This window comes from Panthera leo, chromosome B4 (assembly GCF_018350215.1).
Source record: "Panthera leo isolate Ple1 chromosome B4, P.leo_Ple1_pat1.1, whole genome shotgun sequence".
NCBI classification, from domain to species: Eukaryota; Metazoa; Chordata; class Mammalia; order Carnivora; family Felidae; genus Panthera; species Panthera leo.
In genome coordinates, this window is record NC_056685.1 from 130,541,153 (window position 1) to 130,609,813 (window position 68,661).

The 68,661-nt window shown below is 59.1% G+C and overlaps 1 protein-coding gene and 2 long non-coding RNA genes across 6 annotated transcripts; 2 read left to right on the forward strand and 1 right to left on the reverse strand.

Moving 5' to 3' along the window:
- The first annotated feature begins 2,781 nt into the window (after positions 1-2,781).
- On the forward strand, positions 2,782-31,487 carry CYTH4 (cytohesin 4). Of its 4 annotated transcripts, none has more exons than XM_042947730.1 (13): positions 2,786-2,942; positions 10,300-10,382; positions 12,412-12,476; positions 13,591-13,657; positions 15,177-15,295; positions 16,554-16,634; positions 18,118-18,230; positions 19,855-20,003; positions 25,751-25,862; positions 27,237-27,313; positions 27,716-27,787; positions 28,333-28,487; positions 29,693-31,487. In XM_042947730.1, exons 1-13 carry the CDS (start codon positions 2,924-2,926, stop codon positions 29,763-29,765), a joined length of 1,185 nt encoding a protein of 394 aa, XP_042803664.1. In that variant the 5' UTR covers positions 2,786-2,923; the 3' UTR covers positions 29,766-31,487. The 4 variants fall into 4 exon arrangements, with proteins under 4 accessions (XP_042803663.1, XP_042803664.1, XP_042803662.1 ...); XM_042947728.1 differs by lacking the exon at positions 2,786-2,942 and adding an exon at positions 7,194-9,157; XM_042947729.1 differs by lacking the exons at positions 12,412-12,476; positions 13,591-13,657 and adding an exon at positions 7,194-9,157 and having other exon boundaries at positions 2,782-2,942.
- A 29,782-nt stretch (positions 31,488-61,269) lies between these two features.
- On the reverse strand, positions 61,270-62,293 carry LOC122223740. Its single transcript, XR_006204448.1, has 2 exons — positions 61,855-62,293; positions 61,270-61,485 (listed from the first exon to the last, which is right to left on the reverse strand). It is a non-coding gene; the product is annotated as an uncharacterized LOC122223740 (long non-coding RNA).
- Positions 62,294-62,381: 88 nt separating this feature from the next.
- Positions 62,382-64,424, forward strand: LOC122225097. The gene is made up of 3 exons (XR_006205116.1): positions 62,382-62,484; positions 62,860-62,991; positions 64,275-64,424. It is a non-coding gene; the product is annotated as an uncharacterized LOC122225097 (long non-coding RNA).
- The last annotated feature ends 4,237 nt before the right edge of the window (positions 64,425-68,661 follow it).

Consider the following 68,661-nt stretch of genomic DNA (forward strand, 5'->3'; position numbering starts at 1 on the left):
CTCTACAGTTTACCTACTATGGATTCTACCAAACACGTTGCCGCCCACAATGAGAGGGTCCCTCCCTCCCAGGCTACCTGCCTCTATGCGATTAGACATGACCAGGGCTGTTGGGACGGAGGGAAGGAAGGTGTAATCACGAGAAGGCTTCACAGAGAAAGTGGTGTTTGAGCTGAATCTTCAGAGAACGAGAGACTATCAATCACGCGAGGTGCTGTTAACCAGGAATGCGCAGGAAAAGACTCTGCTCAGGGCTTTTACTGGGGGCTGGTCACGTAGGCAGCCCCTGCCCAGCATACATCAAACTTCTAGACCCCCAGAAGGAAAGCAGGTGGTCAGCATAACCCACGTTGTTTGCACGGTTTAGGCTCGGCGAGCCACGCTTCTCAGGGAACGGCAGGAACCCACCGGAAGCCCAAGTTGCCAGAAGCCAGCCCAAAGCCAGACTTGCAAGCATGCTTTTGTAAAGGATGGCAGTCCCGGACCTGCCGTGTTCATTTTTCTACGCAGGGTATGACGCCTTCCTCCGCATTTCTGGTTTTGAGGTGACCCAGGAAATGGTGTTTTGTGCCTCAGACCCAGATTTGCAGAGAAAAAAAGTCTAGTTTACTACGCAGATCACTTCGACAAGTTTTCCCAGAGAATCACGTTGCGTCGCCGAAGAGCCAAAGGCGGGAAGGGGGCCGCTTCCAGGAGTCCTGAGAGCACAAGGCTGGCAGGGGGTGGGCCTGGCCCCTGGCCCTGAGCTGGCCACTGACTCAAGTTCCAACTCCGTCAAGCATGCCCCAGAGATGAGCCTCACGCAAGTGTTCGCTTCCATGAAATGAAGGCGTTGGATTGCACCCTGTATCAGTGAGCTTTCGCTGCATAACAAGCCTCCCACACACACACCGAAAGCCGGTGGCTGAAAACAGCAGACATTTGTCACATCTCACAGTGCCGTGGGACAGCCATGTGGGTTGGGCTCCGCTTAGGGGTCCTTCTTCCGGTGTCGCCCGGGCTCACTCAGGAGGCTGCAACCGGGTGGCGGTCAGGACAGCTGGGCCCTTTCTCCACACGGCCTCCTGTCCTCCAGCGGGCAAGCCCGCAGGCTGGCTCTCATGGCAGGTGGCCAGATTCGAGGGCAAGTGACAGACTCTCCCTCCAGATGGGAGGAGAGGCAGCGTAGCCGTGCAGAGGGGTGTGCACACGGGGAAGGGTGGAAGGTGCAGCCAACTTGGGCAGCAACCAAGTTATCCCCCCCACGTTCCTTTCATTCATTCATTCACTCATTCATTCATTCATTGCTTTTACCAGACACAGAAACACAGAGGTGACCCTGTCCTCATGGAGCCTCCAGACCAGTGGGGAAACAGATGAATAAATCAAGGTGGGCTGCAAAGTTTCACCGAGGAAGCATTTCTATTTATTTTTATAGATTTTTTTTTTAACTTTATTTATTTTGAGAGAAAGAGAGAGCGCAAGCGGAGGAGGGGCAGAGAGAGAGGCAGAGAGAGAATCCTGAACAGGCTTCACGCTGTCAGCACAGAGCCCGACGCGGGGCTCGAACTCACGCACCATGAGATCATAAGCTGAGCCTAAATCAAGGGTGGGGCGCTTAACCCACGGAGCCACCCGGGCGGCCCTAGAAATTTCTTCACACGATACTTTTTTCCCCACGAAGACATTGGCTCGATCGGCCAGAAAAGGCACAAGCAATGAAATTGGGAATTTTAACCAGGAAGAAAATTAAAAACAAAAGGGGAAAGAAGGTAGGGTTTATTGAGTACCCACTATGTCCCAAGCATCTTATGGACACTCTCCCCCCTCGTTTTTTCTTTTTTTTTTTTTTATTTCTTTTTTTTAAATTTTTTTTTTAACATTTATTTATTTTTTGAGACAGAGAGAGACAAAGCATGAACGGGGGAGGGTCAGAGAGAGGGAGACACAGAATCCGAAACAGGCTCCAGGCTCTGAGCTGTCAGCACAGAGCCCGACGCGGGGCTCGAACCCACGGACCGTGAGATCATGACCTGTGCCGAAGTCGGCCGCTTAACCAACTGAGCCACCCAGGCGCCCCTCCCCTCGTCTTTTCTATAACTGGAGGTGAGTAGTATTATCCCCCTTTTATAGGTAAGCACACTGAGGCTCCTTGCAGAGAAGCGGCTTGTCCAACCTCTCACGGGTCCCGAGTGGCAGAGCTGAGAGTCCCACGGCCGCATCTGGCCCCCAAGTCAATAGGCGACAATGGAACAGCTGCAAAGGAGCTTCACATTTGACTAGGAGCTTCCTAGCAGCCTGAGGGAAAAGGGACACTAAACATATGGCCGAGTGGTCACTAGACAGGAAAAAGCCAGACATGTCACGGAGGGGAAGCAAAGCCTTTCCTGGCACTGAATGCATTTTCCTTTTCCCCAAGTAGATGAAAGATAGCTTGTGGGTAGGGTGGACTCTTTGGGGCCCCGCTGTCCAGAGGTTTTATCTGGGGAGGTTGCTAAGTAAATGGCCCATCATCCCACATTATCCCCTAGGGAAGACTGTGCCCTCCAGCAGCCATCATCCTCTGTGTGTGCACGGGTGCGGGTGCGGGTGTGTGTGTGTGTGTGCACGCGCACGTACGTGTTTCTCACTCTCACTTTCTCTTTTTACCCCCCAACCCCTCCCTCTGTTTGTCTCTTTTGCCTCTAAATCTCCCCAGCCCACACCCAAAAATGCAAAGAGTCCCTGCCACACGAAACTCTGCTGGTTTTAGGAAGTGTTGCTGCTTCAAGAGCCTGCACACCAGGTCCCGGCAGACAGGACTTCCTCCCCACGCGGGGCTGGGCGGGGCCACCCGGAAGGGGCCTGGTGTAGCCTCGGTGACACATCTCTGCCTGGTCAGCTTGAGCAGCAGCTGGGTCAGCAGGCGACGGGAGCGGAGGCCACCCTTCCCCGGGGCTTCAGGATGGACTTGTGCCACCCAGGTAAGCACCCGGGGCCGACCTCTCCGGGCCTCAGTTTCCTCCTCTGTAAAATGGGGACAACAGTGCCTGCCTCACAGGATCCTGGACGGAATCCATATGTAAATAGATGTAAGACAGTGTGGAAATGCAGAAGCATGCAACAAATGTTTACGAGCTCATGCTAAGTGCCAAGCTGTGGCCCAGGTGCTGGGAGAACAGGGAACAAAGCAGGCCCTGTCCCTGCCCTCCTGAGCTCACGCTCTACAGCGGGAGACAGACATAAAAGTATTAATGTAATATGTCAGGGGGTGACAGGCAGGACGAAGGACAGTCACGTAGGATAAGGGACATGGGAGGGGGTGGTCGAGGAGACCTCAGAAGGAGACACCATTTGGGCAGAGACCTGAAGGAAGGAGGGAGTGATCCCTGTTGGTTTCTGGGGAAGGAATATTCGGGGGGGGGGGGGGTGCTGGGGAAGGAATGACCAGTGCAAGGAAGGTTGCTTGAGTTGAAGATGATGTCGTTGGTGATAATGGCCGTCTGGGTGGCACAGGGGCCCTGAAGCTCCTGTTTGGACTTTAAGGGTGGGGGGATGAGGGTGGCCTGTGGGGAGGCTGAGGACACCACCTAGAGTGCCAGTGGAGGGGGCCAGAGAGGAGCAGCAGAGAACCATGGCTGAGCCCCTCCCCAGTGAGCAGGACCGCGTGTCTGGGGGAAAGAGGAGAGACATGCGTATGGTTGGTAGGGAAGAGAACTGCATTTCTGCAAGGCAGAGGGAAGAAGAGGGACAAGGTCTCTGTGCCCTGCAGTCGGAATGTCCCAACATCAGGGCGCCTGGGTGGCTTGGTCGGCTAAGCGTCCAACTTCTGCTCAGGTCATGCTCTCACAGTTTGTGGGTTCGAGCTCCGCATCGGGCTCTGTGCGGACAGCTCGGAGCCCTGGAGCCTGCTTCGGATTCTGTGTCTCCCCCACCGCCCCCTCTCTGCCCCTCCTACACTCGCACTCTGTCTCTCTCTTACAAATAAATAAACATTAAAAAAAAAAAAAAAAAAAAAAAGAATGTCCCAGCATTGCCTGGAAATCCAGAAGACGAGGGCTTCCAGGAGCTGTCCAGTTCCCCAAGTTCAGATGACGTCAAGCCCGTTAGCAACAGAACCCTTTCTTCAAACAAAACCTAACACCGAGCAGTCTGACCCCGCCCACCGCGCCTCCCCTGACCCCACGGGCTCTGGGGAACATGGTTAGAGAACTACCCTTCCCTTTCAACAGCTTTTGGGCTTTGGACGGCAGGTGGCTCCCAGACCGTACAGGCTCCGTGAATAGGTCTTAGGTGGAGACTAGATGACAAGGCGGGGACCCAGCGGGGAACAGCACCTGGCTTAAGATTACCCAGCAGATACGAGGTGATGGATGGGTCCTTAAGAAGAGGGATGGTTGTCCCCATCACGAGGACACTGAGGCTCACGGAGGTGAACTGCGGGAGAGGACTGACTTACTTGAAGTCAGGGGGCCAGTAAGTGGCAGGGCAGGGACAAGAACCTGAGAGGAGAGAGAGCCACGGGTGAGCCCCGGCTGCGGAAGGTGCAGCCCAGAAGGCAGGCTGCTGCTTTGCTTTGGGCTGGCCCTGGGAGGGAAGGGATTGAGTGAAGTCAACGCAGGCGGTCTGTTGGGAGATTTCAGATCTCCACGGATTGGTTCATTCATTCATTCATTCATTCGTGTTATAAGCAGTCCTCCAGCGTGCAGGGTCTGTGCTGGGCAGTGCTGGGGACAGCAGGCCCAGCCCTGGGGGAGGCTGCTGGTCCAGGACATGGGGGAGTGGGAGACAGACCCTCAGATCCTGCAGGACGATGACCCAGAGCAAACGAGGAAGCGACTCCTTCCACGTGGGAGAGGGGGAGATCTTGGAAAACTTCCTGAAGGAGTCGGGTCCCCCAGGGCGGCCTCCCCACCTGCCTCCTGTGTTCAGGCCTCCTCCCCCCAGGGCCTGCCGGGAAGGTGAGCAGCCCAGGCAACAAAGCCTCTGTGTGACCAAAGACAGCACCTTTGGGCTGGTGCAGGGAGGCCGGGGAGTAGTTAAAAATAGAGGCAGCTTGGCTCTGGGGGCGGGGAGGAAGCCACACGTCGCCCACAGAGCCTCGGGGGCTGGGGCGAGGAACAGCTCTGCCAGACACCCCCTCCTGCCCCAAGCCCCCCCCCCAAGACTCTGAGGAGCCTCTGCCCTCGGGCCCCCAGGATAGCGCCCTCCTCCCGCCCTGGAAAGGGGAAGCTGGGCCAGCTGTCCTGGAAACGGGCCTGCGAGCAGAAAGATTTCTAAAAATATGATGGGAAAGAGGAAGGACAAAGGGGAAGTAGAGAGGAGCTGGGGAGGTAGATGGCCAGGGTGGGCACCAGGGCACTGACAGCTGGCCTGGGCACCGTGCAGAGGGCAGCCGCAGCCTACAGCGTTGGGGGGAGGGGGGGCGTCCAAAAGCAGCCTTCGTGAGGCGGGAAAATCACCGAGCCCAGGGCGGAGTCAACAGAGTTCACGGTTATCATTATCATGTTGTTATTTTGCGTGTTTCATGAGCACTGTTACTAAAACCCGACTCCACGGGGCGGGCGCCTGGGTGGCTCCGTCGGTGGAGCCCCTGACTTCAGCTCAGTTCATGATCTCGCGGTTTGTGAGTTCGGGCCCCACGTCGGGCTCGCGGCTATCAGGACAGAGCCTGCTTCGGGTCCTCTGTCCCCCTCTCTCTGCCCCATTTGCGCACTCTCTCTCTCTCTCTCTCTTTCTCAAAAGTAAACAAACATTTAAAAAAAATTTTTTTTAATGAAATCCAACTCCCACGAGCTGCCTTCGGTGCTTGAAACCCCAGCGTCGCCAGGCTCAGACTCAGAAGTGGCCACTCTGACCCTGCGTCCCTGTCGCCCTCCCTGAACCTCAGTGTCCTCAGCTCTGAAATGGGGAGAAATCCCCGCTTTGAAACAGACAGGTGAAGGGGTGGAAGGCCCCGGGCTTCACGTGACAGGGGCCACCTGTTGGGGGGGGGGGTCAGAATCCCTCCAGAAGGGGACAGGGGATCCAGGGGGTCCATGAACATGCCTGCCAAACCACAAAAGAAGCTCTGTGAAGACAAACTGCAGACAGCCCCGTCCCCACGCCCTCCCACTGTCCTGAGAAAACTCGCCACGCACGCTTATGCCTCAGTTTCCCCAGCTCTGGACAGTTGGCTTTGTTTTCTCTCTTCCCCCCACCTCCCGCCAAAAAAACAAGGCATCATTCTGTATCTGGCCTTCATTCTCAAACAGGAGCCACGGTCAGCACCTCCGGTCAGAACAACCAGGAGCTAGTACCTGGTGGGGTGTTGATGATTTGCGCGCAGATATCTGCCGTCGGAAGATCAACATCAGGGTTGTGGCCTCGGGAGTCCTGGATGGGCCTGGGTGTGACCCCCAGCTCCAGCACCTTCCAGCCGTGTCACCTCGGACACAGAACAGGAGGGCACCTGAGAGGGGAGACGCTGAGCGGGGGTGACGAGGCAGAGAGAGGAAGGAAAGGCATTCGAGACACGGGGAACAGCCTGTGCGTGCGGAAGCCTGTGGAGAGGGCGCACGTGGGAGCAAGTGGAGGACGTCCAGGAGGCCTCAAGCCGGGGGCGGGGGTGGCACAATGTCAGTGGAAGATGGGGCCCTGCCTGCCCAACCGGGGGGCCCGGAAGACTCGGGGTGTCATCCCCAGGACAACGGGACGCCGCGGGAGACTGGATGGGAGGTGGGAGGTGCCGAGTGGAGGCCGGGAGACACGGGGTCCAGGGACACGCCGAGGTCGGGGTGGGGGTGGGGGTGGGGCCGTGTTAACGGAAAGGAGATGGACGGGGCGTGGCGCGGGGGAGACACGAGGGTGAGAGAGGGGTGCATGTCAGCGTGCCTCAAAGAGCTGTGAGATCGAGTGACATAATTTACACCGAGCCGCTGGCACAAAGCAGGTGTTTTTGAGCCGAAGGTCAATGGGAGACTCTTCCTTCGCCACCCGCCACCTCCTCCCTGGAAACGGGGCTCTCTGGGCCTGCGGAGCCCAGTGTTGCAGGGACAGAAAGCAAGACTCCCAAGAGGGCCACCAGGAGGAGGGCACATGGCACCACTCCTCGTCCCTCCTGGGTCCGTGTCAGTGACCTGCGGGGACCAGAACACCACCTGATGGCTGCTGGGTTACGTTGCATCCTGCATCCTGGAGGACGGTGCCCCATCCAAGCAGGACATCAGCTCCAAACTGACGCTTTGTTCCACCAGGCTGGCAGCTTCCGGGGGGCGAAGTGGTCCCAGAGGACCAGCGGATCCCCTGGCCGGATGCTCTTCCCACGCCTGCCTTCCTGGGAAGAGAGCCCCTTGGTCCAGCGTGATGTTGTGCAGTACTCGACATCTGACGACCCCTGGACAGTGGCACCGGCCGAGGCTCTGTGGGAAGGAAGGGCCCCCCCGCACGTCCGGACCACGTGAGGCTTCCGGTCAAGATGGATCGCTGGCCTTTAGGAGTAGAAGGGATCCTTTGCAATCCCATTGCCTCCCGAGTTGGCTGATGGGTCTTCGAGGGGAAACAGTGGGTCTCTGTTGCCGGCAGCTCAGAGATTCAGAGGTGGCGATAGCTCGGGAAGCTCGGGTGGGTGGCTTCTCCACCCGGGCCACGTGGCTACTGCACTCGTGGACAGTTGTACCAGCACTGGGCTGCCGGTCAGAGCCTGGCTGAGGTCAGTGCTGGATGGTTGCTGGGCAGCATTGGTGGGCGTCACAAAAATCTTCATCCCCCGGGTCCGCTCCGAGGGGACACCCACTTGCCTCCTCCCCAGACCCCCCTACTCCCGATCTTCCGATCTTCCTCCTTCCCAGCCTCCGAGAAGTCAAGCCACCCTCTCCTGTTCACTGTTAACCTTAAAAAAAACAAAACTGGCAGCTATTTTCCCGGCCAAGGAGGGGTTTATTCCAGAAGAGTATTAGAACCGCCATCCAGGACAAGCAAGCTGTGGCAAAACCCTCGGCAAGTCCGAAGGACAGAGAGAGGAGTCGCTGTCAGGAAAGGGAGTCGGGAAGGCTGTGCGATAAACAGCAAGTCCATCGGAGTTAACTGGGGGCTCCAGGCGTAGTGGCTTTTCACGGGCTGAGTTGTGACTTTCTCATTGGCTGGGCTGTTGCGGAGGGAGGAGGAAAGCTTCCTTCCGGCTGCAGGGAGAGTAACTTAGTAGCTACAATCTTTGCCACTTGCAAGGTGTGTCTGCTCCTGTAGGGTCTGCAATTGAGGAGGAGTGGTCGGTGTGAGAGCCCCCCCCCGCCCCTGCTTAAAGGAGATTTCCTTTCCTCAATTTGCACACCATAAATGCAGACGTGTTCTTGCTGGGGGCCGCTGCTCTTTGCACATGAAATGGGTGGCCAGGCACCCTCCCCAGAGTCCTGCTCACTGGGAGCCTTTCTCACCCCTGTCTCTCCAGGACACCTTTGGGCAGGGTTCAACAGCTACCCAGCGTTTACGTGTCCCCAAACACGAAGCCACCCATTCTGGAACCAGGCTGGGGTGCTTTGCTCCTTTGCCAGAGAGATCACAAGGGACCTACCCATGCAGACATAGTGGGAGCCAAGGGACCTGGTGCGACAGCAGTGGATGGCATAGGGGCCTGGGTGATGTGTTCACGGAGCTTACTGGAACCTTCTGGTTTTATTCGCACTTGTTCCTCCTCAGTGAGCCACTTGTGAAGGACTGTCGTTGTGCTCACTTGACTTTATGACCTGGTGGGTCACCCAGAGCCATCTTGACTGCTTGACCAAGGGAATCATCGTATACAGTTGTCATCGCATTTCAGGACCCTTCTTCCTGGGCACCCAGCTTCTCCTTCAGTCAACAGAGCCTGGGTGTGAGCACTGGCTCAGGTCCAGAAACTGGGCGAAAGGTCTTGGCTTTTGATGCAGTGGCTATCCTTGGGGAGGGCCATGTCCTCGGGTGAGGCAGTTCCATTCGGCTGAGTTAAGTTCCTGGGTAGGAGGAAATTCAGCTGTGCCATCAGCAGGCTACCCCCAACCCTACCCCCAGCCACTGAAAGAAATGGGTGCCTTGATCCTGAAGGGGACAGCTGATGGCACAACGCAGCACCCATTATACGTGCGTTGGACACTTCCCACGGGTAGAATACTTGCTTGGTGCCTCGCCGTCTCAACACCCAGTTTCCATCCCCAATCCAAGATGGCAGCTCGGTCAGCGGGAGGGAAAGGTAGGGACAGGGAGCCTTTAATTTTCCCTCTGCTTTCATTTGGGAGACATAAGGGCTGTCCTTGCAAAACCTTAAAGAAAGGTGACCAGGTATTCCCTAAAGCTAGGACTTAAAGAGTTGGGGAGAGTATGGACAGACAGATGGGAGAAGGCATCCCAGGGTCGAGGAACAGCATGGGCAAAAGTGGGGAAGTAAGACAGAGACAGTGTGGGGGGAGTGAGGAGCCAGCAGGCTAGACTGCCAGGCTCTTACTGAGAATGGTGGAAGACAAGGCTGGCTAAAGACACCGGGACTGTGGAGGACCAGGAGGAGAACTCTTCCCCTCTAAGCAACAGGGAGCCCGTGGAGATTTTGGCCAAGGGAGTGTTGTGGATGCAACAGGAAGCGCGAGGGGTTAGAGGTGAGCCAGCCGACCCCAGTGCGGGAATTGTCACAGCACCTTGCACAGAATGCCAGCACACACGCGTCTCCTTTCACTCCGGGTAACGAGAAAAGAGCCCAGGCTTTGTAGCCAGCCCAATCCAAGCCCCACCCGGGCTGAGTAGCTTGTCCCTGTGGAGCCCTGGCCGGGTCACCTCATCTCTCTGAGCCTCGGTGTCTGGAGCGGGAGCTGCGAATTGTCCCCCCACCCCCAAAGCCAGTCTCCCCATCTTACACGGTGGCAATGGTATCAGGACCGCCATGCTAAGGGCTCATTTCCCCGCCTCCCTTGCAGCTAGGTGTGGTCATGTGACTCTGTCTGACCAATGGCCCGGGAGGCAAAAAATGATACCCCACTCCCTGGTTGTGCAAATAAATACGCGGCCAAGTGAGCTAACCAAGCGATCTGGGGAAATAGCAGATGAAAATGCCCAGGAAGGATGAATGCCGTCCGCAAGTATTTTGAGTACCTGCTACTCGTCAGCTCTTTCTAGGGGGCGGAGGATGCAGCGCTGAGCAAAATTCTTGGAAGTTCCTGCTGTCACGGTGCTGAGAGTATAACGCGTAGAGCAGGAAAGGCGCAAATCAACAAGATGGTGGGGGTGGGGGGGAGGGGAATGTCCCCAGAGGGTGCAAAGCTGGGCGGGAAGGGGAGGGGAGAGGAAGGGAGCAAGCCAGAGACACCCCCCCCCCCCGGCCCATCCCCGTTCTTCTCTCTCCAGACCCAGCGGAGCTGAGCAGTGGGGAGACAGAGGAACTACAGCAGATCAAATGGCACCGGAGGCAGCTTCTGGAAGACATCCAGGTGCGTGCACACTCACAAACGCACGGGCTCCTGTCCACACGCGTGTTCGAGCCGACACGCCCTCCCACGAGCAAACCCCCATACGCGCTCACGCAGCCCCGCACTCACTCCTGCCCCCCCCTCCCCCCCCTCCGGCGGGGGGGGGGGGGCTCTCCCCGTTGCCGGGCTCAGCTGCCGGGGCCCAGAGAGAGCTAGGAGGGTGGGGGGAGATCGGTTAAGCACCTACTGTGTGCCAAGCCCTGCCTGGTGCTGTCCGCACTGGATGGCTTGGCGGGTTCCAGTCCCGCCTGTGTGGCCCCGATCCGGTCGCATCTCCACCCTGGGCCCCAGTTTCAGCCCCTCAAAAATGTCACCCATTTCATCAAGATAACACCAACGTGTGCCTGGCCCGTGCCAACACAGTTTCTCAGACGTTCACCCATTTGACTCTTAGCAGCCTTCGAAGGCGGGTCCTCGTTCTGTTCCTGGAGCGTGCCGAGCTCAGTCCTGCCCCCGGGCCTTTGCACTCACCGTTCCCGCGGCCCCCGGGACTCTCCGCAGCTCTCGTCGGGGCACCTCCTTCTCACTATTTCGTTCTTGGCTCAAACGTTGCCCTGACCGCTCTGGCTGTGGTCGCTGGGGCCCCACCCCACGCCAACACACGTGTACCTAAGAAAGTTGAAGATACAAAATCACTCACTGAGCAAGTGCTTTGTTGAGACCTCCTAGGTGGCCAGGCTCTTCCTGTACCATGACACGACATTAATGATCAGAGATCGTTCTCTTTTTATTGGAGTACGGTTGACACCCCACGTTCCATTGGTTTCAGGTGCCCCCCATGGTGCCTGGACAAGGCGATCCCTTACGCTGCGCCCACGACAGGGTAGCTACTCTGGTCATTTCATTTGCCCATGACCACCGTGATCCCACCCCCACTGGGCTGTGAGCCCCCGTGAAAGCGTGGGTCTGTCTTGCCCATCACCATAGCCCCAGCTCCAGAGTCAAAGCATGACTCTCCTGTCCGCCCAGCGGTCGTGGCTGGCATAATTAGGGGGTCCTCTGCCCCTGGGCGCCTCCTGCAGGGTCAAGACAAAAATAAAAATAAAAAAGGCTTGAGGGGGGTGGCGAAAGCGCAGACTTGGAATCGGGCCTCGGACACGTCCCCTTACCTCTCTGCACTTCAGCGACCCCTTCTGTACATTCCGCTGGGGTGACAAGGTCCCTGAAAAGACAGCCTGCGCGATCTTGTACCCGGGGGGGTCCCCATAATACTGGGCACATAGTAGGCACTGAGTGAAGGGTGAGCGGCAGAGTAAATGGATGGGGGAGGGAAGCCAGAGAGGAGTTGGGGCCTGGTCCTAGGGTGGGAATTCATTCCTCGTGGCTGGGGAGGCAGTAGGGAGCCATGGAAGGAGCTGGGGAAGGGGAGGCACCAAGCTGTGCTTCAGGAAGCTGGCAGCTGGGCGCAGGAGGGCTTGGCGGGTAGGCTTGGCTAAAGAGCAGGAGACTCCACAGCTGCAGAGGGGAGGTGGGAGGGCTGGAAGTAGAGTGGGGCGAAGGGTGGGGACTTGAGGACCGCGTCCCCCGAGACAGGAGCCCATGGAGAATTACGTATCAACAGGCAATAGGCTGGCTTGGGATTTTGAGGATAAGAAACATCTGGGAAAGGGAGGGGAGCGCCGGGGGGGTGGGGCGGGCGGGTTAAGCGTCTGACTCTCGGCTCAGGTCATGATCTCGCGGTTTGTGAGTTCGAGCCCCGCGTCGGGGTCTGCGCTGATGGTGCGGAGCCTGCTCGGGATTCTTCTGTCTCTCCTTCTCTCTACCCCTCCCCGACTTGTGCCCGCTAAATAACATTAAAAAATTAAAATAAAAAAAGAGAGAGAGAGAGGGAGGGAGGGAGAAACATCCAGGAAAGGGATCTCTCAAAGGTAGGCGAGCAGTGACAGCTCACTGGAGGTCTGGGGTCACGCCCAGGGGTGGAAGTGGTTGTTGAAGTCTGTCCCTGACTCTCCCTCCCTGTCGCACCACCCCCCCCTCCACCGCCCCGCAGAAGCTGAAGGATGAGATCGCAGATGTGTTTGCCCAGATTGATTGCTTCGAGATCGCAGAGGAGAGGTGAGGAGGGGCCAGGCCAGGGGCCCCTGGGAAGCTGCCATGGTGGCTTCCCGAGGATGTCCCACACCAGGAATGAGCAGGAGGGAGCAGGGGCCCTGCCTGGGCCTGGGGCCCTGGTGAAATCAGGGATCGGCCTGGAAGAAGAGGCAGCAGGGAGGGCCTGAGGGCCCATCTCGTGGTCTGGTCTGGTCCTTACTGCCAACAGCCCCCTCTTTTGAGAGACACTCCCCATCCCCACCCCCTCCACCCAAAGTCTCTCCTAACCCGCACTGACCCAGGCCCTGATCATTCACCGGCCAGGAGCATCACGGGATGGGCTAGGAAAAGGAGCGCTCAGCTCTGTGACCTGGGACTTGTCCCCGCCCCTCCCTGGGCCTCAGTTTCCCCCCTTGTGGGGAATAAGAAGGTTGCTCCCTACATAATCCCCTGAGGCCCCAGGTACCGACGGCTACACATTCGTCTCAGAAAGTCGCCACCCGGCCCCTGCCGTCCCTTGATCTCCGATCACCTTTCTAGCCCCACCACAAATGCACATGGGCCCACACGAGGTTGCCCCGTGTCTCCAGGTGTCCTGTTCCAGCCCCGACACCAGCATAACATTTACAGAGCGCCTACCACCAAGCTGCTTTAAACTCTTTAGCCTCTCAACCATGCTGGGGAAACTGAGTCCCAGAGAGGTGAAGTGATTCCCCTCGTGTGGCTCAGCCAGCAAAGCAGCAGAGAGAGATTTGCACCAGGAGTCAGGCCCCGGGGGCCGTGCCCTCACCCCCGGCCTCCCTGTCATCCTGCCCCCACTTCGAGCCCAGGGTCCCCCTAAATGCTCTCCCTAGAGCGACTCTGGGCTTCCAGGGCCACGGCTGCAGAACCGGTTAGAATGCTGGAGCTGGGCCCACTGGAACAGTCCCATCTGGTAGCTCTGGGAAGGGCCCAGACCCTGCATTTCTAGGGTCTCTCCGAGGTGATTCCAATGCAGGATGTGAGGACCCCACTTGAAGGCCCTTGGAGGCCCTTGGGGACTATTGGCTGTAGCTGCGGAAAAAGCATCCTTGGGGACTGGGGGGGGGGGGGTCCTGGGGTTCTGGGGCGGTCCAGGCTGACATCTCCTTGTCTGCAGCCGGATGGCCCAGAAAGAGAAGGAGCTATGCATTGGGCGTAAGAAGTTCAACATGGACCCCATGAAGGTAGGGCAGTCGTGGGGGGCTCGGGTGGTCGTGGGGTCGGGGGTTCCGCATGCTGGACACCTTCACGATGTCCTCTCGTTCCCCTCGACTGACGATTGCCCACCTTAGAGGTGAGAAAACTGAGGCCCAGCGGAGCTCAGGACCTTGTCCGGTGGCCCACAGCCTGCCATGGCTTAAGTGCCCTGTCACCCCATAGCAGAGCATGAGGTAGGAGCCAGGAGGAGGTGGTGACATTTTATGAAGCCGAGTCTCTGCTTCCTCCTTTTTAGTAGGTCTTTGGACACTGGGGCCCTTAGATTCTAGGGCTCAGTCTCCAGAAGTTTCTCCCAGCCTCTCTGCTGGGGGAGGGCCAGTCTGGGGGTGCTGGCATGGAGCACTGGGGGCTCAGGCTGCTACGACTCTTGTCCCTCCCCCCACCCCCGCCCCCCCACCCACACACACCACCTCCCCACCCCCCACCTCCACCCCACCCTCCCCTCCCCTGGCCTCAGAGCAACCTCTCACCTAGCTAGGTGGCAGCCGGGTCCCTTCCTGCTTGAACAAAGACAGGAGGAAGCCACAAGCTGACATACGGGGGTAGGGTCAGGGCAGTCAAGGGGTCCCTGGATATTTACTGCTCTGGCTGAGAGAGTTGCCTCCCATCACAGTGACACAGACTCACCCATTTGTCACACACCCATTTGCCTTCCACAGCCACGGGAATCGGACCCCTGCCCCAACCGCACAGAACACACACACAGACACGCACACACTCGGGCATACAGACGCGTGCTCACACACAGGTGCACGTACACACAGAGCACCTGGAAGGGGCCACTGAGGGGCCCCCAGGACCCTCTGCCTGTCACTGAGAGCCCCTCACAACCGGCCCCCCCCCACCACCCTCCAGCAACCTCTTCCCCAAACTCCCAAAGTTAGAAGGACAGATTCTGAGCACCTGGGTCGTGAGGTGTGCGTGATATTGTCACATCAGAAGCAGGTTTCATGTAGAAAGGGAAGGAAAGTCGCCACGATGGAAACTCTCTCCCTCTGAATGCTGGGACGTGGCCATCTCCTCTCCTTTTGAGTTAGCTGGATTTTTTTCTAATTTTTTACACAATGGACATAGATTGCTTGTGAGGAAAAAAACATGAAACGCTATTTTTAAATGTATGAATATGAAGGGGACAAAAGAAAGGGCTGAATCGTTGAATCTTAAAATTATAAATTCATAGAATCACTGAAGCATGTAATCAGTGTGAGCCTGAAGGGGACCCGGGGAGCCCCTGGCATGAGCCTGGCCCGCTGCAGGATGCTCTCTCTCTTCGCATGCCTCCACTGATGGGGACCTCACCACCTTCCAATGGCAGCTTCTGTTAAGGAGGGACACAACTTCCCCGAACAGTCTGTGCCAATGTCAGAATGCCAGGTCCCCCCACAGCCTGCCCCACAGTCTGGCCACGGGGGGCCCCTCCCTTCCTCCACTGAGGCCAGCTGCTGGGGGGGGGTGCTGATCATGGGCTCCGTGTACCCCCTCCAGGGCGTCCAATATCTCATTGAGCACAAACTGCTGACCCCCGACGTCCAGGACATCGCGCAGTTCCTGTACAAGGGCGAGGGCCTCAACAAGACGGCCATCGGCACGTACTTGGGGGAGAGGTAAGGCGGTGCGTGGCCTCAGGGAGATAGGGAACGAGGGTTGCGCAGGTGTGTGTGTGTGTGTGTGTGTGTGCGTGCGTGTGCAGGTAAGTGAGTGAGCGAATTATGTTAGGGAAGTCCTAACTCTTGGGGCTTGAGACAGCTAACTGATCGCTCCCCTCCACCTTCTGAACCAATGCCTGCCTTCCTGCCTGCCTTCATTCACTTATTTGGTCAACAGATAGATATGTTTTAGTCTCCACTGTGTGCCAAGCAGTGTCAAATCCCCGGACTTATACTAGTGACCAAGATAAACAAAACCAAACCCCTGCCCTCGGAGAGGTACGTTCTAGTGGGAAAGACAGATCCCCAAATATGCAAAATATATTAGAAAATGTTAAGTTCTTTGGACTGCAAAGAAAGCAGGGAAGGGAGATGAGAAGCGTTGGGAATCATGGGTCAAGGGCCGTGACTTTAAATACTGTGAGTAGGAAGGGTCTCGTCGAGAAAGTGATGCTTGACACGTAAAGGAGGTGAGCAGTGAGGACATCTGGGGGAAGAGCATGCCAAAGGGAAGAGACTGTGCAAAGGCCCTGGGGCAGAAGCATGCTCAAGGAATGGCAGGCTGGTGAGATCAGAAGAGACCAAGGGAGGGAAGAAGTGGCAGGTGATGAGGTGGGGCTCCATGGGAGGGTCTGGGCACAGGAGGGGTGAGAAAGGACCCCTCTGGGCTGTTGGGAGAGGCAGGCGGGCTGTAAGGGACGAGGCAGCAGCCAGACCAGCAGCCCTTCTCCCGGGCTCCGCAGGGGACACGTTCCTTCCCCCGAGAGGGCAGGGGATGCTGGTGCAAGAAAAACAGAGCTTCCCCTTTTGAGCTGGGAAGAAGGGAGAAACAGGGGTAGGCCCGGCTCTCTTCATTTCACAGAGGAGGACACTGGGGCTCCGGGAGGTCCAGTGGCTTGAGTAGGGTCACCCAGGCAGGAAGTGACAGAGAGCGCCCCCTCCCCTCATGGGTGAGAACAGCGCCGGTGAGCCGTGGGGGAGTTGCAGGGGTGGAGGGGGGTGGGGTCTGCTCCAGTGTGAGGACCTACGTGCGCATGTTTTGGGGGGAGGGGCTCAGACGTGGCTCAGCGGACCGGAAGGTGGCTGGATCCGGAAGGAGGACACGTAGCTCCCCTCCTCTCCCTCCCCCACCTCAACCCCTTCCCCCCCCCCCCCCCGCCAGGAGGCGGGTGCCAGCAAGTTCCCAAGCGTGTGCCCTCCTCCCTGTCCCCTGCAGGGATTCCTTCAACCTGCAGGTCCTCCAGGCCTTTGTGGACTGCCATGAGTTTGCCAACCTCAACCTCGTGCAGGCCCTCAGGTGAGGGGGCGGGGGGGGGGGGGGGGGGGACAGCCCTCGGGGGTGACGGAGCCTGGGCGGGGACCAGGAGCCACATAGCTAACGGCACAAACACAGCAAGGGGAGCGACGAGGAGGACGAGGACGGGAGGACCTAAGGAGCCGAAATGAATTACTGACAGTTACCACCTCCTGGAGCAGAGGCCAGGTGGGGTCATCAGCTCGCCCCCGCTCTGGGGACAGCGGGGACAAGCGTCTGGCTTATCACAGCGAGCGCTCCCGGTGTTAACTCCACGATTAGAGCGATAGTTAATCACGGCCCCCATGGTTGCTGTTACCCCTGCCATTCCCACTACTTTTGAGATTAGGGTTTTATTCATTTGATTAGTGCAGGGTAGTGGGCAGTCCCTTTGTTATGACATATTGAACTGTGGAGCCAAGCTGCCCAGGTCATAGCCCAGCTCTGCTACACACATACACACACACACACACACACACACACACACACTCAAAACTCCCCGTGCCTCAGTGTCTTCATCTGTAAAAGGGAACAATAACAGTACCAAAGTCATAAGGTTGTGACGAGTAAAGGAGGAGGTACTTAGAATCGGCTTAGTAAGTCTCGCTGCCTGAACAATCGGCTCCCCGTGAGGGTATTTGATCCGGGCCCTGGAGGATGATCGGGAGTTTGTATGTAAGGCAGAGAAGGAAGAAGCCATCACTATCGAAGCAGTGTGGCCTTCCCTCCAGTTCCCCTGTTCTTTAAGGGAGAAGGGTCGGTGGTCGGGAGGCTCCCATATTCATTCATTTGTTCATTCATTCACTCTTTCACTCCCTACGGGGCAGTCCTGGGGTTCCCCGAGCCTGCGTGAGGCCCAGCAGGAGAGGTGAGGGGACCAGCCACAGACGGTCCTCGCCCTGGAGGAACGCAGTTTTGTTTTTTTTAATTTTCTTTTCATGTTTATTTATTTTTGAGAGCGAGAGAGAGAGAGTACAAGCAGGGGAGGAGCAGAGGGAGGGAGACCCAGAATCGGAAGCAGGCTCCAGGCTCTGAGCTGTCAGCACGGAGCCCGACGCGGGGCTCCAACTCGTGGACCATGACCTGAGCCAAAGTCGGACGCTTAACCCACTGAGCCACCCAGGCGCCCCTTGAGGAACTAAGTCCCAAGAGCAGGAAGCCCAGCCAGGGGAAAGCACTTGCGGAAGGGTCCCCAGCCAGACCCCAGGGCAGACAGAGCCCCCCCCCCCCCCGGCTCTGGGCTGAGGCGGAGGGGCCACAAATGGTTCTGGACCCCAGATGGGCGAGGGGAGCGCCCACCGAGCTCTGATACTTTGAAAGAAAAGGCACCTTCCCGTGACCCTACGTGATGGGGACAGACGCTCCCACCGACAGGATGAAGACTCTAAGGCTTAGACAGACAGAGCAGCTTGTCCGGGGTCCCCCCGACACCGTGCCCCCGAGATCCCCGCCCACCCCATCGCCCACAGCCCCATTCCTCCCCCAGACAGTTCCTGTGGAGCTTCCGGCTGCCGGGCGAGGCCCAGAAGATCGACCGGATGATGGAGACTTTTGCCACCCGCTACTGCCTCTGCAACCCAGGCGTCTTCCAGTCCACAGGTGCCGGTGTGGGATGGGACCCAGGGCTCCAGGACCCCTTCGGAGCTGCGGGCCCAGATCCTCCTCCCGAGGCGCCAGGGTCGCCCCACCCCTTCCGGTTTCCCACGGTGTCTGAACAGGGCTTTAAAGGATGAAGAGGAGTTCTGCCCAAGGTCAAGGGGAGAGAGGACCTTCGGGGGCAGGAGTTTTCATCTGAGTAAAGGCCAGAAGCATGAAACACCCTGTGCGGGACGTAGGGAGCACAGGTGTATAGAAAGATCTCCACTGAGATCAGAACTCCGTACCCCCACCGCCACCCTTCCCCTCACCGCGGGCTGGACAAGAAATCATCAGGGCAAGCTTGTCCTGCCCTCCTTCTCTGTTCCTGAAGTTACCATAACAACAAGAACCAATTCCGTTAGTTGAGGACGACCTGTGCAAAGTCATCTGGTCCTTGCACCCACTGTCTGAGGCCAGGAACATCCCCCCTCTCTGCATATAACAGAGTCTCCGAGAAGTGATGTGACTTGTCCACAGACACAACGCTTCTTGGCCGTGTGGCCATAGTCAGGTCCTACCAATCACTTGTCCTACCTTGTAGTTATACAGAACTGGGGGGGAGGGGGTGCTGGTTTATCTGTCCCCCCCCCCCCGCCCGCCACTAGTCTAAACATCCCGCAGGGCGGGAACCGTATTGAATGTATTCACCGATAAATTCCCCAGTCCGCAGCACTCTGTGGGTACGCAGTAAAGATTTCTGGAAAGGAAGGGATTTTAAAGCACCAGATCTGAGTCCCAGTCTAAGTACGCAATTTTGTGACCTTGGGGCTGTAACTTAACTCCCTTGTGCCTCAGTGTCTTCCTCTGTAAAATGGGGTTACTTGCCTCGCAGGGTTGTTATAGGGATGTAGAGCTTAGCACAGGGCAACCACCGGCAACTACCAGGTTCTATTAGGTGCCGCTGTTTTCGGAGGTAGAGTCGCCGGTGTTCTGGAACATGAGGAGACTTCAGGTTAGACCTCCTCACATCACCAGTGGGGGGAGCTGAGGCTCCAGGAGGTCAGGTGCCTTCCCAAGGTCCACCAGACCAGCCGGGGACACACAGCCGGACTTCCCTGACTCTGGAACCCGGGGCCCAAAAACGCCCCAGAGGAGCATCACTTCCCTCCCCAGTGCCCAGCCCCGCCTCTCCCCCAAGCCCATGAAAGTCTGAATAACAGAACAGGAACTCGGGCCCCCAGGAGCCCCGCAATGCCGACAAGATTGCCGAGCAGAACGTGACTAAGCCCTGAACGGTGTGGCCAACAATAGGTGTTCCGCGGAGGCAGGGAACAGAGTGGGCAGGGAGGCTGGAAGGGGTCCGGGAGAGGCTGGAGCTAGAGCTGAGAGATGAGGATTGAAATGCGCAGCAAAGGGAAGGGGAAAGGCAGGGGGCCCAGCGGGAGCAGAAGTGCAGAGGTGGGAAGGCAGCTAAAGGGAGCGGGGAGGCCAGAAGAGTGGGGAGGGGGAGGGGCCTCGAATGCCAAGCCAGGACAGCTGGACCTTCGGGGACTGAGACGGGTGATGATGGGCCCCTCGAAGGGGTCGGGGTAGAGGAGGCGAGAGTGACCAGCGCCAGGCCTGTGACCCCTGTGCCATCTCGCAGATACCTGCTACGTCCTGTCCTTCTCCATCATCATGCTCAACACCAGCCTCCACAACCCCAATGTCCGGGACAGGCCACCCTTCGAGCGCTTTGTGTCCATGAACCGTGGCATCAATGGCGGCGGTGACCTGCCTGAGGAGCAGCTGCGGGTAAGAGGGGCACGGCCCGACCCACCTGGTCCCCAGGCATCTGGGAGGGGTTCGTCCTTAGGTGGACAGCCCCAGGGGGGGGCTCCTGTGAGACAGACCTCTGCAGGGGGATTCTCTGCTGGGAGGGACCCCACCCCAGGGTGGTGGCTGTCGTGAGATGGGCATTCCTGAGTGGTCCCCATCTTAAGGGCGAAGTCTGATAGAGACCACCCACGAGATCCCCCCCAGACTTCATCATTTGGAGGATTCTGGGCACCCATCATTCACACCTTCCAGCAAGGGTGCCTCACGCAACTCAGGCGTATTGCCTGGAATCCCAGATTCTTAGACTCTCAGCATGTCAGAGCTGAAAATCCTCAGACTCTGCTAAGACCCTTCCCTCCTTCAGAGAGGAGGAAACCAAGGTCTTCCGCAAGGCAACTTGAGAGCCAAGCAGAACCCAAGCCTCCCGTCTCTCCATCAAGCAGCCCCCCATTCCTGCCGTATGGCACCGGGCCCTATGTTCGGCATGGGGCACCCACGGATGCGTCAACCACAGGCCCTGCCAGGCCAAGTTCAGGGTCTGGTGGGAAGACGATACATAAGTGAATTGTAGCCCTGTGTGATTCGTGCCGTCCTAACGGTGGGAACGTAGCCACAGAAACACAGAGGACACTCCTGTCAGTCTCCTGGGGGCAGGGGAAGGAAGGGTGCCATCTTGGAAGACTTCACAGAGGAGATGACTTTTGAACTGGGCCTTGACGGTTGAATAGGAGTTTTCGCGGAGGGGAGCAGAGAAAGGACATTGCACAAAGGGGAAGCAGCCAAAACCCAAGCCCGGCCTAGCTGGGAAAGGCAGAAATGTCCAGAGTGGCTGGGTGGGGTCAGAGCATCCAAGGCTTTGCATGACAACCTGTTTGCTGTGGGTAACACGGAGCTAGGAACGGTTTTGTAAACACGGGAGTGGGATTCAGAGCCTGGTGCAGCAAAAGTGAATTGGCAGTTCATTCCCAGGACTCAAGATGCCCCAGAGCTCAATAAAGCCTCAGTCACCTCCCTGTGAGAGGCTGGCAGGAGGGGAGGAAAGGGTGCGAACCCCACCCTCCCAGCTCAGCACCCTGCAAACCTCCAGCCGCAGAAGTCTGGAGGGAAGCCTGGGTCTGGAAGGACCCTGGTGCCCCTCCGTGTTCGAGAACTGCCACGCCCTTAACCCACCACCCTCGTTGGTCCCCAGAGGAGAAAGTTTATCACGAGGAAAGGGAGAGCCGCAACACAGAATGAGGGCTCCGCGAGCTGGTTGGAGCTCGAGTCAATTCCCGCCTGCCGTTTGCCTGCCGGTGACCTTGGGGAATGACTCACCCTCTCCAAGCCACCATTCTCTGATCCGGGAGAACAGGGATAATGACGCCTGCGTCACAGAGCTGCTGTGAGTAGCAATTTATAAAAACGTAAAGGGCATAGCCCATGCCAGGTACGCAGCTCAGGCTCTAAATGGTGGTTTATGTCACTATTAAGAATAATTAACCATAATTTAAAAAAAAAAAAAAAAAAAAAACCACCACTTAGTAGAATGCCCAGAATGTGAAATGCGTTTGGAAATCGGTAACTCATCTCATTGCGGCACTCGTGTGGCAGGAAGCTGAGCACGCCTTGTCTGGCAGGTGATGAGTTAATGACACGCAGGCACCCGCTCCCCGATCTCCCAGACAGCCCCCCGCTACTGCGGAGCCCCCAGTGAGCCCAGCGCAGCACCTCGCTCCTTAAGTATTTCCCCCCCAACTCAAGCCTTTTGTTAATAACAAGGCGCTACATTTGCATAAAGCTTGTAACTTTCTTCTCTTAGGGCTTTAGGGGTCTATTATGCCAATTTAGCTTACACTCTGCCTGGGAGGTTGGGGAAGGGTTTATTAGCCTCCTTGGCAGCCAAGAGAGGCGGCACGGAGGAGGGGTGGAGGTGGCGGGGGCTGGGAGGGGGGAAACAGAGCGTTAGAGTCACAGCCACATCCAAGTCCTGACTCCCCCACTCTCTGGTTGTGTGACATTTGAGAAGCCGCTTGACCTCTCTGAGCAACCAGCTCATGGGATTAGCGTAGACATGTAAGGTATTTAGCAAAGTGCCTGTGTAGTTAGAGTGGCTGACTAATCCAGAAGCTTCCCGGGGTGCAAAGAGAGCCACGCGGGCCTGGTCCTTGCTGTTCGGGGCTTTTAGGGCAGAAGTTGAGGGTGCTGTGTGGATGGGCGGCGGGGGGGGGGGGTGCATTTGCCTTCTGTCTGGGCCTCCTCTTCCCCGTATGTAAAGCAAGAGCTCAGCTTTAAGGACCTTTCAGATAGTCAAAGTTTACCACTTTGAGGAAGGATCCCCCACACGACGGTACTGGAGCTTGGGCCCTGCTGAGGACACCGTCACGTCACGCTTTTAAGTGACCCAATCTGTGAAATTAAATTAACACAGACACATTACCTGAAGCGAGGGCACACAGACCACGAGGGTGCACAGCTGGACAAGGCTTTGGAGAGGTGCACCGCAGGAGGCCGGGGGCGGGCGGGTTGAGCCCATCTTGTCCTGGCCATCCTGATAGGAATGGGGGACAATGCCCGAGAGACTCAGAGCAAAGGTACAGGGTGTGGACTCGGGATAGGAGATCAAATCCCAGCTCTGCCCTATGGCTGTGTGACCTGGCCGGTGAGCCTCAGTTTCTTCATCTGCGAAGTGGGCAGATGCTGCTGCCGACCCAGGTTGTTCTCCCGAGAAGCAGAGTTAATGCACTCCAAGCTCCTGGCACTTGGCAGGCATCCAAGAAATGCCGAGAAGGGAACCACTCACCTCCAGGGAAAGCTGCCCCGAGCGGGAGCTCAGGTGGAGGAGGGGAAGGAGAGAGGCCAAGAAGGGGTGCTCGCTAGCCTCCAGCCCTCCAGGGTTACAGGTGGAGAAACTGAGGCTCAGGCAGGGGAATAGTCTCCCAGTTCAGGGTATCTTCTGCTGTGGGCAGGCCTGGACCTCGTGGGTCCTTGTCCAAACATCTCCATCAGAACTGACCATCTCCCGGGCCCAATCCTCGCCACTCTATGTTCTCAGTAAGGTCTCCTGACGGCCTTAAGCAGTGGGTGCCATTCCCACTTTGTAGCAAAGGAATCTGACACCCAAGAGAGGTAGCTGGCCAAGGGTCTCCTAGTTTGTGAGGAGACCGGATTTGAACCCATGTCTGTCTGGCTCCAGGGTCCTTCCTTCTGCAGAGACCAGAAAGCCAGATTTGGGGACCAGGTGCTTCCTGGCTAAAGGAATCTCTCAACTCATGTGATAGAAAAGATCCGGGATTGATTTGGCTTCAGATATGTCGGCTTCAGGTTCAGCTAGATCCAGGTGCTCAACGAGGTCAGGACTGGTCTGTCCATCTCTCAGCAACCTTCTCCCCCCCGATCAGCTACCCTCTTAAAAAGACTCTCTTCAAGTTGCAGCAGAGATGGCCCAGGCGGCTTCGGCGGGGCTCATTCTCACTCAGCAGTTAAAACTAAAGTCCCAGAGCGAAGTCTTATTGGCTGGCATGGGTCACGTGTCCTCCCTGACCCAGTCCCTGTGGCCAGCAGGAGGAAGTGTCCTGATTGGCCAGAGGGGAGTCGCTTCCTCCCTCCTGGAGCCTGGGGCGGTGGGGGCAGTGGGCGTCAACCCCTCCCGACAGCCTGGACAGAAAGTGTATGGGCACGTGGGTCCCCAGAGGAAAACAGGGGTGGAGAGGGACGGACGCAAGACCAGCAAAACCACTGGAAGGTGGCCGTTGTCCTTCTAATCACGTCCACCCAGCCAGGTTCGGTGGTCACCAGCTCGGGCACAGGGGTGTCTACTTAAGGGGGAGGGCTGGTTGTTTACAAGGTACAGGAAATGTGGGTGAGCCGAGCGGTTTCCTTTATGGGGGCAGCATGTGCAAGCTGATATGCCACCCGCAGAAGCTTCCAGGGGCCCCCTTGTGGGCATCACGGAGGGGGGCGGGGGCCACCCGCCTCCCTGCCTGCCTCCTGGACCTCCCAAATGCTTGTTTGTGCTGACAGCTTTGCTGACAGGGCCTTTCTGCCACTGGCCTTTGTTCAATCAGTCAACACCCCTTGGGAATTCTCAGGGGGCCCGGCTGAGCCCGGGCAGGAGGGACAACAGGGTTTCCCAGCTGGCTAGGGGTGCAGGGGCTCCAAAAAAGAGACCCACACCCACCCGGCCACAGCCAGGCCGAGCCAGGGACCCTGGAGTCAGTCAGAAGACATCTCCCCCAAACCCGGGAAAACCTGCTGCCCGTGGGGTTGTAACGCCCCATGCCCCGCCCCTTGAGCTGTCAGGCCAGAAAAGACCTTTAAAACCCAGCAGACACCATTCTAGATTCTAAAACTTCGGGGGAAGCAAAGAGGACTGGGGAAATGTTTCACTGAAAATCTCAAGGAAGCCTTCTGGACAGCAGTGTCTAGAAATGTAACAGAAGGAAATGACTTCATCATCTTTGAGATGGAGATCCAGCATTGGGTCTGGTTTTAATCAGCAGAAACGGTTTAGAATGTTTTCCCCAACACTTGGGAATATGGGATGGCTGATCCTGGAACACGGTGGCCCACGGCAGGGGTTTCAGCACACGCAGGGACGACCCACTGTGGGCCTCCACGGCTCAGCCACAGCGAGGTCGCAACCCTGGCTTGCATACCTCCAGTGACGGGGGACTCATTACCACACAAGGCCGCTCCATCCGTATTTCAGCAGCTCTAACTGCTAGAAGGTTGGAGATTATTGTAATCTGTGTTCTGAGAACTCTCACCCCCGTGGTCACCGCCCACCCAGAACAGGTCTCTACCTTTGAGAGCCAAGTTCGGTATCCCGCCTTGAGTCTCTCCTTGGGCCAGGCCTCTTGACATTGGCAGTCAATCCCTAACTCCCCGGTAGCTCCTCTGTGTCCCCCTACCCAGGGTACACCTGGAAGTCTCTGTCACTGCAACTAAGCAAAAGGGGAGCCCCCTCCCCTCGTGGATGTTGCCCAAGACGGCCCTGACCCTGGCCGCTGTGCCCTAGCGGGTATCTGTATATATCTGGGTGCGTGTGTGTGTGTGTGTGTTCACACAGGTGAACATGTGTGCGGGTGTACAGGTCCCAGCTGAGGGTCCTTGTATCCCCCACCTTCAGGAGGGAGTCCCTGACTCCCTCATCTGACCCATAAGAGCAGCTCTGGGTGGTTGGGTGAAGGCAGGGGCTATACTCCTCCTTCCCCTTCCCCTTCCCCTGGACTTAGGGTGGGGGGGTGGGGGGAGCTCTGAGCCCTGTGTAGTCCATTTACTGGGAGTTAGCATCTCTCTCGCCATTTTTGCTGATGAGGCCCGGCAGCTCAGAGAGGTTAAGGAACCTGCCCAGGGTCACACAGCCATCAATTCAAGCTGAGATTTTAACCCAGACAGCCTTCCACCAAAGCCAGTGCTCTTACTGAAATGCTGCTGGCTAGAATTCCAGCAAAGGTGGGGGGGATCGGGGGCGGGGGGGGACGTGAGGACCATCACCCACGCCACCTGGTCAGTAAGGTGTTGCCAACCTGCCTTAGGCAAGGGCCGTGGGCGGGGCCGCCACACCGTCCTCCTCCGGCTCTGTTCCACCTACAGAGGGGAGGCCTGACGTGCAGGTGGGGTTCACACCCGCGGCCTGGGGGAAGCGGGGAGGGTCTCGAGGCCACACGGGCCAGGCAGGGGCCCAAGCCCTGGAGCAGGATGGACCTCACAGCCGGGTCTTTCCCTCCCTTCTCCGGGGACAGAACCTCTTCGACAGCATCAAGAGCGAGCCCTTCTCCATCCCCGAGGATGATGGCAATGACCTCACTCATACCTTCTTCAACCCCGACCGCGAGGGCTGGCTGCTCAAACTGGGTGAGGCGCGCACTCGGGCACCCAGGGCACACGCGTGACACCCTCACGTTGACATACGGCCTCGGGGGTGGAGTTGGGCAACCCCAGGTCTCGTGACCCCCAGGGCGGTGGGCTGCCTGCCCCAGCCCTCCCTCCGTGTGTCCTGGGAGTGAAGGGGACAGTGGGGGAGGGGAAGGACGAGCAGGAAGGGGGGATGAGAGGCCGACAGGTCCATAGACCCTTCAGCGGCAGGTCTGTCTGTCTTCCTGGAGGGCTTCTGAGGAAGCCCAGCCCAGAGAGGTGAGGGTACCCGTCTGAGGCCACACAGCCAACAAAGTGGCAGCTTTGGGTGGGCAGAGGGTTGGGTGTCCCTGAAGGATGTGGGAGGGAGTGGGCAGGATGTGGCTCAGGGGAGCTTCCCTTCGACATGACTATGGGCAGGGAGGCCTTTCCGCCTGCAGAGAGGAGCCGTGGGTGGGTGCAGGGGTGCGGGGACCACAGCAGCAGGTGCAGAATCTGGCAGGGGAACCGCGGGGGGCGGCCCAGCCAGGGACAGTGGCATTCTGAGCCAGGTAGGGACAGACACCTCGCGCTGGAGCAGAGACCTCGGCCGGGGGTGCCCGTCCGAGCCCTCCAGCTCTGTGTGCCCACATGCCAAGCTGCCCTTCTGCAAACCACTTGGTCCTTTCTATTCCCACTGACTGTCCTCAGCCCCAAGGAGGCTTTAAGTTTCAAATCCCAGCTCCTCCACGCGTGTGCCGGCGGTCAGGTCCCCTCAGCCTCAGCTTCCACAGCCGTGAAATGGGGATCACAGTCACTGGGCGGGTTCACCGCGCAGCAAAATGGCCAAGCCCTGGGGGTCGGGAGCGAGGACACCGGGTTCGAATCTCAGCTCGGCTGCAGGACCTTGAGCTGACAGCTTCGCCTTGGTCTCTTCATCTGTAAAATGGGGTTAATGATGGGCCTCCCCTCATAGGTCGTTCTAGGGGAGGATTAGCAAATATGTTCTAAACACATCTAGAACGTTGCCTGGCAGATGAAAGATGAAATGCTTAGCACGGTGCCAGGCGGGAAGCAGGCCAAGGGATGAACTGAGGGGTGGGAAGGGTGGCCAAAAAGCACGGGGAATGTCCAGCCACTGTTCCCGGGATCGTGTCACGGGCGAGCCTCAAAGGTCAAGCGGCTCAGGGCAAGCCGGGGGGCGGGGGGTTGGTGACTGGAGCCTCTATGGTTTGGGGGTGAGAAAGCGACGGGTCTGGGGGAAAGTGTGGTGGGCGAGGGGCTGGGAGGCTGGAGGGGAGGGGACAGAGGAATGCACTCAAGGCCCCGCTCTTCCATGGAAGGAAGTGTCTGTGGCCCAGGGAGAAGTCTGACCTGGCTCTTGGCCTTTTGCAGGGGGCCGCGTGAAGACGTGGAAACGGCGCTGGTTCATCCTGACGGACAACTGTCTCTACTATTTCGAATTCACCACTGTGAGCAGGGGGCTCCCGAGCCTGCCTCTGCCCCAGCCCCTCCCCACCCCCTCCCGGAGTCCAGCTATCAGAGCTGGGGGCCCCTTTGAGATCATCCAGCCCCCCGGAACCTGTTCCACGGGGGTGGGGAGGGGAGGGGGCAGGCACTGAGTTGCAAAGGGGAGGAGGGGCCGGGCCAAGGTCTAAGGCAGGGCCCAGGTTATAGTCTGGCTGCCGAACTCCCAGCCCTGCCCCTCCCCCCCCTCCACCTACCACTCCCTCCCTCTCCCGGACTGGACAGACTCTGGGAAGATGGGTGCACGCCTCTTTGGGTTTAGGGAGCCCCACGAGTTCACTCCCTGGCCTGGGGCTCAAGGCTCCATTTGCCGAACCCGTGGCCTTTCCCTCCTGTTCAACTTGCAGGACAAGGAGCCACGGGGAATCATCCCCCTTGAGAACCTCTCGGTGCAGGAGGTGGACGATCCCAAGAAGCCAGTAGGTGTCCTGGGGTGGCGGGGGGGGGGAGGAGGGGGAGGGGGCGCCCGAGACCTGAGCGGCTGGGGGAATTTCTGAAATGGGGTGCAGGGAGAGGGCGGCTGGGCTGGTCCCTCCAGGGCGCCCTCTGCGGGGCTCAGGGTTGCCTCGGTCTCCCTCCTGAGACTGTGGATCCTGGGGGCAGGTCCGTAACATCAAAAAGGGCACGGTCTCATCGTCTCTCAGAGCCTGCCTCTGACGCTGGCTGATGACCTTGAGTAAGTCTGTGCCTTTTCTGAGCCTCAGTTTCCCCAGCTGCCAACTGGGGTTTTTCGGGGAAATGGTGGGTTTATTGGGTCAGCCCTGGCCCATGGTAAGTTCTCGATGTGAGGAAGAACCGCTCCTGCCCCACAGGAGGCGGGCCCGGGGCGGGTGTGGCCTGCTGCTGGTCTGAACCCCACATGCTGAGTCCTGGAAGGACCCCCAGGAAAGCCCAGCCCAACCGCCCTCTCCTCCCACCCCTGCCCGGCCCCCTGCCCAGCCCTCACCCGGCCACCTCCCCACAGTTCTGCCTGGAGCTTTACAACCCCAGCTGCCGCGGCCAGAAGATCAAGGCCTGCAAGACCGATGGCGAGGGCAAGGTGGTGGAGGGCAAGCACGAGTCTTATCGAATCTCCGCCTCCAGCGCCGAGGAGCGCGACCAATGGATCAAGGCCATACGGTAAGGGGGGGGCCGTTCCTGTCGCTTCCGGAAGCCCCTGCTCCTCTCCGAGCCTTGTCTGTACGAGGGGCTAAATCCAGAATCTCCCTCTCGTTTCCGGCTTGCAAATCCCTTCCGCCCCTATTCTGTGAACACCCCCTCCGTCGCGGGCACAGTGCCAGGCCCCGGGACTCAGGGAAGGGAGGCCCCAACTTCACGGGCTGGTGGGAGGATCCCGTGCGTTGTTGCACGAAAAGATCTTGGCCCGGCACCCGGCACGCGGCAAGTGCCCTCGAACGGCGCTCTCGTTAGCATCAGGATCCAAAAGGGGCCCTGGAAAGAGCCGGTAGAGACGGAGGGCAGGCCTTTCCAGGCAGAAGGACCAGTCCCGGCAAGGACCGGGGGGCCAGTCAGGGTGTGGCCTGCCTGGACAAGCACCCTGGAGTCCCGGGGTGGCTGGTGCCGGGCAGTGCAGGGGTCTGGCCCTGCAGGGACCCACCAGGAGGTGACCAGGCTGCACAGGATAGCAAGGCCTTGGTCCCCCTGGCGACTAGCTTCTCCTGGGGGCACTGGGGAGCCGCAGATTGGTAAACAGAGTAGGGGGGTGGCCAAGTAAGAAAAGCCATGGTGTAGGAGCTGACTTTGAGGTGGGCGGTGGAGGGACAGGTGGAAGGCAGGCAGGGGAGGGGCGGCAGCCGATGGGGCGACACGGGTGAGGCTGGGTGGCGTTAGCCAGAGGAAGACACAGGAGTGGTCACTCGGCCAGGGGCTGTGTCCCAGGCACTGGCGGGGTCTTTCCCCTCAAGCCTTGGTAGCGGTCCTGTGAAGCTGCCAGGCCAGACCGGCTCTTAGCCCCATTTCACAGATGAGGCCCTGAGGCCCTGACGGGGGAGGGGCTCACCCGGCCACACAGCCAGCGCGGGGCAGAGCCAGACCGGCAAGCAGGTCCGAAGAGGGGTCCAGAGCCCTTTGGGGGCAGAATTCCCAAGGCTGTCAGCTCTCGGCCTCACCCTCTCCCGCCCTGCCCCCAGGGGGGACTCCGGGGCAGGCCAGCACGGCTGACCCACCGTAGCTTGGCCCTTGTTGGGGTCATCTGGCCTTTGTCCCGCAGCAGGGCTGGCCGCCCCCTCCCTGGGAGACCCACAGCCCTGTTCCAAGCCCTGGGAGCCGAGGCCCCCGGGGGAGCCGGCCCAGCCCTGACATCTTGTCACCTGCTCTCGTTTCAGAGCCAGCATCACCCGCGTCCCCTTCTACGACCTGGTGTCTGCTCGGAAGAAGAAGATTGCCAACAGGCACTGAGCTTCCTGGGAGGTGGTCCCGGGGGACCCCACGACCTGTGGTACCTAGAGACGTACCTCCCCCCCCAGGACATGCTTTCCTGGCCCACGGACATCCCCCCGCCCCCCATTACTTTGGGCGAACAGGAGTGGGGGCGGCCGGGCTCAGGAGGGTGGCTAGAAAAGTCCGAGGGCTCAGAGGTGGCACTGAGGCACCCCAGCCCCGGCCACGAAAGGCCCCCGCCCTCCGCCCCAGGTCACTGCAGCAGGGAACGAGGAAAGCAGCCAAAGAGAAAAACCAGCCCCAGCACCCGCCACCCTGTCCTCCCCGTGGGCCTCAGTTTCCGCTTCTGTTAAACATCTCCTGTCCTTGAAATGCCGTCGGCCCTCGAAGGAGGAGGAGCGGTATGATTCTTGAGTGCCCCCTGCCCTTGGCCATGGCAGCGCCTCTTCCTCCTCAGGGGCTTCTCAGCCAGCCCCCTCCCCTGTCTCCGGCTGTGGCTTGGCCGTCCCTGCCGGAGGGACACACACACACACACCGCTCAGATCCACAGACAGGAGATGCCAGGAGCACTGCACTAGGAGCCCAGCACCCGAAGTCACGGTCCCAGCTCCGTCTCCAGCCTGCTCCGTACCGTCTGCCAAGTCCTCTGGTTCTTGGAAAACTGCAGGGTTTGGATAGAAACACGTTGCCCCCTTCTGTCTCTGTGCTGACCGCCCCCCCACCCCAGCAATGACAACAGCCCCCGGGGGCCGGCCGTAGCCGTGCACAAGCTCCCACCTTCCTCCTCACGGACTCCTTCCTTTCGGCAGAAGGACCAGACTGTACTGGATCCGCCTAAGGAGCTTCTGGCCCGAGACGTCTGTGCCTGCGTGCGGACTGAGCGGCAGGGGCTCGGACCGAAGGCTACCGGGAAGCCAAGAGCCGCGTGCGCTCTGATCTCGAGAATGTCCCTTTTGGAGGCGGGCAGGTGGGACTCCCAAGAAAATGGCAGAGAGCATCCCAGGCGGGTGTATCCAAGCAGGGCCGGTGGTACAGCCACAAGAAGCCAAGAAGAGAGAGCTTTGTGAACCGTGGTGACCAGGAGGGCTGCCTGGAGGAGGAGTCCTCAAACCGGCTCCTTCTCAGAAGCTTTTCTCACCCCCTCGCACGGGCCCCGGGGGAGCCCCCGGAGGGAAGGTCCCTGGCAGGAAAGCAGGAGATAAGAGGGACTCTCTCTGCCCTACCGCCCGCCTGAGCGGGCGAGCCCGAGCAAGGTGGAGTCCGCAGGGGAGGGGAGGCAACCTCTCCTGCCCCCGCCCCCACTGACGCGCACCCACCTTTCATGGAGTCGGGATAGACGAGCTGCCTTGTGAGTGGTGAGATGCTCGTCTCTGGAGGTGTGTAAGTGCCTGCTAACGACATGCTCCTGGAGTGGGTGTGGATCGGGCCCCTGCGGGGGCGGGGGGGGGGGGGGAACTTGGAGGACATTCGAGGACTTCCGCAGAGCCCGGGTCAGGCCGGGAGCTGAATGCCACCTCGGCCGCCCCATGCGGGGGGCCAGGGGTCCTGGAAAGAGCACTGGGCCCAGGGTCCTGGGCTCCAAGGTCCTCTCCCGCCACGGGCATTCGCTGGCTGTGTGACCCTGGCCCCCTAGTTCCCTCTCTGGTCCTCAGCCCCCCTCTCTCATCGTTGATTTTCCGGGCGTGAGTGGCTGTTCTGGGAATCACGCAGAAGACAGAATAAAGCTCACGACGCACTCCGTGAGTGGGGCCTGTCCTCTCGGTGGTCGCGTCTGCCGCCTCTGACCCCACCCAGGTCCTTCCCTCTCATCCCTTCCCCGGCCCAAGGCAGGAGGGCCAGACAGAGAAGAGCGGGCCCTCAGAGGGACTCAGACCCTCATCCTCAGGGCGCGAGGACTGCCACCCTGGACAGATGTCCCCAGAGGCGGGATTTGTGACACAGGTCCCTCAGAGCAGGGGCAGAACTGAGGTGCCACTGCCAGGGCCGGGAAAGGGCAAAAGAACTCCCCCAAAGGCAGTGCTGTCTGAAGACCCAATGAGTGGCGGCCCCGGGGAGGTAGGTAGGAAGCGTGTCTGGAAGGAGGCAAGTACAGGCTGATAAGCAGTAGTCACTTGGGGTGCTCCTGAGCTTGAACGTGGGAACCTTCATTTATCGGTACTTCCCACAATATTTACTCAGTAGCCACAGTGCTCCAGGCACTTGGGGGGGGACGAGCCCACAGGGGGGCTTACGATCTGGCGATCCTGAATTCTAGGATGCGGGGCAGCCCCCTCTGGAGGTGTAGGGCCCCGAAGCGCCCCCCGACACCCGAACCCAGCCCCCGGCCTGAAAGTCCACCATTGAGTTGCCCCTTGAAAACCTTAAGGTGCGGAACTGATCGGTGTCTCCATCCGTTCTTTCCTGCGGCCCGCGCCCCTCCCAGGTACCAGGCTCCTCACTCAGGACCGGGCATCCAAAGATGATGGTGATAAGGCTGTGGCCTTCAAAAAGAGCTCGGTTCTGGTGGGGGAAAGGGCAGCGACAGCCTAGGGACAGGCTAGGCTGTGTAGATGGCGGGGGGCGCGGCATAGGGGCCAGTGGAGGGCTGGGCTGGGCAGAGAGGCTTCTCAGAGGAGCTGGGCATGAGTCTCTGTAGGCAGCCTGGTCGGGGAAAAGGACACACACCTGATATTGCGGTGAGGTCACCTCATGCCTGCTGCCCCCTCCTCCACCCCCCGCCCCCACACACACACACTGGCTGTGAACTCCTCCCAGGCCTGACGGTCACTGCTCAGTGCCTGGCCCACAGGAAGCGCACAATAATCCTTGGTTGGACTCAAATCGATTGCAAAGGCCCTCTGGGCCTCAGCCTCAGGGGGCGCAGACGTGTGGGGGCTTGGGGACTGGGAGAGGGCTGGTGCTGCCCTGGGTGGGGGCAGGCAGGGCCACATCACAATCCAAGAAGGACCCTGTGACTTGCTGGCCCAGGCTCCTCCCCGGTTGGCCTCTGCCCACCTCCCCACCGTTCTGCTACTACTCGCTATGGGCAGCAGGGGGCTCCCACCACACACGAATGAGAGGTTCCGGGACCTAGCCAGACTGAAGGCGCCCCCGACGGCTGTCCCTTGCAGGCAGGGGAACTCTGCCTGGAGAAGAGTCTTGACCTGGGCATCCCGGAAGGGGAAGCAGCTGGTCAACTAGGATCTGCGGGCTCCAGCAGCCAGAGAGACACCCACAAGCACAGATGAGCTCAGGTCTGTGCTCTCCGCATGCTGGGCACAGCGGCCCCTGCTCAGCCCAGGAGTCAGATACCCTGGCTCTCTCATTCTCTGGCTGTGGGACCCCCGAACTAGTGGCCGAGCCCCTCCAGATGTGATCTGCCGCCCCGACGGGCTGAGCCAAGTGCGTTCCAAGACACAAACCTTTAACGAGGCCTTCCCTGTGTAAGGAGGTCCCAGACATTGGGTATAAAAGAGGCCCTCACCCTAGAATGGGTTGAAACAGTTGGGGAGGGGAGGGGGGAGAAGAGAGGGTGCCAGAAAAGCCACGCACTGGGAAGGGTCACAGGGTGGCAATAGTGAGAGCCACCCCGAGGGGCTCGGTTCAAGGCTTCACTCTACCCTGGGTCTTAAGCGAGTTTCCTAAGCTCTCTGAGCCTCAGCTTTCCCATCTATAAAACGGGAATGATTTAATATATGCAAAACACTTAGAACCGTGTTGGGTACCTACTCGGTTAAGTGCTATCATTGTTATTTATTATTATTATTATTGCAAAGCAAACCGTGTATGTGCTTTCACGGTACAAAATGGGCTGGGGCCACTGGAGGAGGAAAGATTGATTCATGGGGGCAAGAGGGTTGAAGATCTGGAAGGCTTCTTGGAAGAGGTGCCCATGAAAGATAAGCCAAGTGGAGGCCTGGCTCTTCCAGCCAATGGAGCCAGGAGGAGCCAGGACAAGGATGTGTGACCCGGCCTGGTACTTCCGGGACCCCCTTGGGTGCCAAACACAAGCCCCAGCGGGCCAAGGTGGATACGAAGTTGAGGGAGGCTGGGCCCCGACAGGGGCTGAGCTGGGGGGGGGGGGACAGTGCTGTAATCCCTTGAGTCTCTGAGCCCACAGTGCCCCTTGTCATGAAGCTCGGACTGGGGATCCAGCGTCATGGCTGCTGAACAGAGGCCATCACAGAACGAGGGAGGGCAGGCTTAGCACAGGATGCCCTGGGATGAAGTAGGAAAGAGCTGGGGAGCTCTGGGAAGCAGGGGGGGGGGGGGTCTGCCCTGCGCCTGAGGAGTGGGGGCACTTCTCGCCCGGTGGCCCAGAGCTGGCACTGGGGCCCTGCCCGCCGATGCCAGGAGGCAGGAGATGGGGGCGGGCAGCCAGGAGTCCAGCGGTAGGTGTGAGAGACCTGGAGAAATTGATTTATTAGGGACAATGAAACAAGCTAAATCTGTTTGCCGGCTCAGCGATGACTCAGGCGTTCCCCAGGGGTCCACAAAGTGTGAGCATCAAAGAATCAAAGATAGGCCTCCTCCCACCCTGGCTGCTAGCCCGGAGCCCCTCCTTCTCCTCCCCCCCCCCACCCCCGCCTAGTGCCCTGAGGGCTTGGTCTCCCCCAGGGGCAGCAGAGAACCAGCCCTTCTACCCAGCAGGGCCGGCACCCCCCTCCACCCCGCCAGACCTCCCCAGAATGACTGAAGAAGTAAGACACATCTAGGCCAAAGTCCTGGCCTTGCCCCAAATTTCTGCGTGATCTTGGACAAGTGGCCGACCCTCTCTGGACCCACATCCACCAGAGAGGACCCATCCCCAGCAACAGCCCCCCTCCCTCCTCCCCCACCCTGCCTGGCAGCGTCTTTCCCACCCCATTCAGCTTCTTCTAGGCAGCTGTGAGCACAGCCTCCCCTTCCTAAAATCCAACTTCCCTGCAGGAGAAAAGCCAGATTCCAGAGGGCCTCCTTGGGGGAGAATATGCTCTTCCGGTACCTGGTTCCAGGCCAGCGCTGGGCTGAGGGAGACACATAGAGGAGTCGGAGTCTGAGGCCGGAGGCAGGGAAGAGGGACAAATGAGCTCCTTGAGGGGCAAAGCGCTGGGGGCTTGCAGGAGGGGCGTGGGGAAGAGGCCTGCAGGGAGGAGCAGGGGAGAAGGGCCTGTAGGGGAAGGGAGGGACGTCTGCCAGGCAGTGGGGAGGGGACAGTCCTGAGGTGCGGGACCGCTCAGGGAAATGCATAGAGCCCCAGCTCCAGCACGGCCCCTTTGGGGAGCAGCAAAGTGCTCAGTGGGCGTAGAGGGGAGCCGCACCTGGCTGGTGCAGGGCTGGAGCCCTAGAGCCAGGAAAGGGTCGTGGCTGGGGGCTGTTTGTGGGCAGTCCCTCTGGCTGCTTGCGGGGATGGATTAAGGGGGCACAGGGCAGCAGGGGGCTGGAGGAAATGGGCAAAGGGACAGGTAGAGGCTGGACAGGTATGGGATGGTGGGGAGAGCGGAGGCGTTTGACAGGTTTCTCCTGTCCCCACTGTGCCAGGCAGGGGCTAAGGCCTCTGTCACCTTTGCCCTCACGGGCAGTATTTAGGCGGGTCTCCCTTTATATTCCCCTTCGAGTTCTTAGTTGACTCTCAAACCCAGCCCACAAAGACCCCCAAGGTTCCAGATTCCACCCAGGCACCCGGCCCCGCCCACCCCCGCCAGGCCGGGCATCAGCAAGTCATGGCCAGGGCCGCCAATCACTAAATAGCATCAGGGCCTCTGCCAACACAGTGCCTCCCAGCCTCCCCACACCCTCCAACGTGAGCGCCATCACCCCCACTTTACAGATCCCCACTTCCCAGGGGCCCCGCGGCCCAGCCAGAATTCGCTGAGCCAGCGTGGAACCAAGGCCACCTGACTTGAGACCTATATGGATTCGGAGTGGCCACAAAAGCATCGCCCAAAATGGGACCCTACGAGAATGCTGGGTTAGAGGTGGCAAACCGGTTGCCCCGGGCACCCCGAGACACAGGCGTTACCCAAGAGACGGGTCGTATCCACGAGGGCCCGCCTGGGGACGTCCAGATCGCCCCCTGCGGGCCAGAAGGGATGTGACCTATGGCTGCTAAATCCCAGAGACGCAAAGGGCAGCAGTGGTTTTATCCAGAAGGGATGGCGCCCCAGGCCCCTACCGCAAGCCAGTTCCAGCGAACTCTTCCCCTTTGTAAGTTTCCTCCGGTCCTGCCTCCAGGCTAGTGTGTGGGCTGATCACAAGGACCCTGAGCCAAGTCTGCCAAATGCCCTCCGCAGATGTCAGCTGTCACTACTCCATTCTTGACGGGGGGGATTCCTTGCAGGGCCGAGAGCAAGGATACTCCTACAGGTCCCAGGAGCTGCCCGTGCCATCCTTCCAAGACCAGCTGAAGCCCTCCTCCTCCAGGAAGCCCTTCCTGACCACCCCAGCCCCTCGAAGACCCCAGAGACGTCAGAAAACAGGCATGCTGTCTCCAAACCTCCAAAGGACGCCCCACACCCGCTGTCGGCCTGATCTTCCGTGTTTACGTTTGGAGAGCTGGCCTCGCGGTCAGGGGTGGGGTATGGGCTTTGGTTCTGCTCCTGGACTCCGAAGTCCCCAAGCCCCCTCCTGCTCCGCATCTCTTGGCATCCGCACAGCGACCTCCAGCCTCATCCAGGGATGCCTGGGCCTGTAAAACCGTCCTTCTCCTTCCTCGCGAGGACACGGAGGCTCGCTGAGGTTAAGACACGCGTCCGAGGGGTGCCCCGCCACGGAGGCGCCAGATGAGGAAGACCGAGGAAGAAGCCACCGACATTCACTGAGCACGCCTCCTCGTAGCCCGCAAGGTACACAGGGTTATTCCCATGCAACGGACGAGGGTGTGGGAGGCCCAGCGCGGTTGTGACTTGCCCAGGGTCACAAGGCCGGAAAGTGGCATCTGCTCACCTCGTCTCCACTGGGCTGTTGAGGCCGGGAGGACCCAGGAACCAGCAGGGAGTTTGCGGCTGCACGGGAGGAGGATTCACCCCGTGACCCTTACGGCCCCTCTGATCCTTTGAAGCGAAACCTTAATTCCCTTCTCTTCCTCCTCCCAGGGATTTTCATGTAATCGATAAGCGCCCGGAGAGGACCCAGCTTTGACCCAAAGGAAATATTTTTTGAATGAAATGTGCCCTGTGGAAAAAAAATAATAAAACATGCTCATTATAGAAAACGGGACGATGCAACGATCAGGAGGGAAAACCTGAGATCAAGAAGGCCTCTACCTGTCCATGATAAAAATTTCAGATGGTTATTCTGGGCCATTTTTCGGGCTCGGAATACCTGCTGTCCGTTCGGATTTCAAAAGGGTTGGGCCAGGGTAACTTCCATAACGTGAGCAAATGCCCACTTTCGCCCACTCACCTGGAGTCTGGAGCCCAGAGTCGGGAGCTGTAATTCTGGAAGCTTAGCATCGGAGGCACCCAGAGGGCTTGTTAAAACACAGACAGCTGGGTCCCTCTGCCAGAGTTTAATTCAGCAAGGAGGTCCGAGGTGAGGCCCGCCATCAGCTTCTGTAACAAGTCCCCAGGCGATACCGATGCCCCTGCTGTGGGACCACACTGTCAGAACCACTGGGCTCGTAGTTAAACGGCCCCTGCGTTGCAACATGGCAAAGGTGACTCTGCTCACATACTCCGCAGAGTGGAACCTCGGGCAAATTACACCCTTAACCTCCCGTAGCCTCAGTTTCCTCATCTGTGCGTTGGAGCCATTGTGGGGATCCGCGCCGCTAACAGCTGCAGAGCTCCGAAAGGCGTGTCCCGGGAGGTGCAGTCAGAGACAGTTTTTTCATTCAGCGGTAGATCAAATAACTTCATGTTTTAAAATATTTGTTAATTTGATTGGAACTGCGTGTATTCCAGTCTTCGCGCCTTTTACGGCTCTGAGTGGGAACGGATTCGTTTGCCACGAGATGGTTAAGCATCTGTGTTCCTTTTCTAGTGTGAATTGTCTGCGCTTGCCCTTTGCCCGCGTACCTGCCGGTTTCTCTGGCTCGTTATAGAGCAAAGGCAGCAGACGCCATAGCCGGTCTTGTTTGCTACAACAATTTTTCCAGGGCTGCTGCGTGCCTTTCTACTGGGGTCATTTTTCTGGCTTCCAGAGTGGCCACATCCATCTGACGTTCCCATTTTCATTTCCTCCATCACTTTTAAGCCGAGATGGTCTCCCTTCTGCAGCATGTGAAACATATAAAGGAATTGGGTTTTGAAGGATAGGATTTTGTGCGCCTAAGGTTGGCAGAGTGGGAGGAGGGAGTCCTTCTGGCTCACCCCAAACCCTCTGGTCATGGGCGTAGCCAGGAACCGGGGGCCTCAGCACTACAGGCGGCCCCTCCCCCTCAGCTGTGCCCCAGACGTGGGCAGATTGTGTGTCTCCGCATCTGCAGGGGCCCCCTCCAGAGAGGCATGGGATGTTCGGAATTGGCGAGGGGCCCCTGGAAGTTCAAGTGGCCCCTCCTCCAACGGGAAACTGGAAGACCAGGGGTGTAAGAACCGGCCGCAGCTGTTAGCAGCCTCGGGTTCAGATCTCTCTGCCCTGCAGGCTCTGCCTCTCTGAGTCTCGCTTTGCTCATCTCTAAAATGGGAGTGGTAACGCCCACATCCATGGAAACTTCGAAACAGACCAACAGCCACAGTGGGCTTAGCAGAGTGCTGGGTGCAAAGTGCACACTCAGTAAAAGGGACTTGGGGTTTTACCCCGTTCTGTTCCCATGGCCAGGGTAGGCCCCACAGCCTTTTTCCTCCTTTTGGACTGAAAATAACCGGCATCAGGACCTCTAGTCGCTGCGCCTCAAAGCCCAGACCCTCCAGCTGCCCCTCAGCCCTGCGGGAACAGCTCCGGGCTAGGATAGGGTAGGCTTGTGGCAGGAGCCGGGAGGGGGGCTGGACATCCCCCCCTCCCCCCCCCCCCCCCCCCCGAGGCCGCAGGACTCGGCCACCAGCGGGCGCTTACCTCCCACCCCCACCCCCACCCCCGACTTCCGCGCCTGGGGGCAAGCCGCTCGGGCCCGATTTCCATAATAATAAGCCACCGATCTTCCCAAAGGCCGGGAGCCACCACCGCCGGGGAAGCTCCCGCGGGCGCCCCCCCCCCTCCCGACCACCCCCGCCGCCCCGGAGGGAGCCTCATTTTTAAAAGCTATCAGGAAACCTTCGGCGCTGGCGGCAGCTGGGAGACACCCGGCGTGTCATTCTCGGAGTGAAGGAGGGGGGCTGCGGCGGGGCTGCGGGGAGGCGGGGGCCCGGAGAGGCGCGGAGCCATCCGTGGAAACGAGGCTCGGAGACCAGGCGCGGAGGAGGGAAACTGAGGCCGCCGAGGGAGGAGGCACGTTTCCACGCCTGCACCCACTGTGCCTCACAGCGGCCCCGACAGTGTGGGTTCTCTGCTAAGCCCCACTTTACAGATGGGGAAACTGAGACCCGGAGAGGTTTCACGTCTTCCCAGCTGCTGAGCGGGCGGCCAGGGATCCCCGCCCGTCCAGGATGGCCTACCCACCCCGCCTCTTCCCCAAGACTGGCCTCCTGGGAGCAGGGTGCCCCGTGAGCATCCCAGATGACCGGGCCACGGGACAGACTGCACAGAGACTGCAGGAGGGAGGACGGGGTTTGCGCAGCACTTGGGAGCTGATCTGGCCGGAAGTCCATGGGCTCGCGGAGGAGGAGGGTTCGAAACCCAGCTCTACCGGGGCAAAGAACTGGCCGCAGGCCCACAGCTCTTGGGGTATAACCCGGAACTCGGCATGGTTTTCACATTTTTGAACATTAAAAAAAAGAAATCAAAAGAAGAAGAATGTTTCCTGACACGAGCAAATTATAGGAAATTCAAATCCCACTGCTCATGCGTCTTATTAGCACACAGCCACATTCATTCATTTTCGGTGCTGGGTACGGCTGCCTTTCTCACGACAGTGGCAGACGGGAGGCTGTTTGACAAAGAGGTATGGCCCCCAAAGCCGGAAGTATTTACTACCTATCACTTTCCGGAAAAAGTCCCACCAGCCCCTCAACCACCACACTAATGGGACAAGGGGGTGAAGTGTCCCGGGCTCAGTTTTCTGATCCGGACAAATGGGAGCAATATTAAACGGGGGCTGAATTAAAAGACCAGCAAAGCACCAGGCAGTTAGCTCCTTTCTACTCCCCCATGGGAAATACCTTTTATTTTCTACCCTCCCTGCCCTTCGCTGTCTCCCCTATCCTGGAATCAGCTCCTTGACCCCAAAGTGTCCATCACCTACCCCTCCTAACTGTCCTCACTCCAATGCTCACCAGCTGAGCCCCCAGCCGCCTACCCAGTCAGTGACCAAGCCTGGCTGGTTCCTCCTCCAGCGCCCAGCACAGTCCGTGGGACAGAGTAGGTGCTCAGCAAACATCTCCTAGATGGATGGAGGGGTGGCTACTTTGCAGTCTTTTCCTTTTATCCATTCCCTCTGCTCTGACCTTCATCATCGCCTGCCGGGTCTCTCCCCCCCGCCCCTGCCCCCCCCCCCCGGAGCTGTCTCTATTTTAGCTCCTACCCTGCAGACGGGGTGCTGTGCCCCCACCCGAGCCCCTCACTGCCCTCTCCATCCAGGCCGTGCTCCCCAGTGCAGCACACAAGGGGCTGAGCTCCTATACCCTCCCTCAGTCTTACCAAACACCCAAACCACTCGCAACTGCCTGAATCCAAGAGGATGGATCAAGCCTCCAGATAGCTGCTCATGCTGTTGCCTCTGGCCCCGAATCTGCTTTTTTATCTCCAGTCCAATGGGCCTGGTATCCTCTACTGGACCCACCCACCCCACCCAAGACTCAGTTCAGGCCCTGACTCCATGAAACCTTTCCAGATCTCTCACCCACCTCCACTGCCCCCAGTATACCAAAGCTATCCAGGGCACCAGTGGGACTTGAGTGCGTTATGAATATGCATGAAGATAAATGCAAGAATATGCATTCTGCTGGTGAGCCTGTGAGCCCCTTGAGGGCCAAGAGTGTGACTGGTATTTCTGTCTCACCAGTCCCAGCAAAGGCTTGGCCAGAGAAGGCACTTAGTGCATGTTTTATAAATGAACCAAGGAAGGAAGGAAGGAATCGATACAGACGGGTGTTGAGCAAGGTGTCCCTTGCTCAACAACTTCCGGTGGCTCTCCAGTTCTCCTCTGTGAGGCCCAGCCGCCCCAGGCTGGTCTCCAAGTCCTCAAGCCCTATATAAGGTGGCTCCGATCCACTGCCCAGCCTTGTCCCAAGACGCATGCCCCAGGCCTATCTTCTCCCAAGTATCTGCTCCTGCAGCTCGCCTCCCCTGCCCCAGCCATGTGTCTTCCCCACTCACCCCTTTTGTGCCTATGGGAGCCCTGACCATCCTTGGAGATCTCACGGGGCTTCAGGGATCCAGGGGCGCCTAAAGTAGGGGGCCAACTACTCTCGCATTCCCCAAAGCCCACACACAGCAGGGGCTCTGACCGGGAGGACTTGGGTCCAGGGTGAATCCTGTCAATGTCCACCCCGGGGGCCATCGGGTCACCTCTTGAAATAGAATGGAGAATAGTACCTGCCACATAGGGCTGCCGGGAGTCAGGGACGCTGTTGTCTGAAGTTTCTGGCACATAGTAGGTGTTCAATAAAGAGTGGCTATTTCCAATCCTGCTTGGAGCCCCCACCCCACCCCACCCCCCCGCCCAGAGAGGACTCCCAGGGAGTGGACCTAGACTTCCCCGCAACCAGCAGCCCCGACCTCTCTCTTTCTCGTTCTCTCCCTCACCCCGACAGCGCCTGCAGCCAGCGACTGATGCTGCTGTGGATAGAATGACAATGAGGCTAGTACCTCAGCAAGCCCATCTGGGAAGCTGAGGCTGGGACAGGGCTGGGAATTAAGACAGGGCTGGACAGGGGCAGGGGCAGGGGCAGGCAGAAGCCCAGGATGGGGGCCAGCACTTGTGGGGGAGAGCCAGGGTGGGGCAGGAATCGGAGGGCTGGGTTTAGGATGCAGGTAGGACTGTGGCGGGGATCAGGACAAAATCATCCCAAGGGACAGGAGAAGACTGTGACAGAGTAAGGGGGCCTCCCGGGCCAGGGAACAGAAGGAAGCAGCTTGAGGAGGAGGGGGAGAGGAAGGAGTACAAGAGGGAAGCGTGAGCAGGGAGCACAGAGGCAGGAGCCACCTACCCCTGAGTCCTGGGGGCAACCCCACCTGCGCCAGCCCCCTCCTCCGGAAGGTGGCACCAGTGCGGCCCCAGAGGAACAAGGGCTCACCCAGAACCCAGCAAAGGGGGTTCAGAGTTCAAGCAGCCTATCTCCAGACCTAGAGAGGAGGCAGGAGGGAGGGGAGCGGGAAGGAGGAAGAGAGGGGTGGGGCTAACGAAGCAGAGAGCCCCCTGCCATCCCTCTGAGGTTATTCAGCAACCCCCCCCCCCAGGGACGCCTTTATTCCCCCCTGCTCCGAACACCGTCCTTCATCCCAACTCATCGCCCATCCATTCCCTGACTCTTGCAGCGGCCTCCAGCCCCGACCTCCTCCTCAGCAGTGGCCGCTCTCTCCCTCACCCTCAGGGCTTGAGGCTGCCGGTTCCATCCCGGTGGTCCAAGGGTGCGTGCTGGGGTGCACTCCCCCCCCACCAATGAGCTTGGTCCTCGCAAACATCCAGCCTAGTCAGGAAGCCCATGAGCTTGGCACTCTGTTGGGCCAGTAGCTTCATGTTCATACAGCAGGTGCTTCCTAACTGCCAGCCGCCCCCCCCCCGCGCCCCCTCCCCCATCGCATCGTAGCTCAGGACACAGAGATTCTAAACCATGGCTCCCGGGCTGAGCCGAGGTGCCCTCCGGTTCCCCGCCGACCCCCTCAAGCCCTGAGAGGAGTCAGACGTGTCTCCCCTGCCTGGGCCTCACAGCCTGAACCTGAGCTGTCCAGCTTGGGAGAAAGGCCCATTGCTCATTCCCCTTGAGTCTCGGCAACTCGGGCAATCAATCGGTCGCCATGGAAACCAGCTCTCCAATCAGAGGCAGGCACTTCTCGGCAATGCCAGCGTCACCCACCCACCCACCCACCCATGCAGGCCAGGCTGTGTGGGTCTCTCACCTAGGACTGCTGCGGGGGGGGGGGGGGGGCGGTGAGGGGGGTGGGAAAGGGGGAGACCTGGCAGAATCTGGGGGCACCTGCCTGCATGCCCAAGATTTCTGGGGTCCCAAGGAAAGAACATTTTCTTGGGGCTGGAGAGAGCAACCAGCTGGCCTCCTGATTTTTACAAGTTTCATCCCTGTACATTACTGCCCTCAGTGCTCAGAACAGACCTGAGAGGTGGGGATCGTTAGCCCACTGGGCAGAAGGGAAAACTGAGGGAAGCTGAGAAGGGAGGCTGGGCACAGACCCCCCTCCCCGAGCCCCCACCCCTTCCTCCCTGGCTAGAGGAGTGGGAGCAGGAAAGGGGTGGGCGGAGCTCTTGGCCCCATTCCCCCCCAGCACCCACTTTCCCACTTGGTCTGCGTCCGACACTCACAGTGTCGGAACCCACTTGGAACCGTTAGGCAAGATCTACGGGCCTCCCCACCCACGCCGGCTGCAGCCTCGAGCCCCAGTCCCCGTCTTCCTGCAGGGCCGGCCAGATTGGACAGAGCCCAGACTCTGAGTCAGAGAGCCCCAAGTTCAACAACCGGCTCCTCACGGGTGTGCCTGGGCAAGCCAGGGAACCTCTCTGAGCCTCAGTTTCTGTTTGGGAAGTGGGGACAATTATCCCTCTCTTGGAGGGGAGTGACAGAATCAAAGGACATAAAAACCTTAGCACAGAGCCTGGCCAGTAAACAGACAGAGGCCCCTCTCTCCATCCCTGTTGTCCCCTCTCAGTGCCCCCAAACCGTCCCTTGGAGCTGAGCTAAGGCTTCTCTAGGGCACCCTTGCTGGGAGGGAGGGAGGGAGAGAGGAGGCAAATGTTCCTATCATTAATAACCAGCCCAGGAAAATGTTAAGTTATAGGTGAGATTTCGAGGAGGCAGCAGCTTGTCCCCAGACACAGCGAGGAGAGGCAGGATTTGAACCCAGGTCTGTCTGATTCAGACCCGAGCCCTCTCTGCTGCAGCACAGCCTCTCCTGGCCAGTGCAGCTGCAGCCAGAGCCTGTCACCCTGTGCCACCGCGGGCCAGCTCCCCGCAGTGCTCAACACTGACTGTCCTACCTGGCGTCCGAGGCACCCACCCCCACATGCAGCCTCAGGGGTGCTGGCGGGGCGCTGGGGCACCCCACCTGGCAGGGTGATGGGGAGACTTCTGGAAGGAAGGAAGAGGTTATCTTCACTCCTCAGGCTTGGCCCCGGGCGCCACGCAGTCACTCCATTACCGCGCCCTGTCTGCTGGGACCCACGGGATTCTCCGCAGAGAACCATCTGGCCCAGCACCCCACCAAGCCCAGCTCAGCAGGGCAACGGTCTCCACTACATTCTCCTCCTTGCCGACCGGACTCCAGACCCAGTCTTCTCTCTCCTGTCACCTTTACTGAGCACCTACTATATGCCAGACGCCACATGAGACACATTTACCAATGGCCCAGCCACCCTGCTGGGCTGTGCCTCTCTTAGAGGTGAGGACAGAGAGGCACAGAGAGAGGCTAAGCAGGTTTCTCGAGGTCACACACACCTGATCGACGCCACGACCAGGATTTGAACTCAGGTTTTCGAGTCTTCCAAGGCCACTATACCTGAAGGAAGACATCGGAGCCTCCTTTACTGGACCTGCCTCTTTTCGTTGCCACCCCGCCCCCCCCTCCGTGACTCCGTAGCACAGGACAGAACAACTTGATTGCAGCTATTATCATATTTCTGCTTCCCTTTTCCCTCTTCCCTCCTCCAGAAAACAAATTGATTCATCAAATTATACCTTTAATCTGTCCTGGGGAAGGGGAGGGATGAACCTCAGCCCCCCCACCCCCACCCAGGAGGAAGCAAGGCTGATAATCAGCCCCCCCATCCAGGCACTGGGAACGTTTCCCCACGCTCTCCCCTCCCATGATTAAACACTAATTGCCGCCATGCTCTCAAACTGAGGACTTTAATTTCCCAAAACGTAAAGTACATTTCAATCAGTTCCTCTCCCAAACCATCCCTCCTAAGAGGGACCAGAACACAGGCTCTTCAAGATGGAAGACGGATGAGCCTACTTCCTGCGTGGCTGCTCCCCCTCCCCCCTCCTCCCTCCCCCACCTCCTCTTCTGTCCTTCCCAGATGCCCCTGCAGGAGGGGGCCTGTTGGCACCTGAGGTATTCAGGGAGCACCCAAGAGATTCTTACAACTTCGGACTCAGAAAAGGGAGGCAGGGCCCCTGGCGCTGGGGTCAGAATCAGATGACAAGGGCACAAAGATGGTCAGCCATAGGCAGGGTGGCAGCTACCCTCCCCCGCCCCCCTCCCGGACTCTCCCAAGTCAGTCTGGTCCCTGACACTTCGTCTCAGCCCAAGAGAATCAGTGGAGGTTGGGCAGGAGCCCAGTGAGAGCAGACAGGGAGAGGGGCAGATGACCTCCCCTCTCTGGGTCTCAGGGTCCTTACCTGTCCCAAAGGGGGCTGCAGAGGGGTTCGGGGTCAAGAGCTAAAAGGCCGTTTGGCCTGGGCCTCCCAGGGACAGGTCTGGGACCAGGACTCAGCTGGGTGCGGATTCCCCAGTTCAGATCCCAGAGGAGCTGGCTCACCAGGTCTGCAAAGGTGTCTAGCCGGTTGTTTTTTTTTTTTTTTAAAGCTCTGTAAATGACTCTCACACGTGGCTGGGGTTTGGGAACTGCCAGGCTAGCCTAAACCCGTCAGTTGACAGGTGTGAATATGGGCCCAGAGAAGGTGTCTAGTTCAGGGACACACAGGGAGCCAGAGGGTTAGGCCGGATGATGTAATAGCCCTTGCAGTTTAGCTATTTCAAAGAAGGGAGTAAGGACAGAGAGCGAAGGGGGGCTCGGGTGCGGCAGGACACTGTGGGGGAGAGTAAGTGTCGCAGGGCAGGGGAGGGCCAAGAGTCCTCAAATTGCCACTTGGGAACCACACTCCCTCCCCGAGTGTCGGTTGTAGAGAGGAAAAAGTTACTCCTTTATTCTCGAATGTAGAGGTGGCTGGGGATTTGCATGGGGGCCTCTCTAAGGTCCACTCCGGCTCCAGAACCCTCCAGCCAGGCCCTCTGGAATCACTCTCATTACCATCGTCAACCTGGCAGACGCTTACCGGGCATCCACTGAGTCAGGCGCTGAACGAAGCAATCGCCACAGACGGCTCTTTTCCACCCTCTCAAACACCCTGAGATCTTACTCTCCCCCCCGCACCGCACCCCCAGCCCTTCCAGAGGAGCCAAGCGAGGCTCAGGGAGGTAGCTCTCCGAGATCAAGCAGAGAGACGCGGCTCTCGGGATTCGAACCCCGTGGTGGGTCAGCGGAGGCCACGCTCCAGGACCGGGCGGTGCACCGGAGACCCGATGGGGCGGCGCGCGCCGGGGGAGGCGGGGGGTGGGGGGGTGGGGGGGGTGCTCAGCGCTCATCAGCCGGCGCCGCGGGGGGCCTTCCCCAAAGCTCAGCGACGTGGAGGCTGCCGGCGGTGGCGACCCCGCCTGGGCGCTCCCGGCACCGACCCCCTGCGTCCGGCGGAGAAACGCTGGGCAGGGGGGCGGGCTGCAGGGCCCCCTACGCCCGGGGGACCGCCTCTCCTCCGAGTCTGGGGAGTGGGGGATGGGGGGGGGGGGACACTAAGTAGGGGAGGGACGGTGCCAACGAAGAGAGGAGAGCCCCAGAACCTCCCAGGGCGGAAAACCTCGTCCCCTTCCCGTCTTCCTTTCACCGCGACCCTGCCCCCCCCCCCCACACACACACACTTCGCAGGTGGCTTGTCCTAGGTCAGACGGCGGCCGGCCGGGGCGGGACTAGAACCAAGTTGCTCTCGCCGGGGAGGGCGGCGACCCGACCGCGGAATTGGGAAGGGGGCAGAGGAGGACATCCAGGACGGCGCCCCCACCCGCACCGAGCGGAGGCGGCAGGAGACGGAGCCTCGCCCGCCCCAGCGTCTCCGCCGTCTCCCCCGCGCCCGCCCCGGCTGGCGCCTCCGCGCTCCGCTGTCCCCCCACCGCTTCTCCCGTGGCGCCTCCTCCGGCTGCCCCCTCCTGGAGAGCTCCTCCCCTCCTCCCCCCACCCCAAACTGATCCTCTCCCCTCTCCCACTGGTCGCTGTCCGCCTCTCCAACCCTGCTGCGCGACCCTAGACGACTGTCTCAACCTCCTGCTGCGCGACCCTAGACCAACGTCTCAAGCACTCCCCCTTCCCCTCCTCCACCTGCCCAGCTTCAGTACCGGCCTTCGGCATAAAATAGATTGAAGTGGGGGGGAAAAATCAGAAGAGCCTAGGGATGGAATGCCACCCTTCAATGGGTTAAAAAAAGGGCGGGGGGAACGTCTGTGTACATATTTGTTTTCCTACGCATGTGTTTCCATGTTTCTGCGCAGATAACCCTGGCCGAGAAAGGAAGCCGCTGGCGAAGCTGCGCGTCTCCCGGGAGGGGTGCCTGGTCCCTGGAGGAAGGGACCAGGAGACGCGGAGACCTGGTGTTGCACCCTTGTCTTTGTAAATATTGAAATATGTAAGTGCATTAGCAATTCCGATGAATAGATTAAATAAAACGCACACATTTACAGAAGGAAACTTTAGAAATAATAACCAGTACCTGGGGGTGTTGAGAAGATTAAATGAGATAATGTGTGTGAAGCAGCCAGACCCACACGCAAGGTTCAGTAAACCGCCCCTGTTTTGATTGTCACCCCTGGCTTGCTAGCTGTCTCTTGCCGGCTCTCAATTTCGGTCCCCTTCCCCCCCTCCCGCCCCCCTCCCCCTTCTCCCAGCCTCTTCTGAGCTCCCTGCCTCTTCAGTCGCCCTCCTCCTCCTCCTCCTCTTCCTCTCCCTGCAGCCCCTCCCCGTGCTGAAGCACCTTGCCACCCATCCCTAGCCTATCTCCAGGCAGGCTGGTGAGGGTGTGTGACAAAGGAGCAGGGCTACAGTGTCGCCAAGGGGAAGGAAGAGGGGTGGCTGTGCCTCCCACCAGCCCACAGGGTTTCCCTTGGCTTGGGATTCTCAGCCTGACTTCAGGGCTAATCGTCTCTTGGAGCTTGGAGGCTGGTGTGGGGGGAGGGGGGGTCCCTATTTAACCTTTGATGGGTCAAGAAAGGGTGGGGGGGAAACAGCAGGCACAGCTGGATGGATAGAATTCCCTGTGGACTCCTTTCCAAGACAGAAGTCCCCAGTGCGCACACACAGCCTGTCCCAGCGTCAGAAAGACCCCACCGCAAGGCACGCTGCCCTCCCTCTTCTCCTCCGCAGGCTCCTCCTCCCTCCCCTCCCCTTCCCTCCCCAGCCTCCTCCAGCTCTCCTCTTCCTGATCTAGGCAACAGGTGATCCAGTCTCCGTGTGGCAGCATGGCCCCAATGCTGGGCACACGGTGGGGCGGGCCCAGGAACTGGGGACCTTTTCAGAATCCAGGCAGTGACATCTGATGTCCAGGGCAGGGGTGAGGCATCACCCTGGCAGCCCCAGAAAGCCAGTCCAAGGGGTGGGGCTGGCTGGGAACCCAGGGGACTATCTTGGGACCCTCTAGAAAGACCCTCCTCGCTAGTCTCCCTGTCTCCGGCCTCACTCCCTCCAGGCCACCACCCACAAATGCAGGTGTTAAGGGACCTGATTCTGGGCTGGAGCTTTACAGGTCTTTCCCGGTGCATAGCTGCCTAGTCTGTCTGTGTCTGTGTCTCTCTGTCTCTCTGTCATTGTCGGTGACTCCCACAGCCTCGAGGAGCAAGTCAAACAACTCCACTGGGGGTTCAAAGCCCTTCAGACCCGGCCCCACTGGGCTCCCTTTCACCATCCCTAGTCCTACCTGGAAGGTCCCTGTTACCACACAAACAAGCTTCTTCCCGGTTCCTGGAATGTGCCCTATGCTTCATCTGCTTGACATATGCTCCCTGGCCTTCAAGGCACAGCCTCTACCCCGAGGAGGTCTTTCCGAAGGGGCAAGTGCTCACTTGTGCCCATGAGACCAGTCTGCTCTCTGCCACCATCACCCAGCCCTGAGCTGAGGGCGTGCAGGCTGCAGCGTGACCCATCTCTGAGTCTCCGGGACCCCTGGGACAGAGTGACCCCTGAAGGATCAGAGGAAGGACAGAGAGCGGGGCCAAGCAGGGTCGTGGCCATCCTCGTGCCACTGGAGCCCGGCAGAGGAACAGTCCCCTTGCCTTTACCTCCAGCCTTTACCGAAGACCCGCAAGGTCAGTGGGATTGGTCCCTTTAACAGATGAAGAAACTGAGGCTCAAGGCCACACCGACCACCTTTCCTGAGCTTCCGTATCACCTGTCTTTTGGCTCGAGTCAGAGTCAGCCGAGGGGAGGCCCTACTGGGAGCCTGCAGGGCGACAGGAGGGAGAAGCCAGGCGATTCTCCCTCTCTGAGGGTGGTACCCACAGCTCCCGCTCCTCCAAGGCTCCAGCTCCCAGCCTGGTTCCACGGTCCTTGGACTCTGGCAAGCACCACCCCCCACTCTGTCCCCCTGGCCTAGGGGACCTCTCCTCGTTGTCCCTCGCTAATCACCCTGTGTATCCAGTCCCCCGTGGTGAGTCCTCGATGTCCCGGTTCAAGCCCCATTACCCCCACTCTACTCTCACTCTCCGAGGCCGCTGTTCTCGCGCTCCCTTGAAGTTACTCAATCTCGCCAAGCTCTTTTGCACCCCTGGGCCATTCCCTCTGCCCGGGATGCTCCTCCCGAAGCTCTTTGCCTGGCTGGCCCATCCCTTCCTCGAGCTCCCAGTCTGAATCCAACTTGCTCACAAGGCCCCGGGTCCCGCTCAAAGCCCTGGGCGCTGTCTGTGCTTATACTTCGTCCGATGGTTTGCTTAATGTTGGGCGTCGCTATTGGACCACAGGCTCAGGAACTCGAGGCCAGCAGGGTGTGTTTGTCTTCTGCCTAGCCACGGCCACGGCCACGGCGTCTGACGCCGTGTGCCCGGGGCCTAGCCGGCCTCAGTCGATACTCGCTGAATGAATGAATGAATCTATGGAATTTGCAGACGGCCACATGGGCTGGGCCAGATCACAAAAGGCCTTACGTGTTAGACTAAGAAGGTGAGTGGGGCATGTGGGAAATCTTTCTAGCTTCTTTTCCCTCATCAGACACCTGACTTGCTTTATGTCCCGCCCCCCGCCCCCACATACACCCACACTGAGAGCATAATAAAGTGTTCCCCAATAACTCTGAGCTTCCCAGCCACTCTGGCCCTCTTCAGACACACACACACTGAGCCTAGAAGGCCTAGGAGGAAGCCATGGAGGCTGTTAGGCCTCGTGGGTCACCCAGAGGCCAGAGCCCTGGATCAGGCTCTTTGCCTCTGGCGGCCCCTCAGGCCATGTTGCTAGCTGCTAGCCTGTCCCCTCCCTTACCCAGAGAGCCCTGGGGAGGGGTGATGTCAGCACAGCCAGAGGCAATCTGCAAGATCTGTCTGGTCACCAGGTCAGCATCAGAAGAGAGCCACCGGGACCCCAAGGGCACAGCAGTCTCCGGCATGTTCCCCATCAAGCCTTGGAACTGCCAGGACCTCTTCCGGGCAGAGTCGGGAGACTCCCCTGAAGGGGAATACAGGGGCTCCTCTATCCTTTCAACCCAGGGGCCCTTAGCTCCCTCTCTCTTCCTCCCTGAAATGGGGGCCTACAGGTGTGACAGGTGAACTGGGACGCTCACGGGTATATGGAAAACAGAAGAGACAAGATAGAAAGGATGTGGGGTGGGGCACACAGCTTGGGCAAGCCCCGTGGTCTCTCTGTGCCTCAGTTGCCTCATATGTCAAAAGAGGCCATCCAATTTTGCTAAGTGAAATGAGCCAGATCCAAAAGGACAGGTATTATTTTATGCCACTTTTGTGAGGTGCCCAGAGTGGGCAAATTCATAGAGACAGAGCGTAGAAGGAGTTCCTAGGGGCCAGAGGGAGGGAGAAGGGGACAGGAGTTACCGTCTAATGGGCAGAGTTTCTGTCTGGGAGCCGAGAAAGCTCTGGACTTTGGTGGACCGTAGTGAGGGCTGTGCAACACTGTGAATGTGTTTAGTGCCACAGAATTGTTCGCTTAAAACAGGTTAAGATAGTAAATGTTATGTTACTACAGTTTTTAAAGCGCACACACACACACAGCGGTCAACCCCTACCCCACAGGGCTGGCTGGGACTCATACTGGGAAGGGTGTGGGAGCAGGAGGAACCCAAGGCTCCAGTGATGAGCCAGGGAGACCCCGGGGCGTTCTGCCCGCCACCCCCATCCCGCAGAATGTCGTCTGGTCTTCCCGTCCGTCTGTAGCTCCGCAGACCTCTTTCTCTTCCGTGGATCACCAGGTCCACTTTGAGCCCCAACAGGCCCAAGGTCCTGCCCGGACCAGGCCCCCCTCCCATCCCTAAGCACCCCCCTTAACTGCCACATGCCTCCCCTCCTTCCCTTCTCACTCTGAGAATGTCCTCATAGAGAAGAAAGAGGCAGAGGAGACTGGGGAAGAAGCCAACTATCCCGGTGAGAAGCTGCTATTAACCTCCCAGGAGGCTTCAGAGGAGAAAGCAGGGAGTGGGGAGCTTTCCCGGCCTCCCCCGCAGCGACGACGGAGAGCCGGAAGGCGGCTGTCAGGTGGCGAGTGGGTGGTGAGGCGCTCAGAGTCCAATGATTTCTACCACAAATCCCCATCACTGTCTGGCGGCTACCGCAGAGGGAGCACCTGCTGGAGGCTCGGGGGCCTCGGCCGACGCCTAAACCTCGAGAAGCTGGCGCCGTGATACTAAGCCCATTGTACAGATGAGAAAAGTGAGGCCCGAGGAAGGCAATGGATAAATGGATATGGCTCCACAAAGGTCACAACAGCCAAGAAATACCTGCCCCTGAAACTACGTCTGTCTCAAGCTGAAGTCTGAGAGACATCAGGACAGATGGTGAGAGAGAGAGAGAGAGAGAGAGAGAGAGAGAGAGAGAGAGAAGGGTCAAGATGAAAGAGATCCATTGTTCTCACCAGCATGACATAAATGCAGATTAGGGGCTGAGTAGGTCAAAGGGGCTGCAAAGAGGCCGAGACAGAGGGCTGAGGGCTCGAGGAGACCTGACTGCCACTGAGAGCTCTGGCTGCCGCTCAAGGGGGCCACCCGGGAGCCGAAGGAGGCTCGATCCCTCTCACTGCCCTGCCATCCGCTCTGCAGCCTGCTACCCCATCACCGTGCCTGGTGGCCATGACCCTTGCCCTCTCTTCCCGTCCATCCTGGGCTCAGCTTTGGAAGTGCCCACACTTCCTGCCCAGCTCGGGGCTACGTCCACAGTGCCCACCAGCCTGGCCTCAGCGTTGGGGGCCGAGTCTGAGCGCCTGGGTTCCCCGATCCTTGCTCTGCCACCGTGTGGCCTCGGACAAATCGCTTTCCCTCTCTGGGCTGTGTTTCCGAGATGGTTGAACGGTTCCCAGATAGTTCTGTTTCTGGGGCTTTCATGCTCTCTGACGGTGGCACCAGCTCAGAGAAGGACCTCTGGTGCCAACTGGGGTTCTCCTGCTCCCAAACCTTCCATGGCTCCTAGTGTCCTCCAAATGAGCCCAACTTCTCCTGGGCTGTCAGGCTCTATCAGAGCAGGATCCTCTACCTTCCTCTGTATTCCCTTCCCATCTTCCTCTGCTGCCCCCAAAGTCTGTCCTGTGTCCTTCCGGGAGCTGGGGACAGGGAAGGTCTGCCTGGGCAGAGGCTCCCCGATGTGATGAGGAGGGCAGCCCCTCCCTTCGCGGTGTCAGTGTGGCCCTGGCCGCACACTGTTGAGTGTGGCTGTCCCTCCCCGTTCTGCACCCCCTCCCCTCCCCGATCCCACAGCTGCCCCTGGGTTTTTTCCACCCTGCTCCTCCGGAAATCCACTCAAATTTCTCCGGGGGGCCTGGGAGCCGCTGGGCTTCACTGTTGATTTTTCACAAATGATTATTGGCGGCAGAATTTGTCACCTGCACAATGAAAGGAAAATGAACCTTTCATCAGAGCCAGCCTGCGGAGGCTTCGAGAGCGAGCCGAGCCGGAGCTAGGTGTGGGGAGGGGGAGGGGAACCAGGAGGCATCCCTCCAGCTAGTCTGTGCCAGGCCCAGGCAGACAGATGCGTTTCGAGCCCCAATACCCTATCAGAGCAGGGGGAGACTGAGGCACAGAGAGCTTGAGACAGTGGCCCAAGGTCCCCAGCAGCTAAGGAACAGTCCTGGGTCGGGAGCTTAGCTGTGCCCACCGGCTCCCCATCAGTGCCAGCAAGGTGGGTCTCGCGGGGTTCGAGTCCCAAAGCTGAAACACTGCAGATGATCTGGTCCAAGGCCTCCTGCATTTCACAGACACAGAGACTGAGGCCCCCAGTGAGGCAGTGACTGGCCAGGAACCGCACAATGAGGTCTCACAAGGTGGAGACTAGATCTAAGCGCTCCTGCCCGCGGGCCAGCCTCCTCCTCCACCCAGAAATCCCCAGGCAGGAGGAAGCCCCGGCCCCCAAGGTCTGGACCACACATCCCCCCTCCCCCCTCCCCCTCCGACTCCCGCCCCCCACAGAGCCGTGGGCTCTGTAATCCATGGCATACACGACAAGCTGAGCCTCAGTTTCCCCAGGGAGACTGGGCATCACACCAGCCCATGTTTGGGTCTGCCTTGAAGACGAGCCCCTCCCCCCACCCCTCCAGGGCCCAGCACGGAGGAGGCACCACCTCCCCCCGCCCCACCAGGCTGCCTCCAGTCTGAGGTTTCTGTCTGTCTCTCAGCCCCCGCAGCTCGCTGCCTGTGTTTCCTGCCTCCTCCACCTCCGCGCTGGCCAGCTTCCCTCGCGGCTGCTATGCCATGTTGCTCGCTCGGCAGTGCTCCCGCCACTCAGGCCTGGAAAAAGGTGACCAAACCCAGGCCGCCAGCCAGGGAGGGAGGGGGCGCGGGAGACCCTGGGGCGGGGGGTGGGGGGGAGGCTCGCTGGTGCTTCTCTTGGGGGAGGGGCGGGGCAACTTGCCCCGCCCCCCACTGACCTCCAGGCCCCACCTTCTGCTGACCCCAGGCCCCTCCAGCTCTCCCCAACCCTCCTCCTCCAGGCACCCCCAGTGTCCCCCAGCTCTTTCCAGCCTCGGCCTCCCTCTCAGGCCTGTCAGCGACAGGGTGGGCGGAGCAACGTGGGGAAGGGGGACGTGGGGACGGGCCAGGGTCTCTGAGAGCTCCCACACTGCGGTGGCCTGGCAGCTCGGCCACCAGGTCCCATCACCCTCTCCTCATCACCCTCTACCCGGCTCCTGGAAGATTCCACAGGCCCTCAGCTTTCAGGGGAAGCCCCAGCTTCTTAGCACGGCCTTCAAGGCTGCTCAAGAGCAGGCCTCCGCTACCCTCCTTCGCCCTGGGGCCACCACCCAGCGGCTCAGCGGCGCCCACCCGCCTCCCCGCTCCTCCCCTTGCTCTCTCCAGCAGAGCAACAGGGGTCAGGGGCACCTGCTCTGGGACCAGGGTCAGCCTGGGAGTCCCAGCTTCACTTCTCTTCTTCTTCTCCTTTTTTAATTTTAAAAAATTGTTTAGTGTTTGTTTCTTTTTGAGACAGAGCGTAAGCAGGGGAGGAGCAGAGAGAGAGGGAGACACAGAATCCAAAGCAGGCTCCGGGGCTCCGAGCCGTCAGCACAGAGCCCGACGCGGGGCTCGAACTCGTGAACCATGAGATCAGGACCTGAGCCGAGGTTGGACGCTTAACCCGCCGAGCCACCCAGGCGCCCTCCAGCGTGACCGCTTCTAAGCTCTGGCTTAACCTCTGTGAATCTCAGTTGTCACATCTGTCAGGTGGGACGGTCATGGTACCTGCCTCACTGGACTGTTGGATCCGTTCATATGAGGCCCTTAGAAGAGTGCCTAGCGCCTGGTACGCGCTCAGTGTGAGCCATCATCACCGTCCCCACCCCCACCTCTGTACCCTCGGCCAGGCAGCCCTCCCCATTCACCTTCTCAGCCTGTGGAGCACTGGCAGCCCCTCCCCCTGCCCCCTCACAGGGGTTGAGTTGACCCGTTATCCGTCCCCACCCCCCTCTCTGCCCCACCAGTCAGTGAGCCGCTTCCCAGCCATCCCCACTCTTCCCGCCCTCTTTGCCTGTCTCTGTGCGGTCTCCTCTGCCAGAAATACCCTCTCTGCTCTGTTCCCGCTCCATCTTCTTCACTAGCCTCGTCCTCCAGGAAGCCCTCCCCAGAGGCTCTTTGTGGTGACCCTAGCTGGTGTACGGGCTTCAGACCCAGGATGATCTGAGTTCTCTCCCCGTCTGTGTGACCTCAGGCAAGGTGCCCCACCTCTCTGAGCCTTAGTTCCTTATGTATAGAACATATTAATAAATACCAGAGTCCCTGGCACTCAACGAACCCTGAGGCACACTGACTTCTTCCCCCACGAAGGGCCACCCGGTCCTTTCTTCAATCCTGGACCTGCCTGTGACTCTTCTGTGGCACGTGGGTGTCCCTCCCATCGACACCATACTGACCCCAGGTGCAGTGCTGAGCGTTTCACATCTACCCTCACCGGAGTCCTGCACAGACACGACAGCCCAGCCTTCCCGCGTTTATTGTTGAGACCCGTCTCTGTCCCGGAAGGGCTCAGGCCTGTGCAGGAGGTGGGCACTTCTCGGACTGTCCCCTTCCAGGCCACCAGGTCCCTGGTGAAGGGTCAGAGCTGAGGGCCGGCGGACTGAGGGCCGGCGGGGGCCGGAGGCAGGGGCGGTGAGACTGTCCGGGCGGGGGCGGGGGTGCGGGGTGGGGGGGAGAGGGCCGCCACCGGCCCAGCCAGGGCACCCCCCCCCCTCGGGTCCTGGGAGGCCCTGGCAGGGGCTGCGTCCCCGCCCCTCTCCCCTCCCACCTTCTTCCTCCTATTTCTCTTTGGAATCGCTTCTCCAAAAGTTCATTTTGAAAGCAATCGATTTCCAAGCTGCTTGGAGATGTAATTTGATTTTTCATTTTGAAGAAATGATGGTTAAGGAAAAGTTTGGAGACTTAATCACCGTGGAAGGCCACGGAAATAAAGAATTCCTCTGCCCTTGGCCAGAGACCGCGGGGTCTGCGTGCAGCTCTCCCCGAGCCAGGAGAAAACGGGTGTGCGCGGGGGAGGCACGCGTCCCCAACACGCGTGTGCGCCCCGCATGCACACACAATAGACACACGCACTTGACCCGCATACGTGTGTGCACGCTGCATACAGACACCCGGCCCCCACTTGGAGAACAGCCCCTCCCCTCCCCTCCGGGGTCCTCAGCCACCTCTCTGCAGCCCCCTCAGCTGTGCAGGAGGGGGTGCTGCGAACAGCCTTGCCCCCAGCTCTCTCTGTCTCTACTCCCAAACCCCCATGCATCCTGCTCTGGGACCAGGCTCACCTTCATGATTTCTGGAAGGGGTCGACTTCCACGCTTTTTCCAAAGGTCTATCCCTTTGACGCAAAGGTGATGTTCACAATCAGACATCTCTGCTTCATTCATTAGCTTTCATGGGCGTCCTGTTGCCTGGCCGGACAGAGATCGCAAGCAAAACCACGGACATAATAGTAACCCTTACTTCCTGCCACTGAGGCACGTCCGTACTCAAGATCACATCTGCCCCCGCAGCCCCTGACGGACGACTGGGCGGGCCGTCCCCGGGAACGGGGCCTGGGCCTGCGGCGGCCTCCATGACATCAGTGAGCACACGGAGCTCAGAGAGGTTGAGGAACTCACCCAGTGTCGCCCAGCTGGCAGACATCAGCACACACACACACACACACACACACACAGAGGCTAGTCGCTGGGCCTCCGGCCTACCATTATCAATCCGTTCTTTTGCATCTTTAAGATTTCCCTCTGACGATGCAGGTTCGATACCGTAAGGCAGAGAACCCCTAAACTCCTTTAGTCCGGGGCCAGAACAATCCCTCAATCCAAGCTGTCGCATTTTCAAACCTCCGTTATGACATCCTTGCCTAGGGTTACCGGGCCTATATTTGCACACCTCCCGGACGAGAGAGCTCACTCCCACCTGCTCTCTCCCCTCCCCTGTGAACATCACAGCAGTGTGATGGCCTAGAAAAGGCTAAGCCCTACCATCCGGGAAGCCGGGGTCAGACCCCAGCCCTGCCACGTAGCTGTCCTGGGGTTGGAGACGGGCTACTTCGCTTCCTGGGGCCTTGGTTACTTATGATGGAGCCGGGGTCAGCAGAAGCCTCCGCACTTGTGAGGGCCAGGGACGGACCAGTGAGTGGACAGACGGCCCTGCCCTGGGCTGCCCCGGCAGCGGCGGGCAGCAGAAAGGTGCCAGCGCACGAGGCAGAGCCCTGGGGACAAACCCGGCCCTCGGCCCAGATTCCCTGCTCCTGCCCCAGTTTCACAGACCGGCCTACTTCTGCTCAAGGATGCCTGGAGGTTCCAGAGAAGCTCCCCAGGGGCCCTGCCCACCTCCACCTCCAGCCTCAACCCCATCCTGGACCCACACACCGGACTCCCAGCTTGGCTCAGGGTAAGCCCGGGCAGGGGAGACCCCCTCCACGGGCCCTCCTCCCTCCCAGGAACTTGGGATCCCTCACTCCCCTCCCCCTCCCCCCTCCCTCATTGGCCGGGGGTGGGGGGGCACCAAGGTATGGGAGGCTCTGCGTGGAAAAACATGTCAACCCGTGCCGTGCCTACATCCCCCTCTCCACACCACCGACTTATGCTGCCGGCTCTCTCCAGCCCGGAACATTCCAGACTCACCACCTTCAGGGTGTGATTATGCCCACAGGAGTTAAGGCTCAGCTTTTGAGTTTCTAAATAAAAGTCTGAAGCTTGTGTCTGTGCGCAGCACGGAGAGGAAGGAGATTCCCGCCCAGTCGGTGGGCACAGAGGAGGCCAGCGCGTCCTGAGACACCAGATGGGGCTGGTGAGGACGGGGCCGCTGAGAGTTAAGTGGGGGCTCTGCCCTGAGAGACGCCCCTGTGGGCTCTGGGATCCGAGGGGGAGGGGAAGAGCCCCCAGCTCTGCCCCTGGGGACAGCGGCCAGCGGCCAAGGGCACTCTTGGTGGGGCGCCACCTGGGCCACGGGACAGGGAGGGCAGCCTCGGGAAGGACACGGCGTCCACCGGCGACACCCCTGCCGCGGGGCCACTGTCCCCTTCTCCTTCCGGGAGCTCACAGGCCCAGACACACCGCCAGGAGGGCAGATCAAAGGAGACCTCGATGCATCAGGAAAGTCCCTGCGTGGGCCCCGCTTGTCTAGAAAGGGCCAGGCGACAGAAGTGAAGAAAAAGCAGGGGCGGGGTGGGGCGAGGCGAGGCAAAAACGTTACATTTAGTTCCTACAAACTCCACGGTGGACTTGCCCCCTGGAGAAGTCTGCCCCCACGACACTGTGTGCAGCTCAGTGAGCAGACGGTGCCGGGGAGGGGGGGGTGGAGTGGGGGGGGACACGGTGACCTCAGCTGGGGGTGCGGGGAGTGTGGACACTCGGGGCCCAGCAGCCGAGGGAATGCCCACAGACCCCAGGCTGCTGGAGAGAATCCTGAGGCGGACCCAGGGCCCCTGGGCCTCCCCTCCCCTCCCTGCTTTCCTCTCCCCCCGCCCCCCACCGCAACCTCAGGCCCCTCCATCCACCTGCCAGCCTTCCCGTGATTGCAGGCCCCGGGGGCTGAGTGTGTGATACCCAAGTCCCTAATCCTGTCATTAGCACTAATTACTCTAGTCAGCACGAGGTGGGGGGGGGGGAGCCAGAGGGGCCAGCTCTGGCACCCACCCCTGCCATCTACCCACGTGTCAGAATGCCAATTATCCCTCCCGGGCAGGAGGCCTGTGGGAGGCGGGAGGCGGGAGGCAGGCAGCCGGTGCCCAAGCACTTCCCGGGGACCCCGGGGCGGAGGCCAGGGCCACCCCCGAGTCTTCCTTTCACCCCTTCCAACGGCCCCGAAAGCCCCTTCCTCTCCTCCCAGGACTCTCCCCGCCACCCCCCTGCCTGAAGAAACCTGCCTCTGCCTCCTGTTGGCTGTGTGACCCCAGGTAAGTTGCTTCTTTTCTATGGGTGTCTCTTCCCCCCTTAAACCAGGGGGTGGCATTGACTGCTTTCCAGCTGCACCGGCCTGCAAACCCTCTTCCCACAGGGTCTGCGTCCACCCGCGGCCCCACGGGTCCCATTGTCCCATGGCTTCCTCCCCTCCTCCCTTCTCTCCTCTACCAACCCACCCTGCCTCCCACCCCCTTTCCTTTCCCACCCCTGCAGCCTCCCGTCTCCCTGTCAATTAGACCGGCTCTGGCAGGATGCTCAGAGAACAGGCTAGGGCACCCAGCTGGAAAATTGGGTGGCGGCAGCTGCCTGGAATCCTAATGCCCCCGGCCCTGCCCTCCTCCTCCTCCTCCTCCTCCTCCTCCTCCTCCCTCACCTCTCAGGGCTGGTTGCTGGGGATGATCCCACTCCCTGGCTGCTCCCCCCATCCCCGCCGCTTCTGAGGCCCACAGGTACCTTTCACTTCCCCACACGGGACCCCCACCCCCCACTTCCCACCATGCTCTGTCACACGCCCCCCCCCCGGTCCCCCCCCTCTGCTATAGTTCTGGCTATCAGCAGAATTCAGAGCTTGGAGGAAAGAGCACTGGGTGGCAGTCCAGAGAGTGGCCTTCCTGCCTGTCCCCCTCTGGGCCTCGGTTTGCCCATCTGTAAAATGAGATTCCCCCGTGGAGCCCGGCTGCGTGGCTTTCAGTTTCTCATCCGAAGCCACAGGCTGCCATCGGTTCGCTCCATGCCTGGTGGCTGGCCTCCTTTTTTATTTTTTTTTTTTGGTTTTTGTTTTTACTACGAATGGTTTGGGGCCAGGCACAGGGTTTGGGCTCCTCACAGACCTCCCCTCCGCCCCTCCGTCCCCGGGACCCCGTCATTGATCTTTGGTCCTGCCTGGCCCCTGAGCAGACAGTGTTCCTGGCCCTCCTGGGGCCCCTGGGTTCCCTGACGCTGAGCTGGCAGTCATCCAGGGCAGGGGAGGGGCACTCAGGTAACCCCAGCCCCACCCCCAGCCTCCCCCTCAGGCAGCCCAGAAGGGTTCCTCCGACGGGAACTGAAAGAGACTTTCTTCCATCCACCTACTCCCACTAAAGCCAACCCCCATGTCACGGGCCCAGCCCCATGTGTGTTCCTCAGACCTCAGGCATGTCGGACTTTGGCAAGAGCGCAGGACATTGATGCTTCACACAGCTCAGGGGTTTTCTTTAGGAATTAATATTACTTTTCGTAAGGACTGTTGAATTACCCAGGTAATAAGTAACCCCAACGAAGTAGCCTCTTAGCATCCTCCCCAGAACGCACAAGCCTTCAGCCGGTAGGGCCTACACGGGATCCCAGAGGACCTCCGTGGATCAATCCAGACTCCAGCAGCCTTCGGGGAAGAATCTAGTGCCCACTGTATGCGGGGCACGTGGTCTCCTGAACTTGTCCCATCCACGAGGGCGCGGCAAGCACCTTCCCAGGACCCTGTGCCCCCACTCCTTCTTCCCACCAAAGGCCTGCCTCTTATAGCCAGCCTTCAGCCTTAGCTTCGCCCAGTTCTGCAACTGCCCTGATGGGGAATCGGGGGGAGGCAGGGGGGGAACGCAGGAGCTGGGGGGGGGAGGAGCAGAGCCCCAAGCCGTCCCCCCCACCGCCCCCCAACCAGGCATCTAGTCCAATAGCCGCACACCTACAAGACAACCAGAACTTTCACGCTGGAAGGTTAACCTCCGGCTGTTCCTTCTCCGGTACCTTCTTATGCAGAGAGCGTCTGTCACCTCCCCTGCCTTGAGTCACTTCACAGGAGCTGCCTTCTACTACCTGAGCCCCCTGGAGTGATGTCAGGGTCCAGAAAAGGCTGGAAGCGAGGAAAAAGGCAAGCCACACAATGGGAAGAGATGTTTGCAGAGGGGACCCAGTTACAAATCAGTGAGAGAAAAGGAGATGACCTAATAGAAAACCGGACAAGCCACTTGAACAAGCCACTTGAACAAGCATTTCTCGAGAGAGGAGCGCCACGGGGTCAACAGATAAGAACAGGTGCTTAACTTCACTGTCAGGGAAACGCAAATTAAAATCATAGTGGTTGCTAATTTACACACCCACCACAGGGACTAAAATGAAATAGCGGGACCGTATCATGGGTTGGCAAGGAGGCGGCCCAACCAGAACTTTCATACAAAGTCGGGGGACGCGTATGGGGCGTTGGCTGAGCGTCTTGATCGGCTCAGGTCATGATCTCGCAGTGCGTGGGTTCGAGCCCCGCGTCGGGCTCTGCACTGACAGCTCGGAGCCCGGAGCCTGCTTCCGATTCCGTGTTTCCCTCTCTCTCTACCTCTCCCCTACTTGCACTCTGCCTCTCTCTCTCAAAAATGAAATAAAAACATAAAAAAAAATTTTTTTAAATGTTAACTTAAAAGATAATAAAACACTGCAGAAGTATTTAGAGGGAGAAGTCGTATCCACTCCCTACCCCCACATGACTGGTTGTGTGACCTTCCATATCTTTTCCTATGCAATTATAGAGCTTAGTTGCATTTACACACACACACACACACACACACACACAAATGGAATTCTACCATATCCTATCGGGTTGTTGTTTCTCATATAACACAGAGGTTCTCAACTTTGGCACCACTGACATTTTGGGCAGGAGAATTCTTTGTTGTGGGGCTGTCTTCTGCACTGCAGGATGTTGGGTAGTGCCGCTGGCCTCTATCTGCTGGTGGCGTTCCTCCAGAAGTGTCTCCAGGCATTGCTAAGAGTCCCCGGGGAGGGGGACAGCTGCCAGATAAAATACAAGGCATCCAGTTAATATGCATCGGCTGAGACTTTAAAAAAAAAAATTGTTTCAACGTTTATTTATTTTTGAGAGACAGACCACGAGGGGGGAGAGGCAGAGAGAGAGGGAGACACGGAATCCGAAGCAGGCTCCAGGCTCCGAGCTGTCAGCGCGGGGCTCGAACCCACGGACCGCGAGACCATGACCTGAGCCAAAGTCAGACGAAGTCAGAAGCTTAACCGACTGAGCCACCCAGGCGCCCCAAGAGACTTTTTTACTTAAAAAAAAAAAAAAAAAGGATTCACTGTTTACCTGAAATTCAAAGTTAACTGGGCGCCCTGCATTTTTCTTTGCTGAACCTGGCAACTTACCTCGGGGGCAGAATCATTGAGAACCGACAGCATCTCCCGCGGCTGGGTGTCTCTCAGGACACGAGGTCACCTCGTGGCCATTCTTTGCCATGGCTCTGCTGTATCCCGCCGCACACACGTGTCGCGCAGCACTCCCCGCCGACGGACACACGTTGCTTGCTGTCCGTCTGGGGGTTTCTGCCGCAAGGAGCTGAAACCTGTTCGGTCCCTCGCGGGCCACCAACACACCCCCAGTTCTGCGTGGCAAAGAGCAGGGAGCGACTGGGGTTCCCGGGTGCAGGAGCAGCCTCTTCTCTCGGGCCGCCACCTCCCCATCTCCCTGCGCGCGTCACCCCCAGGCCAGTCGTGTCCGAGGCCTCCCCAGAACCTCCGCTGATCTTTCCTGACGTTTCATTGGCGGGGACTGGTCACATGCCGACCCCTGACCTATCACTGGCAGGGGCTGTGGTTCCCCCCCCCCCCCCAGACCAATCAGGAAGACCCATGGTGGTGGCGGGCGTGGAGGAGTCGTGGCTACGGTTGGAAAAGGACCGGGTGGACGACGAACACCACCGGGCTTGTTCCGAATTCGCCCTGTTGCAGCTCACGCTCCCATCCGCTCCTCGAGCATCAAGCAGACGGCTCTTCCAAGTCAGATCGTGGGGTCCCCCTCCCCTAAATCCTTCAGTACACCCCGTGGCTCTTAGAAACTAGAGACGCTTTAACCCGGGGCTGCTCCCCTATACCTACCAGCTCTCCTGCCTCTGCGGCTTCCTTGCCCCCCCAACATAAGTCAGACCCCTTCTCTGCCTCAGGACCTTTGCACCTGCTGTTCCCTGTCCCTGGATCAGTGTCCTGGGCTCCCTCTCCCAAGTCAGGTCTCTGCTCGGACATCACCCTGGTGACAGGCCTCCCCTGAACACCCCATCTCCCCATCCTGGATCTCCTTCCCCAGTGTAGCCAGAGGCCAAGCAAATAACTTCTGTACCTAAGTTTATCGACTGTCTCTTTCTGCTTGGATGTCAGCTCCTTGAGGGCAGGAGCCTCCAGGTCTTGGTAACTGTTGTGTCCTTGGGGCCTTCTGGGAGCAGTCCGTGGCAACAGGGAGTTCTCCACTCACCTGACTGAAGCAGGAGGGGACGCACCTCTGTGTACCAGGTGAGTACAGGCTAGTCCCTTACCCGCAGCTATGAAATGCAAACACTCAGAAAACCAAGCCCCTTTTCTTTACCTGTTTGGCTGCAAACGTGACCCGAATTGATAGAGGAGACTATTTCAAGTCTTGGTTTATCTTACTGTGAATATGAATGCAGCTCGCTGATGAAATGCTGTGTTTCTGGGGGGGCTGTCTTGGGCTTTCCCCAAAAGCAGAGATAGGACTTGGGCGCAGGTGGTTTACTTGGAAGGCGAGGCCAGGAAGCAGGAGGCCGGGAGTGGGGAGAGTGAGGGGGATGGGGAAAAGCGAAACTAAGGGTCATTGTTGGCGTGACTGCAGCGGGCAATGGGGCGATGAGGGGAGAGATCGACCCCTCTGGGGCCTCCTAAGAACTGAAGGCAGCTGAGCACTTACCTACCTGCTCCTGGGCCCTATCAGCCGCGGGTGCCCGAGGGGCATTCACTCCCCGGAACCTCCCGGCCGCACTGGAAGGGGACCGTTGTCTCCTCTGAAATCAGAGGAGGCCGAAGACCGCAAGGAGCCTTCAGCACGAAGCACCCCCAGACCCCGTGAGAGAATGACACCGAATGTGCCACAGGCACCAAATGACCTTCTAGAAATCCGCAAAACACCTGGCCCCAAAGGCTTCAGGTTGCTGGGTTCAAAAGGACACGTGAAAAAGAGTCTCGTATGTGCTTCTGAAGTTTTTTTTTTTTATTTAAAAATTTTAATTTTAAAATAAATTTTAATTTATTTTTAGTTTATTTATTCTTAAGAGGGAGAGAGAGAGAGAGAGAGAGACAGAGCACAAGTGGGGGAGGGGCAGAGAGAGAGGGAGACCCAGAATCCGAAGCAGGCTCCGGGCTCTGAGCTGTCAGCCCAGAGCCCCACGCGGGGCTCGAACTCACAAAGTGTCAGATCATGACCTGAGCCGAAGTCCGATGCTTAACCGGCTGAGCCGCCCAGGTGCCCCGGCACCTCTGAAGTTTTGACATGGCCCAGAGCCCTCTGAAATGGCTTTACACTTTACACTCCCTCTGACCAAGTGTGAACACGGTGCATCTACACCTGCGCACAACACAGTACAGTAGCTCACTGTTAATGGTCATGGCAGACGTTCTCATGCATGCCCTGTACCAGGCGCTTGAACTTGAATTATTGAACTTGAATAACTTGAATTATTGAAATAAGTTCTCAAAATTTATTTCTCACAAAGACTCTACAGACTAGTTTGCTTTTTTCCAAACCATCTTCTTTTTTTTTTTTTTTTTTTTTTTTTTTTCAGGGGAGGAAACGCGGGAAAAAGGCACATGGCGCAGAAGTTACATATTTGATTCAAGTTTCCATAGCTGGTCAATTCAGGGCAGGAGTCCAGTCCAGGCAGGATATTGACCACAGTGCTGCACTGTCTCTAATGGTGCAGCCGCCTTTTAATTCTCGCCAATCTCACGAATGAAAAATGACAGTTCATCGTCATAGTGTGCATTTCTCTGGCCATTTTCTCAGTTAGAATTAGGCGTGGGTACAAATAACAGAGACGTAAGCCGGAAACATATTGCTCAAGTCAGACCTCGAGGCTGGCGGTCCAGAGCCGGCATGACGTCTCTACTCCACGGTGTCAGTCACGCAGCCTCCTCCTTTTGTTACTCTGCTGAGTGTGACCCCTGTTCCCAAGGCCTCACAAGTCCAGCATCGCTGCTGGAGCCCCAGCCATCACGTCCCGTCTTCCAGCCACCAGAAGAAACAAGAGATAAAGTAAAAGGGGACGAAGGCCACCTAGCAGCTGTCTTTTTAGGAAGGTTCCTTTCACTGGCCAGAGGTTGGGCACATGGCCTCACCCAGATGGGAGGCTAGGGCGCGTCTTCATTCTAGATGACTGCGTGGCCAGCCCAGATTCACGTGTCCTGCTCCTATGGAAGAAGGCAAGGTGGGTGTTGCAGAACAGCTAGTGATCTCTGCCACACTGGGGGAGCGTCTTTCGCAGGTTTCTCGGCCACTTTCAGTTCATACCTAAGAATTCTTCTCAGTCCTCCTCTTTTTGCGATTCGGCCAGTGCATTTGCTCTCCCTGTCTTAGCTGTGGCTATGCTTCTTACGGGGGGCTCACTACTCACCAACGCAACCTGTAACAGCAGTGGTTGGCCCTGAGGATGTGTGTCAGAGTCAGGCGGGTGCACCAGACGCGTCTCAGGCGCCCCACAAATGTGGGCTTCCCTTGCTCTAAGTCAGGGGTCACCCGCTGCTGGAACACATCACAATCTCCTGGAATGCTCCGAGCTCGGAGGCCCGGCCTCGCTGACCACAGTGGGTCCACCTCTCTCCTGGAGGGGTGACCGTAGGTTAGCAGCAGTCTCCCCAGGCGGGGTCCGGGCAGGACAGAAGAGCCTAGAGCCTGGGCCGGACGGGTAGCTGAGAGTGATCAACCTCTCCCAGCCTGGGCCCTGTGCTTCATTCTACTCATGTGGCCCCGGGTCGGCCCCAGAAGCAGCCCTGCCACTCTGCGACCTGACACGGAGCCCGCATTGACCACTCCAGGGCTAGGAGTTACCCCTTGATGCGGTACAGCCGCAGGCGGCTCCAAACAACACGAAGCCCCTCCTCGAGCGGGTTCCGGCAAAAGAAACAACCATCTCACGGGAAGGCGGGGGGCAAGGCAGGCCCAGGGTGATCCTCGGCTCCGCCGTCTCTCCAAACGCAAGCTTTCTTCTCTTCCCGTTGGCCCTTCCCAGGGTGTCAGCTTAGCTCACAGACAGGGTCCTCGCGGCCACGAGGCTGCAGTGGTTCCAGGTATCGCGGTCCAGGTGGCTCCAACAGGGGGCCCAGAGGAGGACCGAGACCCTTCCCGAAGGCCCACCAACAGGTTTCCCCTCCCCGGTGGGGGGCGGCGCACATGGCCATCCCTAAGCCAATCACTGGCAAGGGAGGTGGGACCACGTGACTGCCGCAGCCCAATCCGGGCCGGGGGCGGGGCCGCACGCAGCCCTGGGGGTGGAGGCGGTGGGGAGGGTTCTTCGCGGAACAGAGCGAGGTCTCGCAGCCCGGCGGAAGGAACGGCAGTGCCGGGGTGACGAGCCTTCTCAGCCTGGCTCCTGGGATCCTTTAGACACATGAGGGGCACAATCAGGTGCATGCCCACCAAGGTCCCTCCGGCGGCTGCGAGGGGCAGTGACTGGGGCTCGCAGAGGCAGGGAGGCTGGTTTGGGGGCCGCTGCAGTCCTGCGACGGGGCTTGGCCCAGCGGGGGGAATGGGGTACTGGAGGGGATCGTCTTTCCAGGTGACGTCTGTGGGACGCGCTGCAGCACCGGATGGAGGAGCGAGGGGATAGCTCAGGAAAGACGGCCCAGGGCGTCGACGAGGGCAACTGAGTGGTGCCACTTACACGGAAACGGGGGGTTTGGGGGTGGGGGCCGCCGGGGGTGCCTGGGCCTGACGGGTAGCTGAGAGTCATCAACATATGGATGGTATTTGAAGCCCTGGGGGCCCCGAGGGTGCATTCAGTGGAGAATCGATGATGAGCGGACCCTTTTGGTGCCTGCCTGCGTTTCTCCAGCTCTTTGCAGGGATCCAAGGGAGGAGCCCGAGGCCCGGATGAAGGCCCCCCCTGGAGAGGACCGTCTCCAGGAACGTCGAAGATAGTCTGTAGTTCTTCAGATTCTGTGTCTCCCTCTCTCTCTCTGCCCCTCTCCCGCTGCTGCTCTGTCTCTCTCTGTCTCAAAAATAAACAGTAACACTAAAAAAATTTTTTTTTTCATTTTGTAATTGAAAAAAACAAAACTATGTGTTATCTCGCGGGTATGCCGCAAAGATCTAATGACCTGATGCCCCCCTCGTGATGCTGTTGTGAGGCTTAAATAGTTAGCGTTGTGTGCAAACACAGTGCCAACACATAGTAGGCGCTCTGTCCCTAAGTGAGGTCCTCCAGGACCGGAGCCGTGGACCGCTCACCTGCTCCCCCACCAGAGCAGCCTGGCCCAGTGACAGCTCAGGGTCTAACTGTGGGAGTTGGTTGGCAACTGAACGGGGCACTGATGGGGAGACTTCCGGGCCAAAGCTGGAACGGTTCTTAGGCCAGAAGGGGTCGGACAAGGGGGGTACGCATGGACCAAAACTGGGGGCTGCCGGGAACTTCTGGGCATGAGCCCAATGAGCAGATTAAAGAAGGGGCTTAGGGAAAAGATCGCCATGAATCCTAAATGCAATCTAGATGTTCTCCGAGAGAGCGGGAGAAGAGTAGCGTTCCCCTTTCGTTGCTATTTGATGGCTGGCCTGTGCTTTCTAGAATGGCATTCACTCAGTAGAGACTGAGCCCCATGAGGCCCCACTAGATACTAGGGTTATGTTTCGCCTTTGCTCCTCACCAAAAAAACGTGAAGGCAGCTTTCGAGACGGTTAAGGGATGGCCCCATCCAGGCGCTTCGGTTCCCCACACCCGGCCCTCACCAGGGTGCCGCCCTCAGGGCCACTGTCCTTGCCCAGGCAGCTCTTGGTTCCCAAGGGACAAAGCTGTGTCTCCTTTATGCTTCTCCGTTTGCAGATGCCAGCCAGGACCCGTGCTCCACGAGGTGCACAGAGCAAGGCTCACGGGTTGACCCCTGGAGTAAGAAACTAGGTAAACCGTGGGCTGTGGGATTCTGCCGAGCAGCAGGAGAGGGACCACACCCCAAATGCAAACTGCCTTTCTGATCTCCCTAACCCTAACCCCACCCCTCCCTTGCTCAGAAGCCAGCTCCATCATCCCCCCTTCCCCCCAGGGGACAAAATCCAGCCCCCCCCCCAACCCCGGACCCAGGCTGGGCCATCTTTGCTTCCACGCCTGCCCTTCTTGGCACCTGCTGTTCCCTCCTCTGTGACTGAACTTCCACAAGCCCACCCGGCTCCTGCCCAGACACAAAAAAGCAAAACCGCTTCTGCATCCGACACCATTTATAGAGGCTTTTCCTCCAAACGGCGGGCCCGTCCCACACCACATGCTGCCCTGGGTGGGCTCCGGGAGCCCTGAGCCCAGGCCTGCCTCTGGTGCTCGCGAGGCCTGGGCAAGAGCTCAGAGGGAAACTCAGAGACCGTAATCTAAATATGTAACCGTTATAAATCAAGCTAACAAACTGTGAGGACATGCTCTCGCCTTGACGCAAATATACCCTCCTGATGACCTACGATAGAGCTGAATTTCAAATTCCTGGGGCTTTTGTACGTGGTAGCTCCGGGAGAGGGAACCCCCTTTCCCTGGTCCATAGCACACCCACCCCCTTCCCTTCTCACCCTCAGAACTACCCCACAACTTAAGGGATCTCGTATGATGCCCCCCCAACCCACATGCCCAAGCTCAATCCACACGCCCCAATGCGACAGCTTCCCTGCTTGGGGTGCCCACACGGGTGGCACAGTCCGCCCTTGGGAGGACAGAGCCTGGAAGCGGGTCTAGGGCCAACTGGGAAGATAATCTGGGGTCGCAGGTATTTCGAGCAGGGTCTAGAAGTGGGGAGGGTGGGCGTGTACATATCGGCCCTGCAGACTTGTCGCCCACGGGGAGGAGCTGGGGGCTAGAGGGCCAGAGCAGGCCCTCTGATGTTCGCAGCCCAAGGCAGGGCCCCTCCTGACCTTGGACCCATCTGCCTCCTCCCTTCCCATCCCTGGGGCCCAAAATATCGTTAAGACCTGACCTCCATCCTCCC

Excerpts from the sequence above, each read along its gene's own strand:
- CYTH4 (XM_042947728.1), top strand. The coding sequence starts at position 8,992 with ATGGGTGCCTTGATCCTGAAGGGGACAGCTGATGGCACAACGCAGCAC. Across the intron at positions 16,635-18,117 it reads AACCTCGTGCAGGCCCTCAG|ACAGTTCCTGTGGAGCTTCC; the intron begins GTGAGGGGGCGG and ends TTCCTCCCCCAG. Across the intron at positions 28,488-29,692 it reads CAATGGATCAAGGCCATACG|AGCCAGCATCACCCGCGTCC; the intron begins GTAAGGGGGGGG and ends CTCTCGTTTCAG.